At 34.3% G+C, this 69,229-nt stretch overlaps 2 protein-coding genes and 1 long non-coding RNA gene across 3 annotated transcripts; 2 read left to right on the forward strand and 1 right to left on the reverse strand.

Annotated features, from left to right (window-relative positions):
- Positions 1-19,450: 19,450 nt before the first annotated feature.
- On the reverse strand, positions 19,451-48,795 carry LOC134233171 (peroxisomal ATPase PEX1-like). Its single transcript, XM_062715163.1, has 20 exons — positions 48,666-48,795; positions 46,841-46,972; positions 45,928-46,011; positions 45,576-45,690; positions 44,137-45,098; positions 43,734-43,857; positions 43,323-43,551; positions 42,802-43,037; positions 42,333-42,503; positions 40,962-41,116; positions 39,951-40,122; positions 36,135-36,340; positions 33,297-33,431; positions 33,018-33,082; positions 32,872-32,931; positions 32,634-32,716; positions 31,965-32,068; positions 31,292-31,678; positions 30,193-30,383; positions 19,451-19,670 (listed from the first exon to the last, which is right to left on the reverse strand). The coding sequence occupies exons 1-20, from the start codon at positions 48,762-48,764 to the stop codon at positions 19,586-19,588; spliced, it is 3,795 nt and encodes a 1,264-aa protein (XP_062571147.1). The 5' UTR covers positions 48,765-48,795; the 3' UTR covers positions 19,451-19,585.
- Positions 48,796-48,811: 16 nt separating this feature from the next.
- Positions 48,812-51,664, forward strand: LOC134233179 (vacuolar protein sorting-associated protein 53 homolog). The gene is made up of 2 exons (XM_062715172.1): positions 48,812-51,196; positions 51,412-51,664. Exons 1-2 carry the CDS (start codon positions 48,848-48,850, stop codon positions 51,592-51,594), a joined length of 2,532 nt encoding a protein of 843 aa, XP_062571156.1. The 5' UTR covers positions 48,812-48,847; the 3' UTR covers positions 51,595-51,664.
- Positions 51,665-58,107: 6,443 nt separating this feature from the next.
- Positions 58,108-60,740, forward strand: LOC134233130 (uncharacterized). The gene is made up of 3 exons (XR_009984918.1): positions 58,108-58,686; positions 58,783-58,862; positions 59,267-60,740. It is a non-coding gene; the product is annotated as an uncharacterized LOC134233130 (long non-coding RNA).
- The last annotated feature ends 8,489 nt before the right edge of the window (positions 60,741-69,229 follow it).

Below are 69,229 nucleotides of genomic sequence, written 5' to 3' on the forward strand. Positions count from 1 at the left end.
ATAAGAACCTTGTTCATTTTATATCGTAATTATTGTTTTCAAAGAGAGGAGAGTTTGATATAAAAGGTGATTGTGGTGATTTATATATTCAATAGCAATCCATCTATTTTGAAAGATCTATTTTTTTCTTAAAAATTACATCGTGCATTAAAGTTTATGGGTAAAATTCCAAATATATACATAATGACAAGCAGTTAAAACTTTAGACGTAGATTGTATCATATCATGTTTGCATTCACGGCCACTCAAAGGCTGATATCATCTGGAGAAGTGTCCATTTTTACTTTGAAATCGACTTGATTCATTTCATTTAACCAGCTGATTTAGCCCAATAAGCGCAGTCAGAATTTTAAACACCCATAGAAAAGCGTTCTTCCGACTCGGCCGCTGGCAAGATGGAAGATGGCTTCTACAGATATTATTGTTCTCTCTCAATAGCTCTACTCCAATGATGGGGCGCTTTTGAAGTTTCAATAAAGTTTTATTTCTTTTCCATTGTATGTGCCGTATAGAAAGTGCCAGTGTTTACAATTCGAGATAAAATTTCATTTTTGTTTCCATTGTTCAAAGGTATTCTAACATTTTAACATCTGAAGAAAGAGAGTTTATAAAAGCTTAATCTCAGTAATGGAGAATATGCGGATATCCATCAGGCTGCGGTAGATAGGTGAACCAGTTTATATTGCAAAAAGCGAGATAACTCCTCATTGATACGGGTATGTTTAGGAACAAATACTGATTATTTGGTTTTGATTTTTTTTTTCATTGATTGTAGACTTGAGGGCTTTGCAAAAACATTTTGTGTCATAATAACAAGCTTCGGGTGTTATAGGATTTGATCACGTGACCGACTTCAAGTCATGACTTCATGAAACTCTAAAAATGATATCCTGTTTCCACAGGCACCTGACGTTACTTATTTTTCTTTTAAGAAAAAAAAATATACCCTTACCTTATAATTTATAAGGTAAGGGTATTATTTTTTTTATTAAAAGAAAAATAAGTAACGTCAGGTGCCTGTGCTTGTTTCTTAATTAACATTGCTATAATAATTATATAAACAAGAGGTACTGTGAGCATTGAGCTCACTAACTAGGAGGAATTGCGGAGAAGAGATAGGTACCCCAAAGTGAAACAGACGGACATCCCAATCACTGGGGGGGAGGGGGAAGTGGGGGGTTATAATAAGGAAAAAATGAGGCATCGTTCCCCTTTTTGATGACAAGTGAGATTCGGTGCAAAACTGACAAATTTTCAAAGGAAATTTTTAAAAAATATTCTTGAAGTATGAGTGGGGTACATATAAAAAGTTCGCGAACTATCTCTATATCTAGAAAACCACTATTCAGATTTGAAAAAAAAATGGTATACAGATAGCCATACACAAATTCTGTAAATAGCATATATGCTAAATAAAGTTTTGTTCCTTGTTTGTGACGTCACAATGTGAAAATAACGTCACTATGTAGATCACTTATGTCTCAGTCGTATTCGTTCAACGAACAACTCTTAAGTTTTTGTTATACCTTGGAAATTCCTTTGCAGTAGTGTATAATAATTTGTACACAGTTTATTAAGACAAAAGACTTCCTAAAAATTTAATCAATGATTGGATTGATCCAAGGCAGATGGTTAAAAATGATATTTGTTGTGTTGTCCACTGAAAGCAAATTTGAAAAGAGATGTGTTTTAATTAAGCAATTTGTTATCAAAGACCTCCAATTTACAGTTTGAAAAATAGGTGAATATCTTAACAATAATGTAATTATTAATTACCGAAGATATCGTGTACTTTAGATTTTAAACATATCAGATATGATAAAAGGAGGCACCCATTCTCTATTCACCTTGAATAAACGTTCTTCCCGAGAGAGAAGATTTGGATTTTGATGGTCGCTATGCTTATTTTTGGAAAGGATATTCTTATCTACCCGTTCTGTTGCCGAGATTTGACCGTTTCTAACAAATGACTTGTTTGTTATAAAAATTATCTTGTATGGAAAGAAATATAAAACTCAGAAAAATCCTTCAGCTTTTGTGACAGAGTGCCACAGAGGGGGTCACGTGACCGCCTACATCACGTGATTCGCGCGCATGAGCAGAATGATGGCTGATGTGCATTAAAATCGGGGAGGACTAATTTAAAATATAATCAACACTGACACCAAATATTTTTTCTTTATTGGGAGTTATTCAATTAATTCGCGAACATTTTGATCACCCCTCGTACATGTACTTCTATAGCGTTTCCAAGAATAATTATGATGTCTTTGAGAAGGTGCGTCTTGATAATTCAATTCAAACCGGACACAATTTTACTTACTCAGTGAACAGAAATCGTTTTAAAGGGACAATATATAAAAGTACTTACCTAGAATAATTCGACAATAAAATCAACGACTTTATCTTACATGTATATTTGTTGCATTTACACGTGTTAATGACAGAGAATTAGTGAAAGCGTTTTGAAAAATAAAAAGCCTGAATTATCGGATGAAAGTATCAAATAAACTGGACTAATATAAACTACCGAAAAAATCGGACCAATGAATGGAGACAGAAACGTTTTATCAGAAAAGTAATCATTAAACATTTTCTTGCCATGTAATTGTCTTGTCTAAAATCAGAAAATTATTCAAGATAAAATCATTTAATAACACTTACAATACATTTCGTGCATTCAGAATCCATCAATGTGAGAAAAATTTTAATTTTTTTTAGTTCATCAAATACGAAAAAGTAAAAACGAGTATACATTTACAAGCAACTCCTTCTTGAATCTTGATATATGAATTTATAGCTGTAAGTTTTCACCACAAACCATAATACAATAACCATTTTAATGTCAATTTACAATAAACACCGTAAAGGGGCCATAAAACTGAATAATGAGCCTTGTTATTTTATTAAAGATAAACTGATAAGGGATGCGCATCTCCTTAGTACGGTAACAGGGACGGATTGTTACCGTCATGGATGAGGCGCGGGGGATCCCCGTCACCCACTGAGTAAAACCCCAGGAGGGGGTCATGGGTCATAGGAAATACAAGTTTGAACATTTTGTTTCTATTATCCATTCTAGTTTTTCTATTTTGCATTTTAACAATAAGAGAATTTATATCATGCAACTTGTTTGTCATTTCTTCTCAATAACAGAAAATCGCATTTTGTAATTATATACAAGCTATCTTTGAAATATGGATACATATATAAACCAATCCTTACAAAAGTATTATGATAATTTTGATTGTTCTTATTTCAAACCTAATATAAATTTTAAATGTAGATGCACTAGATTATAATTTAAAAAAAAAGTGAATAGATCATTTCCTTAACCCTAACGCAACATTTATTTAATCGTTATTAATCCAATCCATTTCCTTTTTCTTTAAACAGTTAAATCAGCAAAATAAATTTTAAAATGTAAATCTCTGTCAACCTGTGTTTCTTTTCCTCTATAAACCATTACATAATAAAGTCTTCATGCTTAGTTTAACATCTTGAACAAAATCTCCCCGAATTAATGAGAATATAAGCAAGAGTATGTGACTTCACAGATACAAAATAAATTCACCACAAAGGCTCACAATGGACCCAAGTTTATATTACAATTTTTCCATCAATTCCTATGAATCTCAAAACATCGGCGTTTTTGATCACTGATACACAATATGCCCGGCGGTGGTTCTACGGTGATGGGACCGTGTCCTTTGTAATTTGTTTACACACACCTGTACCCTACCCCGTGATGGAGAAAAGATCGGGTCACACTAACAAAGGCAAATGACGGGACAAGTGGGTACGGCCCACGGAGTCGTTGTCACTCACGACAAATTTTAACAAAAGAGAATCAATCATATATTCCTCTCTTTTGTTGTTACAACAATACTAAGGTGTTAAAGAAGTGTTGGATTCTAAATTGATTTCCTACATTTCATTCTGGTGCTGACTGGAGACTTTTGTTTCTTTTGTGGCATGCAACAATGAGCCATCCTAACCCTCCTTGTATTCGCACTTGTTATTTTAGGCTAATGTTTACATATCGCGAAAGGCGACATTACACTGGGCCGATAAGATCACTTTTTGGGATGATTATATGAATTCAGACTGGTCTACCAGTGATTAGCCCGTTACAAATGTGCGAAATTCTTCTAGAGAAAGCGGGTAAATAGTCATTTATCTGGAACTATGACAAAGGCAGTGTCATTTTTCTTCAAAAGAGGGGTATATAATGAAGGGATGACAAAGAAAGCAGGACTGATTGTTGTTTCTTTTATGTAATGTGTACACGAGGTGGATACAAATCTTGACAGATATTGCCTGGGATAATTAGAGATCAGAAGTCGATTTAGCAAATAAATCCTGTCTTCGATGCGATTGTGAGTCGATAGAGTGCAATAAAACTAAAGGCATATTATGGCTCTGAACGAAACTATAAATTTTTAAGTATTTTTACTTGTTCATAAATTTTATTATACCCCCCGCTTGAAAGCGGAAGGGTATATAGTAATCTGTATGTCCGTCCGTCTGTCTGTTACTCTTTGGGTTGCCCATCTCTTATCCACCTCTCACTGAAGGAAATTTGATGAAACTTTCACATAATTTTTATTACATATTGCCATTGTGCACCTCCTATTTTACTTTTTGAGCTTACACATATTTTGGGTTTCCCACAACAAAACATGGACACTCCCATTATATTCATATGGGAAGCGGGGGTATCATTTAGTGAGCTCATTGCTCACAGTACCTCTAGTTTCAAATTGTAGTCAAAATATTTTTGCCCTCAATTTATCCAGTATCAGGCCAACAATGCATAATTTATTATACATGTATAATAAATGGCATGTCTAACATTTCATCTCTGGTCCACAGCTAAAACAACTAAAACCCATTCATTATTTCAATACTTGCAATAATAACATTTCTAGAGTGAAGGAAACAAAACAACAACATATTATCCCATTTTACACCCTTCTCTAAAATCATCACAAAATTCGATCATAAGCATGTTGCAAAATAGGCTGAAAACACTGCATACTGAAGAAATATGATTCTAAGATAGTTTTGTACTGTAGAGTGATCTGCCCTTAGATGGAAAAAGGAAAATCACAGTTAGTGGCTCAATTTGTAATATTAGAATAAAGCCTTAATATTGTTAGGCTATACACAAAAACGATAAATTTAATACATTAAAAACATTATTTTCCCCAGATTGTAAAACAGTAATATGATAATTTTATCATAGTGAACAATTTTCCTGATGAAATATGACAGGAATGCTATTTTGAAAACTAGAGGTACTGTGAGCAATGAGCTCACTAAATGATACCCCTGTCTCCCAAATGAATAAAATGACAGTGTCCATGTTTTGCTCTGGGAAAATAAAAATATGTGTCGGCTCAAAAAGTAAAATAGGAGGTGCACAATGGCAATTTGTCATAAAGATTCTGTGAAAGTTTCATCAAATTTCATTCACTAGTATGAGAGGAGTTGCGGATAAGGGATGGGTACGCCAAAACGTAACAGACAGACGGACGGACATACGGATTACTATATACCCTCCCGCTTTTCAAGCGGGGGTATAACGAAGAAGATACATGTAAACTTAATATGTACACCATAGTTTGGTACATTTATTTCAAAATCCAAAGGAAACTGTCGCCTTTGTGATGTTTTCCGTGATAAATATAATACAGAAGTACACACAACTTAATATTCAAATTAAATTTTCTGTCATCCTAGTATCGTAATACCCTAAAGCTGCTATTTGTCTCTAAGTTAACCTCTGAACGCCTTTCGAGACATTTCAAGATTAACCTTTAATTGAGTGTAAAATAGGTTCGCAATTGAGGTTGCCATTTCTTCCGATTGAATGTTAATACCATTAAAACAATTTCCCCCCGAAAACCACAGATGGTAATATGCACAATGGCTTACAAGGAAACCATGTTACTCCAATAGAGAAACAATTTAAGGAAGCTGAACAAAGTAGCCGTGTGCAATAATAAGCTAACAACCGACTCTGTTAGTGTTTCTTTTTATCAATCTGCATATGATTAAAAAAAACAACAAAAGTGTATGAAACACAAATGCCCGTATGGCAGCTTTTGGCGAAAGTTAAAGTTTTTCAAATGTAAGTCGATCTCCAAGGTCAAGAGATCGAAAATGTTGTTATCCAAAAATGGACTCTATGAATACAGCTGTGAAAGGAAAGCCTATGCAATAACCATTGAAACATACGGTCCATACCCAGCGGAAGCTTTGTCTAGTTACATGTAATACGCAAAGTGAAAATGAATACTGAAGCACTAGGACCAAATGTTTAAAATTAATGGCTGAGGTAAAAGTTTTTTTCAAAAGTAATTCACATTCCCAGGTCAAAGTCAAAAGGTAAAATTGTTACTATCTGAAAAGGCGTCGTCACAAGGAACGCATCTGTGAAATGTAAAGTTCTCATTTCTAACTGTTCAAAAGTAAATTTTACAGAGTGGGTCAAACTCTAAGATCAAGAACAAAACTATTTATGCCCATTGAAAGGACTTGCCACAATGAATATAGATGTGGAGGATAAACCAACCAACTAGCACCAATTGCTCAATAAAGTTATGACAAAGGTTTAAGTTACATGTAGGTATTAAAATCTTGCAAAAGCGAGTCAGACTCCAAGGTCAGGGTATGGAGGTCTAATATTTGATACCCACGAAAAGGCATTATCACTAGGAATACACGTGTGAAATATAAAGGCTCCAACTAACATAATCAAAAGTTATTTTTGACTTCCGAGGTTAAAAATTTTACTGACAAACAGACAAGAAGGCTGACAAACGGATTGAAAAGGCAAAATCAGTGTACCCCCAAATTACGGTAAAATAAAACAAAAACTGAAACGCTTATCTGTAGATTCAATTTTAAGTATAATTTGATTTAAATACATCATTTTATATAAATATCAAAAAAGTACTTGAAGGAACTTCTCTCATCTTGTATTCAAAGTATAATCATAGAAATGGCTTATATCCATCCAATTTTAAATACTAAGAGAATAAAACTTTTTAAAAAGTCTTTCAAATTCTCTTCAATATTACATAAGCCAACATAAGCCAGAGCCAAACAAACAAGAGTCATTTCAAATCTGTAAAAACTTTGAAATGATCAAGAAAATAAAACCAAGGAGATTGTTGAACAAAGCGTGTAGTATGCATATATCTTCAAAAATTAAACGTGAACTTGTTTACCTAGAATTTAATTTTAATTTATATTCAGATATATATAGAAAGATTTTAAATTTATGTACGAAGTGTTTAAAGTTCTCATAATTGAATTTTTACTATTGACACTCTCGGCAAAAATTGTTTTCTTATTAAAAAATATATACAGTGGAATTTTTTGGGTCCGAACCCCAGCAATAAAAATCCACTATGTTACACAACTCTAAATTTATAAATCAATTAAGCACACTGTTTTTGTATCAAACATGTATTGATAAAATTCCATCACTTTTTAAATAAAGATGCAAGTTAACGGTGAAGCCACATGATACAAAGGCAGGTTACAAACAGATAAGTGGATGGTACAGGGTTACAGGGACTTCAGCAACATAGTTTAAAGTCAATTATTATTTCGAAAATTATATTGTCGTTATTATGATCTTATAAGCAAATATTACTAGATCTTGGGTGTTTTCTAACTTCCATGTTAGACCTTGAGTACGTAATATTCCATCTAACTGATAAATACTTATTTGAGCTTTTATCAGTTTAATCTATTCATTACCAGTTTTACTATTTACTAAACAATGAAGAAATTTGCCCTGTTCCTGTTTGTTTTGAAACTGAGATGCATTTTACAACTGAAAATTTTCTCTTTTAAAATTTGTTCTCCATTAGCTGCGATTTTAAGAGGAAATAAACCAAATACTTGTATACATTCACTTCGAAAAGTGACTTTGTCTTAATATTTTCTATACTATTATTTTCTCTCTTGGAACAGATAATTGTGGATTGAAATAAGAAATGTGGTCGTTAAGTTCACGCAAGGGATATTCTATAATCCTGTCTAAAATGCCTTGTCGTTATTCGCAACTGAAATGTCTTCCGATATTGTGGGATAAAAGGTGTTGTTATATTTTGTAATTTTTTATAATGCAGATGCATTAAGCAATAGTTTTTCTTGCTTTCTCTCTTTATTTTCAGGTTAATACCCCGTGATTACGAAAACTTCCCAAGTAAATGGAGGTTTTGTTTCCGAAAGATAACGTAAGGATTTTATTTCCCGCCGAGGCTTTAAACTGAAAATGAGGTGCTGAGGCGAGATTTTAGTTCGGATATTAGTATTAGACAAGAAGACAAAGGCACACAAAGTACCTTTCCACTTGGCTAGTTGAAATAAGTATCAATGTGTTACCTTCTACATTAAGCGAATAAGGATGTAAACCGGGATTAGTAAGAAATTCTCGAATTCCAATGTATGTGTTACCAAACAAAGCGTATGCCATTGCCTTATAAACCCATCATAACTGTTTGTGAAAGCTCCTTGTTCCGTGGTATAATACCAAATCGCATTTCAACAGACATTGTATAGTGTCATTCCATTATAAAAACCTATCAGTTTTCATTTAAACAAGATGCTCGCCTCATCCGGAAGACTGAAGACGATCAGGAGGAACAATGATGGATTTCCAAAGGCGATTACGAATAAAAGCCATTCTTTTTTGTCTCCAATTCTTGGAGAACATGAAGAGAGTCCATATACGGTTTGTTCGCGCTAATACAAATAGCTGGTCTTTGTGAGTCTTCTTTCGATGCGTTCTGCCATTGTAATCCTTTTATCTGCTCGGAATAAGGGAGGTTTTTGTATTCATTAATCCTTTACTTATTACTCTGCCATCTGATCCTCGGAAATGAGACCTTTTTTCTTTTTCTAAAGACATTTTGGTATTGCCCGCTGACAAATCGTACGGTCATCTTGGAAAATGACTGAAACCAACACCGGAAGACTCCCGGGGCAGTTAACAGTAAAGGCGAAGACTTGACAAATTATCCGGATACCGACTGTAATGAGAGTTATTCATCGAACACAATTATATTCTCTTTTTTTGTCCATAAGATTTATTGTTGGCCGTTCGGTAATTGTAGAAATCGTTTGAAAAGAATTTTATTGATTTTGATCGAATTAAAATGCATATGATTCTTAAAACTGATGTATGTATCAAATGGGGTACAAAAAATTGTAGCAACAAGACATACTGGTGGTATAAGTTACACTTTTGAAAATATAATTCTTATTGTACACGATTTTGTAACTTAAGGTATATGATCAAGTTGTAGACGTTCCATATTCCAAACTAAAATAAAAATACAGATATTGAAAATATAAGGAATAAACCACCAGAGCTCCTTGGGTGGCTCGTACCTCGCACACTTACCTCGGACGTAAATTTGCTGATACAGTCATGTGATTTTATCTGAAATTCTTTCAAAGTTTATTTCTTTGAAATATCTGAGTTAACATTGTTGCATGCCCAGCACTATGTTTTTGCTTTCAAAGACTTCTTACATAAGGCTGTAAAGTAAAATAACTTTTTGAAGACCTTTATGCAGAATGAAATAACTCAGACAGTTTCCGGTGCAAAAAATGTATCGATTTGATATAAATTTCCTCCACTAATCACACCCAAGGTTAGTATGGAGCGTAGGGGAGTCAGTCGAGGATTGCCGATTGAGGAATAAATTCTTCCTTAAAAGTTGCAATCTTTGATTTTTGTTGTTGTTGTTGTTTTACTACTAAGATTGTTGTTCTTACACAAACCTCATTTTACTGTTGATTATTTGGTGGCAAAGTATTCTCTTGAAGGACAAAATTAATAAATAAATAAATACTTTTATTAGGTTGTGTATAAAAATGATTACATTTCAAGGAATTGCGTCAAAAAGGTCAACCTGGTACAATGTAAAATTCTATTTTTCGATTCCCTTTTTGGAGTGAGAAGAAACAATTAAGAAAAGTTATATACCTTGCTTAAGGAAAACAAATTGAATAACTGAAGAAAAAAAAGAAAACCAGAAGTCTCTGATGAGATTGTAGCTCTACTGGTCTGTAGTATAACAAAAGAAAGCACTTGGACTTTGAAACAGGCAGCAATAAAAAAAATTATCAATATTGAGATCGGACCAAAATGAAGGAGGAGTAACATTTCAACAGAATCTTACAGAAATCTTTTTTTTATTCACACAACATATAGCATTATATACATATTTCAAAAGAAACAGCATGATGTGTTTATTTAATTTTAAGAAAGAGAGAATCTTACAGAAATCTTGATTTTTAGTAACCATGGCAGCGCCGCTCATCGAAATCGAAATTCGATGCACAAGTTTATGTATCTTAGTATAGTTTACTTATTTGTGGGCAAGTCATATTGGAAATCAGACCAAAACTGTTGGAGGCCTAGCATTTTAGCAGAATTTCACAGAAATTTCTATTTTTAATAACCATGGCAACACCGTTCATCGATAAATAGAATTATATATCTTATTGTAGTCTACTTTTGTGCTAAATTACATGTATATTGAAATCAGACTAAAACTGTAGGCGTAAATGTAGTAGCATTTTGAAAAATTGTTTACGGACAGACGGACAGCTAGACGGACGGACGAATTACTATCCCATAAGCTCTTCTGGTCTTTGACCAGTAGAGCTAAAAATATAAAGGGGAATAACTGTAAAGTTGACCATGATTGAGTATTTCCTAGTTTCCATAAAGACACCTGTCGCGCTTAAAAAATATTTTTATTTAAAAATGTATTTAACTTTATATGTAAAAATCAAAACATATGCGCAACAAAGTGCCCTCTTGGCAGATCTTTACAAAAGCAGGATGTCTATAAGAGGTTGAATCTTTATTTTGAAAGTCTTAAAGAATTTTTTGTTATGAAGGATATGGAGATAACAAACAATACTCAATATCAAAGTCCATGAAACAATACAAAATAGGAGCAGAGCAAATACGGACCTCCAAAACATCAGAGGTGGGATCAGGTGCCACGGAGGAGTGAGCATCCCTTGCCGACCGGTCACACCCGCTGTGTGCTCCTTGTCATGATCGGGAATTAACGGAGAAATCCATTGTCAATTCAGTGTATAAATAACGGACTAACAATAAATAGGAAAAACGTCAGTCAGCATTTGACTCAATGATAGATTGTATTTGCTTACAAGGTCATTGTATCGACCATAGAACTTACAAAATGATGACTTTAAACGAAACTGTTGATATTATTGTTTTATCAGCTTGTTTGTCAATAATTTATACCCAATTTTAGAAATTGTTCATACGTAGAGCATGCTCTTGCGTATCGAATCAACTGAGATTTAAAAACTCCGTATGCAGGTGATGAAGGTATGTTGCTGTATAAGTAAGGGAAGAAGACGATAGACAAGTCAAAGTCATCACGTTTATCATAGAGCTTGGTTGTTAGATTACCATTATATTCATATGTATATTTTAAGAATCTACACAGATACATGTAGCTTAATCAGTGTTGAAATCAAATGAAAAATGGGAGTCATGCAACATGCTTCTTCTGACGATTTGGTAAATTACATATGACCTTTTCGCACTGAGAATGTGCCTCAATCATACATCTAAGAATAAGATAAATTATTGAAACTGTTGACACATGTTGATACATTGATCAGGATCCAATCTCTTTAATCGAATATTTTACATGCATAAAAAATGCCTTACCGACATATTTTATTTTGCTGAGATAAAGCTAAAATAAATTATTACCGAAGCACAGTTATTTGAACTTTAATTATTGGTAAATAAATTGAGATTCATTTATTTTTAATGAAATGAGAAAATTAAAGTATATATTCAAAATAAAAAATAACAGAAGAATTGAAAAGAAAGCTTCATAAACTGAAAAGATTTGAAAAAATTCGATGTAGAATGGTTGTAAAATCCACAGAGCGAAAAGATTGGTGCAAGGGCGTTTACGGAGATCAAAGCATGCAATTTAGGATCTGCAATAAACATTGATATTTAAAGTAACCGAAAAATTAAAATTCACAAAATGTATGTCAATTATATATCATTAATAAATATGATTTAACAAAAAGTAATGCTTAAAATTAAATAACATGCAGGCTCAAAGAACTACATGTACCACACACAGATAACGTTCATTTGAATTTATTTGTAGTTTTTACAATTTATACTAATAGATAATTTACCTTATTTGTCTCTTTCTTATGTTAATTTGTTCCATAAAACTGAACTTGGTTATTGAAACAGTACTGGTGGAAAAATTCCCTAAAGGACTAGGTTCTCTTCATTCATAAAATGACCCTATGTGATAATTTACTGACAAAGTACTGATGTCCCAATTAAACATTGTTATGAAGAAGAAACTTACATGTACCTGGTAGTACTTTCATGATCATCTTTTTAAAAAAGTTTATTCTGAGATTTCAACCTATATGGATTTTTATATTGTTTAACGCCGAGTCGGCAATATTTCAGCCATATTTCGGCGGGCAACCTATGTGGAAAAAAAGGCTTTGTGAAATTGCAATGTTCTTGAATTTTAAACAAAAATGAGCGATTTGAGTATTTTTAGCAAATAATTAAAATATGAGCCAACCATAATTAGGAACAAGAATTGAAACATGGACTACAATCTCCAAAAACAATTCTCTTATTATATAATTGAACATTTTAGATCAAAGGTTGGGGAATGTGCAAAATATTGAAAAACAGCTTATATTTGTGGTTAGAATTTTTCAGAAATTGAGGATATTAGCACAATTTCTTGATGTGATAACTCAGGACCTAGCAAGAAACCTATGCCATTTTAATAGATATGCAGTCATCAAGGATTCAAGTAAAATTTAACATATATTTATCTTAAACTGAGCAATTCTGATTTTTCAAAAATTTACAGGGCAAAAAAGGTCCAAATTGAACTTTGTTCTTTACTGCATATTCACTTATACTGAATAAACTGTTATATGCCATTGTACTGTTAATAAGTCTATGTAAAAGGTTGTAATCTATTAGACAAGTAGCAAATATAAATATCATCAAAATTGCAGGTAATTCAACTGAGCAAGCAGTCCTTAATGAAGTTGTAAACATAATCAATAAAGCACTTTTCGTCAAAGATTTTATTTCTCATGTATAGCGATATTAATTGTATAGTATTTAATAAAGGTCCTTAGAAACATTGTAAATACGAATTTATATCACATTTCTATTGGGTTTTTTTTCAATGTATGCACTGCAGAGAGTTCTATTCTATTGCTTGTTATTACATATAACCCCCTCACCGATACATGTACGTATATTATATTTTTTTTATAGCTGCTCATGATGAAAAATCATGTTTTTATGGTTGTTACCAACTTCAATATTGTTTTTTTTCCCAAATTTTCATTTATACAGAAAAGAAATACTTTAAAAGTTTTTAACTTGAGAAATATGTCATGTTGTAAATTTTTAATTTACCGGGCGGCAATAAATACAAAATTTCAACATGACAACTGGGTAATTCAAAATTTACAACAAGTATGCGCATGTCTTCGGGAAAAGTCGGTCAAATCTAAGAGACCTAAATAGCGATAAAATACTCTAGCGACTCAAAAATATTAATTTGCACAATTGTTGCATTTCAGAAAATCACTGCTCTTGCTACGCTTTGTATCCTTTTGCCATTCTGTAGACACAAACATTACTACAATAGTTTAAATATATTGTGCACTTTCGTGGAAACCTAATGGAAACGACATCCGAAAGATTCTTCAACAAAACTGACAAATCCCGTTAATGCACTGTGTAAAATGTGCATAGGAGTAGAAAACGTGTTAATGCTTGCTTCAGTCATGCTGAAACGAAACATTGTCCATAAATATAGTAGTAAATATCAAAATATATTTGTTTTTGTTGATAATAATGGTTGAACCTCCTACATTTTCCACCATTCTTAAAATAAAAGGTTTATGTCTCTAATGCGGATGTTGTTTGGTTTCATGGCAATTTTTAAATCTCTATTTCAATACGGATATGAATCATTAAATCTCAATTTTTTAAAAAAAGCACAAAAAGCTGTGTATTTCAATTTCACTTATTCAGAATATATTCTTACTCCTTGGTTCAGAAAATTTTCAAAAAAAATATATTTTTTTTTTTATATAAAATTCTCATTATCCTACAAGAACCTTTTGGACAAATTTACTTTCTTAACTGTTGATTATCCGTTTCTTCTGGCGGGACAACTTTTTTGTTTTCCTCACGAATTCCTTCTAATTAAGAACATTCTTATCTTTAATGAAACTTTTAAGAACGTGTTTCTTTGACAATTTGCGCGAGCGAAACATATAAGATAGAACTAAAAGAGTTAAATTGATAAATAAGAGATCGGCAGTTGCCTTCTTGTAACTCATTCATCAAAATTTTCTCTTAGATTTTCGCCAAAGAAGAGAATCTAAATTCCTGCAAAAGGCAACAATACATGTCACTTAGCTATTCATAAGAAAGAAAAAGTCTTTTTAGGAGGTTTTCAATGCCTCAAAGGCTGAAATTAACATCACAGTAACACTTCCCGAAATGATTTCATTCCTCCACAATCAGGCCTGACAGAGTTCAGTCCGAAAGCTATAGAAACTTCCAATTACTGCAAGTCTCTTTTCTCGTGTTCTTTTGTAAAGAGTATCGGAAATTCTCCTGTCTTAATGATTCTTTAGAAATCCTCTTCAAGGATTGAATATCCGAGAGAAATGTTGCATTTATATCAATTTAATTTTCTCTATTAGTATGAAATAGACAAGTTTATTCTGTAGCGGGAAAAACAAGTATTATACAGATAATGCAATAGACATCGTGGACATTTTACTCGGAGCGTAGGGCATCTTTCCCTCGACAATATCGCCATAAATGCTGTTTCTTTGCCGATTCCAAGACATTGTTCACAAGTGAATTATCAGGGTATCCATCGTGAAACTAAGTCATCGATGACAAATTGACTTTTTCTTTAGCAGTAAAAACTTGCTGTAGAAATGCATTGGAAGGGCTAATTTGGCAATTTGTTAGTAATGGATTACCGCCCCTCTCCTTTTATTCAATCACTGGCAATTTGTTGTAGGGTAAAATGTGGGAATTGTCGGCAACTAAGCGAAAAAATCCTCATGAATGTTAAAAAGAATGACTAACAAATAGATACAAGAAAACATACTTTACACGAACAGCAGTTTCATTGAATTAAAGACAAATAAGGCAGTGAACTCCTACTCGTTAGCGATATCACAGGTTTTATGTATCGTCATTTTAAAAAGGGTATAAAAAACGCAGATAAGTAAGTTAATAAAATTGTTTTTATTGATTAAGAGCAAAGGTTATTAATATAAAAATCATCAGTCAAAGTTAAGTCTAATGAATTTCCCTGCTAATTAAATATGCTGGTTCATCTTTTCCTCTTCTTTGTTGAAGACATAAGTCTTTGAAATACAGTATTAAAAGAAGAAAAGTTTTTTTAAGAAAGGAAAGATTCCTCACTATATATTTGTTTGTCTGAGTATGTAACATTTGTCGACATTTTACATGTACCCTGTAGAAGATCATATCTAGATGAGTGAAAAACTCTACGCTATGTAGGGCTCAAAGCTACAGCTAATGTCATTCCAAGTTTTGTTCTGCGTCTACCAATCTTTTAAAACCATATTATCCATCTATTCACAATAAAAAAAACCCAAAAACATAAAATAATGACATCATTCAAAGAATTTGATTTCATTTATCTATATTTTTCTCATATAGAGAGATCTTTTTCTTAACAAAATAAAGTATAACTTATCTAATATGTACCTTTTCGCAGGTTTTAGACAAATATTGAGAGAAAGAAATTGATGAAATTCAAAGGATTTCATTTTTGGAGTAAATTTCAGGACTCTTGATTTTGTTTGATTTCTCTGCTATTGGTGTCAAATACCAAGGCGCATGCAGACACAGAATCACAGAAAAAAATGGAATGGCTATAATAAATCGAGCTAGCGGATAAGCATTTGAAGAATAAACATAATACTCAAAGCATTATTTCGTTGTAGAATGCAACCCCTAAGATCATCATAGTTAAAATGCGGTCTTTTCCTCACGCGATGCGAGGGAGTATCCTTGCAAAGAAATGTAAAGAATATACTGACCAAGTTCGAAAGTCCAATAAAAAACAATACACACTGGGAACAGCAAATTGCACCTCTAAAACATCAGAGGTGGGATCAGATGTCATGGAGGAGTAATCATCCCCTATCGACCGGTCACACCCACCAAGTAGTCCTTATGATCAGGAAAACGGAAAAAAAAATCACCATGTACATGTATTCAGTGTGAAAATAATGGCACAAAAATTTCTTTAAAAACTTTAGTCAGTGTTCGAATTAAGCAGGGTGCAAGCTTCCTCCAGGAAGGGTTTATAACTCAGATAAGTTCTATCTTTCCTGGCCTAGTGGCTTTTGAAAAGATTTTTAAGGATGGTATTCAGTTTTCACTAATTCTTAAATCCCTTTGGAAGATGGCATGGGTCTTTACTTGAACCCGAAGTTTTTGACGAGACTGTAACTCTACTAGAAGAGGAGAAAAGTAGGATTTAAATTTGAAACTTTGCAACATCAATAAATTAAAAATTGTTCATTGATTTAGTCATTTTCTTGACAAGAGTTTTACTGAAATCAGACAAAAAATGAAGGAGGAACAACATTTTGAAAATTTGAAAAAAGTAATTTCTATTTTAGTAACCATTTTAGTAACCATCGAAAATCAAAAACCGATAAAAAGAATTAAGTATCTTAGTGTAGTCACTTGTGTGCCATGGTATACTGAAACCGGACAAAAACTGTACAAGGAGTAGCATTTCAAATATTTCAAAGAAGTTCCTATTTTTGTAACAATGGCAATACCATTCATCGAAATTCAAACACCGATACAAAGAATAATGTAGGTGAAGTCTACTTGTGTGCCAACTTATACCGGTATTGAAATTAGAACAAAGTTGTAAGAGGAGTAGCATTTTGAAAATATTTCAAAGAAATTTCTTTCTTTAAAGTAACCATGACACAACCATTCATTAGTGTAGTCTACATGTACTTGTGTGCTAAGTTATACTGAAATCGAACCAAAACTGTAGGAGTAGCATTTGGAACAATTGTTTACAGACAGACGGACGGACGACGGACACCTTACTATCGCATAAGCTCTTCTGTCTTCGACCAATAGAGCTAAAAACTTCATTTCCCTTTTATACTCAATAAAAGACTTTGGCTGAAATTGACCTAGGTCTTTTTTTTTAAAGTCAAAATGTGAAAAGTTTACTAACGAATAGACAGTCGAGAGCCAGACAGAATGTAATTAGAAAATCTTAGGTATTTTTAATAAGGAGTAAAAACATCATATGAAAAAAGAATTATATGTATATTAGAATAGAGATTTATTTAGTTTTATCCTCTTTGGTGTGTGTTTGTCATTTCAAAGAGATAATGATTTTAGTTCATTTGAGATTGTCGCAAATTACATGGATTTTACATGAAATATGCAGTAATGTACTCGTGTGGTTAAAGATTTTTTTTTTTCATTTTTTAATATACAATGTATCGATCCATGAGCATTTTTCAATACAAATGTATTTATTTTAAAACTGTTCATGCATACATTCATACTTTATGCCAATTAAGGATAATATTGCAGTTGAAGTATTGCATCAAGCTAAATCAGGTGGAACGGAAAAGTTTTAAAAATTTATTTAGATACAAGACAAATGTTGTAAAAAAATAGTTAGAGGTTGTTCACCTTGCATCAATTGATGCGCAGTTAATAACTGTAATTTCAGTGCTAAATAATTTCTACAAAACCCATATTTTCTTTACATGGGGGAATTTTTAATATCTTTTTTAAATGCTTATTTAGTAAACAACAAATAAATGACAATCAATCGCTATTAAAACTTGGGGTGCAGCCGATTTGGACCGTGCAGCTCAATTCAGACGAACTGTAATGGATTTCACGAGTGCCGGGTGCATTCGATATTACAAATTTAATGTAATATTAACTGTCTTACTAAATGTCTGTTTAGAAGGTTGTCAAACTGATACACAGGAAACCCAAAAATCTAGTAGAATTTCATGTAGAGTAGCGTGTAATTTTGTTCAACTTATTTGATATTTTTGTCGCATTCACAAAAATTCCAAATGCTTTTTTCGAAAACTAAAACATCTTATCATCTATATAAGGTTTCAAAGGAAATCAATAGGAATCTTTCTTCTTTTTTTAAATTAATGACAAGTAGACAGGATTTTGTTTTAATTAAACGAATCTTAAATCTGTTTTAACACATTTTTTTCGGAAATCGTTAACGATATATGTGGGACTTAAATGGGCTTAAGTATAATTTATTTAAGTACTGCATTAGCATTACAATTATTGAATTATTAATTCTTTGGGTTTTTTTTTTTGGGGGGGGGGGTTTCATTGTTTGTTTGTGTTGTTTAACGTTTCTCTCGAGAATTTTTCACTCATATGGAGACACCACCACCTACCGATGGAGAGCTGCAAATTTTGTCTTGTACTCGGCACTTACGACCAGTGAGCAGTGAGGGATCTTTTTCGTGCGACACGGGGCGTCAGTTTATACGGTCTCATTTCCGAAAGACCGGTCTCCATGTCCCACTGTGGGATTCGAACCCGCGACGTAAGGATCAACTCCTAACTTCGCAACTCTAGAGCAGACGATCCAGCCACTGCGCCAAGCAGCCAACTTTTTATTTTATTCTCAAAACAAACTGTAATTTTGATCAACATTTACACTTGACAATGTTACACAATTTTTAAGTTGGTTGAAATGATTGATTAGTTGTATGTTGTTATAAGTCTCTTCAAGATTTTTGCAAGAAATGTTTCCCTCAAATGAGATTTTGGTGAAGGGCTCCAAATTTAACCTTGATAAGCATTTCAGACCATTGAACAGTGGTGTTTTTATCATACAAACGTCCGTCGTGACATTGGACCTAAGTTTTTAAGGTCATATCAGAAAGACCCGTCAGTTTCACGTCTAGATCTTATATCGGGTTTCTGGCGAAGGAACAGTCACTACCTTTGACATACCTCTTAGATCTGACGCAGAATGGGTATCAGAATACTACGTACTAGTAACTGGTCGAAAGTCAAACGTGAACAGGTTGACGTAATAGGAACGTTAATTGAAGAAGACAGTTTTTTAATGCAATATTCAACTTTTTTTTCAAATATTTTTTTCAAATATAAAAAAAAACATTGTAAGCTTCTTTGTAGCATCTTCACATAAAATATATAGAAAAAAATATAATTTATGAGAAAATTCACATTCTTTGAACGATGTTCGTGTATAATTATCCTTGTTACACAAATATTTTAAAAAACAAAAGATGGGGGAAAATTCACGTCACTTTATTTCAACACCAAAACAGACACATGTAGTTCTATACAACGTTTATGTGGATTTCAGTGCTGTTATCACAGGACAGCAATATGTTTATTTTATTTCCATTTATACCGGAATCCTCAGGCCAATGTCTGCCTACTGCCTATCATCTGTTCTATAGAGGTCCCGGGACTTCCTCCTTTGCTGGCGGTAAAATTCGCATATCTGCAAAACAGTATAACCATGTACTGGGTATTCAGGATCAGTGGTAGCCAATAATTAAGAAATTAAAAAATTTAAAAAGCAAATGATCATCAAATAATTTGAATAACACAACACAGAGATTAGCCTGGTACCTGGTTCAATTTCGGTATCTTGAACTTGGGTATCTCAATGTCGAATGCTATGGATAGGTCAAAGTGATATTGATGTCCCAATTTAATTAAAAAATCTTAGTCTTTGAGTATTAATATTTTACCTTGGATATCTCGATCTCTCGGATATCTCGAGATTTATTTAGCCCCATCAAATTTGAGATAAGGAATGATTGATTGATTGTATATTGTTTAACGTCCCTCTCGAGGATTTTTCACTCACATGGAGACGCCACCATTTGCCGGTGGAGAGCTGCAAATTTTGACCTATACCCGGCACTCAGGGCCATTGAGGATTGTTTATAGTCGGTTTATACGGTCACATCCGAAGGACCGAATGATTGAGATAAGGAAGTTAGACTGTATTTAACGTACAAGGAATTGTGATTTAAGGTTAGGGGCATTTATTTAAAGAACCAGTAATTGTGATACAAGGGTAAGGACATTCTTCAGATGAAAATACTTATGCATCATTTATATGAGACTAGAATGAAATTTAGGACTCTACAATTTACTCAAGATGCTAAGTCAGAAGTACAGACAAAATATTGTTTCTTATTTTCATTGCTGGAGAAGTATGGAAATGATATCTTGTCGTGACATTCCCACAATACTGCCTTATCTCCAGCTACTGAATTACATCAAATACTTCTGTTATATGTCCATTGTTAGGGCCCTTTTTGGTGCTGATGGCAGATTAAGCACATTTGCATGTATCAATGCTGACCTTTTATCCTCTTTGAGAACTCTTCTGTGATCGAAGGTCTCAAGAGTCTATGGTAATCTGAAAAACCATTTAATATTTCGTGTCTTTATAATTTTACTTCTCTATTAACAAAGAATGATAAAGAAACCTTGTACAATTGTTTTTCAGGAAGAGTTAAAGGCAGCTATGGATATTTTAATTCTTCTTCTTTTATCAAATTCAATAAATAGCTATCCTGCAATTTAATCTATCTAAGTACCACCTTTTAAAAAATTATTTTCATTTATGATATTAAATGATTGAACTTAAGAACAAAATTTTAATACCAGAAACATGGTGAACTTCAGATATTGCTGTAAATTTGATAAGAAACAAAATAAACTGAATTATGTCAAGTGCAGCATTAAGAGATTTATTTTTAGTGCTGATCTGCAGGAAGACAATTGTTAAATCCCTGAACCATTTTGGAACATCAATATAAAATTGCTTTGGACTCATTATGTTGTTATACAAGAATTGTTGGATCCTCTATGGATGTTGCAAAAAATATGTAATAAAATAAGTATAAATTGGAATTCCTAAAAAATGTTTAAAACTGTTTGTGTATTTTTTTATTGAAACAAATCTAGATAATTAATAAGAAAATGGTCCAAAAATTAAACCAGTTAACTTATGAAATCTGACGAAAATGACAGACTAATGACATATTCACAAATTACTCCTTGGAGCATCTTTAAATCCAAATTACACTAATGATATTATGGAAATCTGAATACCACAAATTGCTGACCACTAATTAAGTTAACACTGGTACAGATCAGGGACTTCATTTCTTCTATTCCAATAAAGACTTCCGGATTTACTCAATTCCTTCATCATCAGAAGAAAGAACCTCTCAACACTTGAAAACTGCTGTGAATGAAACTCAAACTTTCACACAAAGGTCAATTGTTTTCTCTTCACTCTGAAACCTTGTTATGCAGTGGCCCAGAATTATGGGAAACACAACGAGACTACTTCTGTTGGCTTTGAGTGGTGCTTAAAGGAATCATGAATGAATATTGCAATCAACATCTGTCTGGAAAGATGGGGTTGAAGAATCCACAATTACAATATGAAGTTGACAATTAGGAGAGATACCAGTGAACAAGATTGGGAACTTTTGGAATTCCTTTGTCAAAGGCTATAGCTTTGGAGAAAGTAAAAAGAATATTACATGTATATGCATGCACACAAAAAATAATTTTAAAGTTTTTGATTCTTACTATAAATTTTAATATTTATTTAAATTGTACCTTACACAACATTTAATATTTTTATCATCAAGAAGTGTTCATTATACAAAAGGTCAGAGACAATATCCTTATTTTGATCTTGGAGAGGCAATTAGCAAAGGTGGGGTTGTCAGATATTGATTTTATAAAAGGGGTATTATAATGCCTTTCTTAAATCAACAATAATTTATGCTGATTTTAAATGGAGTAAAATTCTATTTCCTTTTGAATAAATTTATAATATATCTATTAATTTCTCAAATTGAAAGTACTTACTTAATCTCACAATTAATTTATTTATAATTGTAATGAATGAAGCATTTTCAGACTTAAGTTCTTCACATTGATAGTCCATAAAACCATTGGTTGTGATTAAGATGGATATATTATATATTTTTTTTATTTGTAGAAAGAAACAAAACTGGTACTACATTTTTTTCTTTCTCCATATCTATTAGATATACTAATAAAAAAAAAACACACACAAACAAATGAAAATATTAACCAAAAAAAATAAATTACCTTTTTACAATTTACCACATAAAATTTTCATATTTTTATTAGATGTCAACAAAACTGTTGGTCTTCACTGCAGGAGAGATGCAGGCCATAATAACATTGAGTGCACAATTATTTTTGACAGATGAACTATTGTGCTCAATATGATTGCAAAGTTGAAATTAGAAATGCACAAATAATGAAACATTTCTTTTAGAGGTGTGTAAGGTATAGAAAAATAGAAAACAAATTAAAAGCATAATACCCATAGAAGTAAAAATTACTTTTTTTATGTGAGAAAAATGCTTTTGGTAAACCCTTTTTATACAAACAAGGAACTACAGCCTTGAAAGCCATCATAATTTCATGTTTTCAAAAAGGCAGAATTCAAATTTGTCTAAATCACAAAGCAGCTGAATGAATCTCCTCCCTTTCTAAATATCAAATCTAGATGAGCAGTTTCAATCATAACATTTGATTTATCTTATTTGTCAAAAGTACATGTTTTTCATTCAGAAGAGAGACAATACATGTTACAGAGGCATTTTTCTCGTCAATAACATGACTAATAGACATTGCACAATGTCTCCCAAAGTTCTTTCAAACTCTTCTTTTGTGCACCGAGTTCTCATCATAGGCAGTGCGGTGTGTTGGCTTTTTGTTGTATCTTGCCTGTAATTAGTTGCTTCAGAAAAAGATATTTGATTTTTTGACACAGACAATAAAGCTTTCCTACTATAAATGCGGCAGGTATTGTCCGCAGCTGAATAAGCCCATTTCAAAATTTGTTTAACCAGCCCTCCTATCAATTGCTACCACTGGTTAATTTTTGACTCTATTTGACATTCCTTTCATAGCCCTGACGGTTATCATCGCACCACAAGCTCTAATGGAAAAAGATGAATTAAAGTCATTGTGCGACCTTTCAAAATCTCCTTTGGAGAGAAAATAGCCTATTGAAGCATGTGGATCTTTAAAACATTTTGGTTAATTAGATGAATTTGTAAAGTTTAGTCAATCATAAAATATTCAATCATATCCATTAAATTGGCCACTATATGTATGGTTTTCCTTTTCAATCAAAGGAAATTTATTGTGTCTCAAAATCAATCATTGATAACCAACCTTGGACCCTAAAAAAGAAATTCTATAGCACAAACCTGTCAAATATGTAACAGAGTAAAAGCCTCGGAATCAATTGGACTTTGTTGCTGGAGTATTTATCTTGGAAATTGAGTTGACTTGCTGTTTTTTATCTCTTTACAATAAACCAAGACAACAAAGGGAAAAAAGTACAATCATACGATAACACTGTATCCGGTAACTAAACCAAGAGAAAACCGGGCCGGATACCAGAAGCTGGTGCATGTCTGCAGAGTATGCACCGTATAAATTACCGGATAATCAGAAAAAAAACATCAAAAACATCCCCTGGTGGATATTAATGACCAGGAATCCCTAAAATGCCACAATGTTGTCACATTATTACTTCTAAATTATTATCTCTGATTTAAAATAAATCCCCTAACTTTATCAACATCTTTACAATGTCTTACTGGGAAATGGCACAACCAAGAGACATCCCCTACAAATCATATATCATTTAAAACCTGATTTATATTGCAGATATCTTTCATTCATAAGAGCCATTTATTGCTAACATAATGGGCATTGAATGTTTTCATGATACATTGAGGTCATTTTTTATTCATACAGAAATAAATTAACTACAGTTATTTGATATCAAATTTATGCTACAAATATATTTAACCATAAACAAAAATTAAAGGGAAATATAATCAGCTTTTCCTTGAATCCTGTGTGTACTCTTGTTTCAAATACTCTCTTATTTTTCTAAGAATCTATTTAATATAAACACCTTTGCATTGAAAATTGCTTCTTAATATGTTTAAGAGGTCATTAAAGATGTAAATATCTTGTCATGATGAGACTCCTCTTTTTCAAATTTAAAACTGTTAAACAGACTTTTAAGGAGTAGTCACTTAATCTTATATATCAAAGTGAGTTTATTACATTGTTGAACTTGTGTTGGTACTGCGAGAATGAAGTTTGCAGCTCGATACATATGGCAAAGGATTAGGGGTCCAGAGGTAACTCTGGAAATGAAATCATTAAGATGGATATTCAAAGTCTGAATTTTTTCAATGCCCAGGCATAACAGGCTCACAGTGACAAGCCATACTTTGCTTGCTATTGAAACTTCCCATAAAATATTGTAAAATCACATAATTAAATTTTGTGGGGTCAAATTTTTCTTGGCTCATGGGGATCTTATTTCATGGATGAATAATTGTTGAGTGGTTAGCATATGGCATTTTATATTTTGTGGTGTATTTGGAACTCTTTATAAACTGTGTAACAATTAAAATTTAACCCCCACTAAATTTAGCGATTTCAATGATCAATTCTTTCTCCAATATTATTTTTTCATATTTTATTTCAAACATCCTTAAGGCAATTTAACTTCACTAATTCAAACATTGATATCTCAGATACCATTAGCATCCCAAAATTATTTGGAAGTTAAAAATTGCAACCACTTGTATCTTAGAATTTTACTCTCAATATCTAGAATCCTCATTTTTCTCTGTCCTATGGAGATCTGAGATAATGAGGTTTGATTATACCCGCACTTTCTAAAGAAAGTTCGGGTATATTGTTGTTACTCATGTCCGTCCGTCCGTCCGTCCGTCCGTCCGTCCGTCTGTCACACTTTTCTTCCCTGAACTCCTCCTACATTTTACACAGTAGCTTAATCATCTTTTGGGAGATGGTTTGTGGGGTCATGTAGATGTGCAGTAAGGTTTTGGAATTTCGATTTTGCCCCGGGGGGTCAAATGGGGGTCGAAAAATGACGTTTTTTGTCCAAAAAGCCCCGTCTTCCCTGAACTCCTTCTACATTTTACTCAGTAGCCTAACCAGCTTTTGGGAGATGGTTGGTGGGGTCATGTAGATGTGCAGTAAGCTTTCGGAATTTTGATTTTGCCCCAGGGGGTCAAATGGGGGTCGAAAAATGACGTTTTTTAAGCAAAAAGCTCCGTCTTCCCTGAACTCCTCTTACATTTTACTCAGTAGCCTAACCAGCTTTTGGCAGATGGTTGGTGGGGTCATGTAGATGTGCAGTAAGCTTTCGGAATTTTGATTTTGCCCCAGGGGGTCAAATGGGGGTCGAAAAATGACGTTTTTTGTCCAAAAAGCCCCGTCTTCCCTGAACTCTTTCTACATTTTACTCAGTAGCCTAACCAGCTTTTGGGAGATGGTTGGTGGGGTCATGTAGATGTGCAGTAAGCTTTCGGAATTTTGATTTTGCCCCAGGGGTCAAATGGGGGTCGAAAAATGACGTTTTTTAAGCAAAAAGCTCCGTCTTCCCTGAACTCCTCTTACATTTTACTAGTAGCCTAACCAGCTTTTGGGAGATGGTTGGTAGGGTCATGTAGATGTGCAGTAAGGTTTCGGAATTTCGATTTTGCCCCGGGGGGTCAAATGGGGGTCGAAAAATGACGTTTTTTTGTCCAAAAAGCCCCGTCTTCCCTGAACTCCTTCTACATTTTACTCAGTAGCCTAACCAGCTTTTGGGAGATGGTTGGTGGGGTCATGTAGATGTGCAGTAAGCTTTCGGAATTTTGATTTTGCCCCAGGGGGTCAAATGGGGGTCGAAAAATGACGTTTTTTAACCAAAAAGCTCCGTCTTTCCTGAACTCTTCTTACATTTTACTCAGTAGCCTAATCATCTTTGAGAGATGGTTGGTGGGGTCATGTAGATGTGCAGTAACGTTTTGGAATTTCGATTTTGCCCCGGGGGGTCAAATGGGGGTCGAAAAATGACGTTTTTTGTCCAAAAAGCCCCGTCTTCCCTGAACTCCTTCTACATTTTACTCAGTAGCCTAACCAGCTTTTGGGAGATGGTTGGTGGGGTCATGTAAATGTGCAGTAAGCTTTCGGAATTTTGATTTTGCCCCAGGGGGTCGAAAAATGACGTTTTTTAAGCAAAAAGCTCTGTCTTCCCTGAACTCCTCTTACATTTTACTCAGTAGCCTAATCATCTTTTGGGAGATGGTTGGTGGGGTCATGTAGATGTGCAGTAAGGTTTTGGAATTTCGATTTTGCCCAGGGGGGTCAAATGGGGGTCGAAAAATGACGTTTTTTGTCCAAAAAGCCCCGTCTTCCCTGAACTCCTTCTACATTTTACTCAGTAGCCTAACCAGCTTTTGGGAGATGGTTGGTGGGGTCCTGCAGATGTGCAGTTAGGTTTCGGAGTTTTGATTTTGCCCCGGGGGGTCAAATAAGGGTCGAAAAATGATGTTTTTTTATGGAAAAAGCCCCATCTTCCCTGAACTCCTCTTACATTTTATTCAGCACTCCTTTTTTTGTTTTAAACAGTGGTCTTATCATCTTTTGGGAGAGTTCACTCTTTTGAAATTTTGTTAAAACATCAAGGTCAAGGGGTAAAAAATCATAGCATGTTGGGAGCCTCTTGTTATGGGTAATGTTCACTTGAAATGTGAAAGTCAAATCTCTTCTCAATGAAAAGGAAATACAACATTAATGAAAACTAAGTTAAACTTCAAGGTCAAGGTCACAGAGTCAAAAAGTCATGATACATTTTGGAAGGTCTTATCACAGGTAATATGAATGCCCTTTCATTTATCTTTCAAAATGATCAATTCAAAGCAATTAATTTTTTAAGGAAATTAGGTCAAACTTCAAGATCATGGGTAATGAAAATCATAGTGTATGTAGAATGGTATTGTCCCATTTAATACTAATACACATGTTTAATATAAAAGTCCTATCTCTTCTCATTCAAAATATATGACCATGATGACCAAGGTTAAATTTATTGTGACAGATGGGCAGATTGACAAACAAATGAGATTTAATGTACCCTACCTTTAGCAAAAATGGGGACAATAAATGTCTTTGCTGTTTTTGAGAAGAAGATTTATGTTGGAACAAGATGTGTTTGTGAAACACTACGCGCCCGGCGGCAACAAGGTTAAAAAAATCTTCTTTTAGCATATTGATCACAGTCAAGGTCACAAGGTCATTGACCATGGTGTCATTTGAAAGAACTTAATCGGTGGAGTATGCATACCAAATATGAAGTCCCTATCTCCTATGGTTCAAAAGTTATGGCAAAAAGTGTAAAAAGCTATTTTTAGCATATAGGTCACAGTCAAGGTCACAAGATCATTGACCTTGATGTCATTTGAAAGGACTCTATTAGTGGAGTATGCATACCAAATATGAAGTCCCTATCTCCTATGGTTCAAAAGTTATGACAAACAGTGGAAAAAGCTATTTTTAGCATATAAGTCTTAGTCAAGGTCACAAGGTCATTGACCTTGAAGTCATTTGAAAGGACTTTATTAGTGGAGTATGCTTACCAAATATGAAGTCTCTATCCCTTATTGTTCAAAAGTTATGGCCAAGGTTAAAGTTGACAAACAGACAAACAGATAAACAGACAAACAGACAGGACAAAAACAATATACGCCCGGGATCTATCGATCCGGGCGCTTAAAAAGTACCCTGCATATTTAAATGTAAATTGGTTGAAATTAGCCCAGTGGTTCTTAAGAAGTTAATGTGAAAAGTTTGCAGATAAACAGATGGACAACAGAAATCAGTACATTTCAGAAAACAGTATGCTTATAAATAGTTAATCAAGGTGCTTTGGGTAGCAAAATAAAGCTAAACTGGTATATCTAATTCATCCGCAGAGCTTAGTATATTTCAATATGCACAACCTTTTCAACTCTAATAATTATTTTTTAAAATTTATATCACCATGTCTCATTCAAGGGAGAACTAGAGATATGACCAGATGTATATCTGTTGAATATAAAATATGTACATGTGTTCTGTGTTTTTTTTAGTAATTTGTTTGTTTGTTGTGACAGCAACTGTTATGACAGCTTTTGGCAAAGGTTGAAGTTTCTCAAATGTAAGTCAAACTCCAAGGTCAAGGTCAAAGGGTCTAAATTGTTGGTATCAAAGGGAAAGTCTTGTCACAAGGAATACACATGTGAAAAAAGGGAGAAATCCCTAGAACTTCCTCACCTGTTCAAAAGTTATTGCCAAGGTTAAAGTTAAATTGGATTCAACTCTAAGGTCTAGGTCAAAAATAATTATACCTGTTGAAAGTTCACAATGATTACACATGTAAGAGCATGAAAGTCCTAGCACCACCTGTTCAAAACTTACCCCAAGTTCAAGGTATTTTTCTTGTAAAATTGGGTCAAACTCCAAGGTCAAGAGGTCAAAATTGGTGGTACCCATTAAAAGGTTTTGCCAAAAGAAATTTACCTATGAAATATTGAAGCCATGTGTATAGCCCAATCCACTTAAAAAATATGGGCAAGATTAAAGTTTCCGTGGACAGACAAAAATACATAAACATAGGAAACAAAATATGTATAAATAGTCAAATGAAAAAATTTTCTACTATTATGGAGTCATAAGATCAATTGTCATTTCAGGTACAGGGAGTCAGTGGCTATGGAGATCAGACCCCCCCCCCCTGGAATTAGCAGTTATTTAAATAAGACTATATATGTACTGTAGAGAATAAAAATGACTTTGGACATCCTCCCCCTTAGAAAACAGGGACTCCACCATCATTGTTTTTATTATTATTTTTTATTTCCATCTCAGGAAATCTTGGGCTGATTTTTTTGACTGAGGTGTGACACCCCCCCCCCCCCCTTTCTGAAAAAAAAAATTCTGGATCTGCGTCTGTTATATACTGAATGTCCGCAACGGGAGATAACTTGACAATGTGAAATTTGTCGACTGTGGCATGCGATGATGACCATGTTGACCCTTTTTGAACTTCAACCTAACCATTTGCATTTATTTATTTTTATGCAATCTGTACTAAATCTTGTACTTACCGAATGTCATAGGTCGTGACAACGAATTCATGAAATATAATCCATATAATCCAATTAAAACACAAATGATTTTAACTGACCACACTGCATCATCAGCATACATGTGCTAAATAATCTCATTCGACAAACCTTTGCTGATTCCGTTGCCAGTATGAATTGGCCGAGGTGTGCCGAGAGGTGATATCTATAAATATGATAATGGGTGACGCAAACCCAATGTGAATGTAGAAAATAAAACTGTTTAGTACAAGAACAAATTTCAAACTATCATAATAAACTAAACTATGTTTTTTAAAAAATGTGAGGGTGAGAGAGAGTGTGTGTGTGTGGGGGGGGGGGGAGATAGGCATTTACAAATTAATCGGGTTGTATTTTCAATGGGTTTTTTTTCCGACCAAATACTAAAATCAGTTTGCACATTTTGATAAATTCATCAAAAACGCTTTGTACTAAAATAATATTTTATGTCGTTGAGAAAGTAAATTTAAAAAGTTCCAAATTATGGGAAAATTATTTATTTGAATCTAATTAAGTAATTTACTTCAATCATTAATTAAATTCTGTTATTTCAGACTGGTTATGAATTAAGTATTTTAAAATACATATGTGAGGCTCAGAGTTGATATGGTCATCTGAAAATTTTATGTTCAATTTGACGAATACATGTACGGTGATAATTATAGAACTATTTTGACTTCTTCCTTGGAAAGTCCAATATGAATGAGTGTATATTTAGAGGCAAACACCATAGTGCGGGTATTACTGTCTCATGACAGCATCTAGTTATACTATGATTTTTATAGTCTGATTTTTTTTTTTCATTTTCAAGGTATGGTTGTGAGGATAGCCACTAGTATATTTGGAAATTCATTTCCTTTCCATAAAATGTAAATACATATTACCAGACATTGACTTAATACTTTACATGTGTATCTATATATAAAAAAAATTATAACTGTTCCATAAAGAGATACTTACATTTGTTGAAATTTCATTCTTTCTTTCTCGTTAACTGATGGGTGAGTCTTTTTCAGAGCAGCTTGTAAATGTGATTGGTTGATTTGGATCAGCTGACCTTTAGAGGTTGTCACTGGAGAGAACATGGAGTCCACTGTGGATACATGTTCTGTGGCCTTATTTACCATTAACCGACCTCTGATTTGTTCAACCTGCCGGAATTTTCAAAGAAGGAAAAATATAATGATATTTATAAAATAGAAGTCTACAGTAAATTCAAATCAAATTTCCTACAAAAAAAAATTCTTTATAAAAACAAGGCCAAGGTCAAAAGGCCAAAATTGTTGGTATCTACAGAAAGGTCTTGTCACAAGGAATGCAGGTGTGAAATATGAAAGCTCTATCATTAAAAGTTATCATGAAAGGTTATGGTCAAATTTCAAGTTTTTTTTAAAGTGGGTAAAACTCTCAGGTCAAGGTCAAATGATCAAATATTTTTACACCCATTTAAAGGTCTTGTCACAGTGAACACACATCTGACATGTGCAGTATGAAGGCCCAGGGACCAATTATTCAAGAGTTATGGCTATGATTAAAGCTTGGAATTTTTTGGTAGAAGTGGGTCAAACTCCAAGGTCACAAGGTCAGATTTCGTGGTATCAGAAGAGATGTCTTGTCACAAGGAATACAACTGTGAAATATGAAATCCATAGTTTCTCAAATGCAAGTCAGACTCCAAGGTCAAGGTCAAAATTGTTGATATCCAAGGTAATGTCTTGTCAAAAGTAATAAACCTGTAAAATATTAAAGCCCAAGTACTAACTGTTCAAAAGCTATGGCCAAGATTTAAGTATTTAAAAAGTGTGTCAACCTCTAATATCAAGATTAAGAGGTTAAATTTGGTAGTAACCTAAGAAAGTTCTTGTCACAAGAAATACACCTGTGAAATATAAAAGTCATAGCCCCATCTATTCAAAAGTTATGGGCAAGGTTAAAGTTTTTGTGGACAAACAGACAGACAGATGGACAGGGCAAAAACTATTTACCCCTAAATATTCCATTAGGTGGCATAAGATTAAATGAAATGCTTTTTAAACAATGCCCACTGTTTCTTCCTCACCTGACTAGAGAGCTTTTCCTCTACTTCCTCTGTGAGTGGCGAAGGACCATCCTGTAGTTTAGGAATGTGTGCAATCTTTTTATTGGTGGACAATTTAGGAGGCACTGTCTCTACTTTAAGCAGCTTTTGGCTCTTGGACTTCCTTGGTACTCTTGGACTCCTTTGGTTCTTATTACTCTCTGCTGGAGGTAGTAAAAGATCAGGGTTCTCTCCCTTTAGCACCTTTCCTGTTAGTTCATGGATGGCCTCTAATTGAGCATTGTATAATAGGGCCTTAATGTCAGCTCCTGAAAAGTGTTCACACTCCTTGGCAAAATATTCCAAGTCCACAGTTTTTCCCAGAGACATTTTTCTTGTAAGGGCTTTGAAAATCTTTAATCTTTCTTCCTATGAAGAACATGCAGACAGTTATAAAATATAGGTTCATTATCATATATTTTTTTACTTCAAGTACAGTGCAATATGAAACTATATCATAGTTTCTGTTTTTTATGTATTTATGTAACAAAACTTACAAACAAATCAATTACTCCATCGATGCATTGAGCATATTCTCCTGCTTATACATCTAAAGAGCAATAACTCTTTAAATTCTACACCTATTGCAGATTGCTAAAATGATAATGTTTTTACAAATGAATAAGTGAGTATAACTAAGTAAATCATCTATAACCTCGTTTGGGAGCTTGCACTGAAGACATTTATCTAATCTACCAGGACGAAGCAGTGCGGGGTCAATTAAATCCGGCCGACTGGTGGCTGCCAGTACATACACACCTATAGTAAACATAAAAATTCAACTTAGGAAGTCATTTATTTTAAATAAACAAATGCAACCATAAATTCAGAGACATTATTCATTGCAAAATATGCAATAAAAAAGTTACGGTAGATGATGCAAATAAATATTAAAACAACTACATAATACATCTTCAATGGTGATCAATTTGCTCCTAATAAAATAGTTTTGCAGTTCTGAACTTTTAAACATATATCACATTTTAAATTTTCCATACCCACAAACCCACATATTTTCATAAGTTATGCCATATTGTAAAATCCATAAAATATATGTTTAAGATAACAATAACCTACTTTAACTTCTTAATGTATATAAGGAAAAAAAGCAAAGAAAAAAATTGTTATCATGGTAATATGTGTAATGGTTTGGGCCCTGGATATTGGCCTGGGAAGCTTAGTCAGTAGAGCACCTGTCTGATTAGTAGCTTAGTCAGTTACAGCACTTGACTAGTGATACAGGGGTCCTGGGTTTGATTCCTGGCCCAGCCATACATTTTCTCCTGTTACATATGTTTAATATGTCTGTTATTGTTTGACCTACCTTCTAATCCCTCTACCCCATCTAACTGGGTTAACAGCTGATTAACCACCCTGTCTGTAACCCCTGTGTTGTCATGACCACGCCTACAATTTTAATATTATACATATGGCTACTAATAACATGAATGTAAATTTCCTAAGGTGGTTTAATACTGTACATGTAGTTCAATGCATTGTATTTCAGAGAGATTTTTAATATTACCCATTGATTATTGACAATATACTTAAAAAAAATTTACCTGGGAGCCAAAGAGTCAAACTCATCAAAGAATAAAATGCAAGGCTTGGCACTTTGAGCTCTAAAACAAAAAATATACAGCAGTTATAATAACTACATGCATTAGCTTAATTTCAGGTAAAGAAAGATAACTCTTACAGAACTCACCTTACAAAGTTATCCCTGACGGCTTGTTCACTAGCACCAATGTATTTACTCAGGAGTTCAGGCCCCTGACAATTTAAAGTACTGGGATTTATAATTATATTAGTCAAGGAATCAATTGAATGTGAAGTTCTTTTGTCATGTAAGAATTGAAAAGGAAAGGATACAATGTATTATGTACTTTCTGCATTATATATTCACATAGACATAATTTTTATCCTACACAGTATATACATCTGAATACAATTTTTGACTGACTGTATAATGTAAGTCCTCCTTTACCTTGATACTGATAAAGTTGAGTCCACATTCCTTGGCCACCACTCCTGCCAGTAGAGTCTTTCCTGTCCCTGGGGCCCCATATAGCAGTAAACCAGACCTCAATCTCAGAGGGCAGGAGGAAAATAACATGGGGTACTGTAAGTGGGGGAAAAAGAACAATCTTATAGTCATGCATACAGCAGTAAGCCTGACCGTAGTCTCAGCGGGCAGGAGGAAAATAACATAGGATACTGTAGGTGAGGAAAAAATAGTTCTTATAGCTATACAGCAGTAAGCCTGACCTAAGTCTTAGAGGGCAGGAGGATAATTACATGTGGTACTGTGGGTATGATTGATTGTTTATTGTTTAATGCCCCTCTCGAGAATTTATTCACTCATATGGAGATGCCATCACTTGCCGGTGGAGAGCTGCAAATTTTGTCCTTTACTCAGCCTCAAGGCCATTGAGCAGAGAGGGATCTTTTTTGTTCCAGCACCTACTGTGACATGGGACTTCGGTTCGTACAATCTCATGTCTCCATGTCCTAGAGTGGGATTCGAACCCATGACATAAGGATCAACCCCTTACTTCGCGACTCTAGAGCAGACGCTTTAACCACTGCCCCCCTCGGGCGACTACTGTAGGTATGATAAAATAGTATGTATATTCTTACAATTGTGGTCTGAGGAGACATATCAGAGCCTATTGCTATTGTTGTAAAATGGTACCAGAGGTGCGTATCATTACCACAACATTTTCAAAATTTTCATTACCGCTACATAGTCATTACCGCTACAGAAAAACTTACATTACCGCTACATAAAAAAGTATACATTGCCGCTACATTGCCTCTTTCGTTAACCAGCCTTTTATGCGTGTACAGTACAACCTATACATGCATAAACCCGTTTCCCTGCTCACCACGGGTAGGTAAAAGTAAGACTTTGAACAGGATGGTTGTTTTTTATTAAAATCAATTTTGTTTCATAAAAACATGTAAAAACCACAACAAAAATTAAAATCAAGTGCTGTTCATAGATAAAATTCTATAAATGACCGTTACATGTGCTTTGGAATACACATCAATCACAAAGCACTCTTCAACTTCTCGAGGATCCAAAAACCCAACCAAAGAAAACTTTCAACTGCTGTTCAAATTCTGTTGATCAGAACTCATATACCGAACCATACCTGGCTAAATCGATATATATGTATGTAGCGGTAATTGGTTGTTTTTGGCTGATTCAATATGTAGCGGTAATGAGTTGTTTTTTTGCCGGAAAAATGTAGCGGTAATGATCGGTCGAAAATCTGAAAAAATGTAGCGGTAATGAGTTGAAATTTTTTGCAATGTAACGGTAATGTTGACCTCCCCCAAGGACACAGGTCCTTGAAATGAATCATATAACTATGCAGTATTATAATACGTACTGCATGTTGCAAACACTATTGAAATAACGACCACTATTGAAATAATTATATCAATAGTGGTTGAGAGTGCATTTCAACAGCAAACATAGTTAGTAACCACTATTGAAATACGACCACTATTGAAATAATTATTCAATAGTGGTTGAGAGTGCATTTCAATAACAAACATAATTAGTAGCCACTATTGAAATACAACCACTATTGAAATGATTATATCAATAGTGGTTGAGAGTGTATTTCAATAACAAACATAGGTGATAACCACTATTAAAATACGACCACTATTGAAATAATTATTTCAGTAGTGGGTGAGATTCATTTCAATAACAAACATAGGTTGCAACCACTATTGAAATAATGTTCACTTTTGAAATTAAGATTTCAATATGGATTAAATTACAGTTTTAGTTTTGAAGTAATAATTATCAGCAACTAACAAAATAATTATTTAAATCACTTTTGAAATTATTATTTCAATAACTATCTAAATCTTCATTTAAGGACAGATGATACAAACAATAATTTCTAGAATATAAAGAAATTGTAAACCTTCTTTGATGTTTAAAATTCTGCCTCACTAAAACCATCCTTTAATATTAATTTATACACTTTAATTACTAATCTATATATTTTTCACTCCAAATCCAATTTTTGTGAAATTTTGGATAAAAAATTAAAAATGACACTGTGAAACTTTTCTTTCAATACTGGTCGTATTTAAATAGTGGTTGAAACCTATGGTAATCATAGTGAAATGCACTCTTCCCAACTATTAAATAATTATTTCAATAGTGCTCGTATTTTCGTAGTGATTGAAACCTTTGGTTATTATATTGAAATGCACTCGCACCCATCAATGAAATAAATATTTCAATAGTGGTCTTATTTCAATAGTAATTACTTTCTATTACGTTTGTTATTGAAATGCACTCTCAACCACTATTGATATAATTATTTCAAAAGTGGTAGTATTTCAATAGTGGTTATTACCTTTGTTTGTTATTGAAATGCACCCTTACACACTATTGAAATAATTATTTCAATAGTGGTCGTATTTCAATGGTGGTTACCTACTATGTTTGCTATTGAAATGCACTCTCAACCACTATTGATATAATTATTTCAATAGTGGTCGTTATTTCAAAAGTGGTTGCAACATACTGCATAGTAAAAATGATTACACATGTAAAAAAAAATAATGGAAATTACTCCGACAGTATTTTGTGTTGGTGAAAAAAATTTCAATTTTAGGCTTTGTCTGCATGCTACATCTACCTTTGCAGTTTTAAGCAATTTCTCAGTTGCAGTTATTAGTGTAGAATATATGAAAGAATATTTAAATATCAGTAACAATTTAACCTCTGTTGGAAGTTTCTGGTCAAATCCCTAAAATTGGGTCTCCCTAAAACTTCCATTATTATACAGACCTTAGAGGGCCACATTAGAGTTTCCATCAGTGTTTTCTTGACATCTGTGAGTCCCCCCACGTCCTCCCACCCTAACTCCCCCGCCTGGTGCAGCGGCACATTCCTGATGGATGCTGGCGTGAACCCTGACAAGGCCTCTGTGAAGTCTGACTGGGTGAGGACCATCTCTGGCTGAGGTTTGTCTGCTGACTGGTTAGGATCCCTCTCTGATGTAATAAAAATCAAACTCCATCATGATCAGCTTACTGTTACTTTGTATTTAGTCTTCAACAAATCTCAAAATCTATTAGATTTATAGAATATAAATACCAGTATATAAAATTTGAACTTTGAATTTCATTTTTATTTCTGTTAAAAACTGCCATAATTAAAGACACTGAGAAGATATTATTCCTCTTTGGAGAACAGTTAATCTTTCAATTAAATTCTATTACAAAGGTAAACTACATCAGTATTTCTCTTTTTATGATATAGTTTCACTTATGAATAAATCAAATTACAATATGTAATTTATTTCTCTCAATTTCATTTATCTGTAAATGGCCTATTTTTCATTAACAATATGTATAGCTATAAATTATTTTAAGATTTGTATGATTTTAAGAATTAATTCTCATCTTACTTTGCTATGCAGTGATATACTTTTATTCTGATTTTTTTTACTGCAGAGTCTGAGTTCTTCTAGCATTTCTCATAATTAAAGACAACTCTTGCTACTTATATCTCCACATGCAAGTAAAAGCTCCCCTTCAAGTGCAGACAACTCTCTCAATCTCTCATGTTAACAAAATCATCACTGATGTGAATTTCCAAGAAAAGATAAGTAAAAAGAACAACAATAAAAGACATTAGATATTCTCATGAATCAACAGAGCAAATACAGCTTAGTTTAACCTCTATAATATTCAAAACCTAGACAAATATTCTGAACAAAATGCAATTATTACTACACAGTCAGAGAGAGAATGACTCTGACATGTGGTATAAATTAAGGCGGTATCTCCCATATAGTTTGAGGTCTGTTACTGTCGACTTCTTCAACTCACAAAAAATGTCCACAAAACATTGGCACAAGTCGACAGTGTGCCTTGACCTCTTTTTATAAATACATGTACCCTGTGGGTGATTTTGCTACCTATACATGTATTCTGTAAATTCAGCATGTAAACAAGTATTTTTTTTATATCAAAATCATGCAATGTTGTCTAGCTGAAATGGAAATAGAGTAAATCTGGTGAACATTTTATATCAATGGAAAACAGAATTTTTTTCTATAACATCCCTCCAAAACCCAACTTAATTAAACAAAAAAATATCAAAATATCTTTTTTACAAGTATTATAAAATTTTATTTGGCTAATTCAAGTCAAGTTTTTGTTGTGTCTAAAGGGAAAGGTTGGGGGGAGGGGTATGTCATATATTTACAGGCATTAAAAGTCAAAACAATTTCAAAACACAAACAGATACACATATAATAAAATGGTCATTTTATGACCATTTCAAATGAAATTCAACTTTAAACATTTACTGAATAAATCTGATACCTGTATAGTTACTAAATATCAACAAAAAAAATTGTGAACACAAAGAATTAAGAGATCTACTAAGTATGTGTATCCACAAATTCAACATCCATATAGAAATTCCTATACAGCTGTATACAGTAAAACTCGTTTAGTACGAACACGGATATACATGTAGCGAATTCACGGATATAGCGAAGTTTTTCTGGGTTCCCGGCAAAATTCTTAACAAATTTTTGTAAAATTTTACGGTTATAACGAACTCTGATATAATGAATTTACGGATATAGCGAACTGATTTTGAGACCCGTTGAGGTTAAACATAATGAAATTTACATCTTTTATAACGAACTTTCCAAGATTATCAAAAAATTGATAAATTGAACTGACTTTATTTCCTTTTAGCATTAGTATATGAAATTCAATTCATAATAAAACCTCAATTATAGAAGATATGTTTTGTAATATTTGCTTCCCTAACATATTTGGTAGTAATACCTGAAGGAAAACATGCATATTGCGAATTCGCTATCATGGTTATACGAATTCGTTATACGGATATAACGAATTACGGATATAGCGAACTAAATTCATAGGTCCCCAGGACTTCGCTATAACCAAGTTTTACTGTAGTATTCCTGAAACTGATCTTCTATTGTGCTTTGCTCCATCCCCCCTCCATCCCGCCCCCTTTCCATGATTTGAATTAAATTAAATGTGCTCTACTTGATGATATGTTGGCTCTGCTGTTTTTGAGACAAAGATTTTCCCTGTAGCTAAATATGTATCCCTATGTAAAACTGTATGACTGAATGACTTTATTCTATTTTTCAAGAGGAGATTAATTTTTTTTTCCCTTACAGCCCATATGAAACTCTGATACCCCTTTTGTGATCCCATCCTTTCCTTGTAGGACCACGATTTAAACATTAAACTTGAAATGATCTAGACTACCTGAGAAGACTTGCATGTCAATATGTCTATAATCATAGGCATGCTTTTTTCTGCATATTCTCATTTAAATTAAAATTCTGACCTCATTGTGAACCCTATCTACTAGGGCTGGGATGATACAACTTTTTTTCTATATTGATATGTATCATGATATTTGAGCTATGATATAAAATGTTACTATCAATCACAATATAATATATCATATGATTAATTGGTTATAGAATAACTTTTGGTATTGATATTTCACAAATAAGAACAATTTATTCAAAGAAGTTGTATATTTGTTGTTAAACAAAATTATTTTCACAAATGGTGTCATTAAGTACGTACTTCATATTTATATTTATCATTCTAGTATTTTATTTTATATATTAAACCCAACATATATTTACAATGAAAATGAGTCATATGTCAAACAAGAAATCTGCTGTTGTGGGAGAAAGAATTGAAGAAAAATTGCAATTTCAGTTAAACAATTCAAATACAGGTCAAATTTTCATTTCTAGTGAATTTTGGTGACTATCAATATTAGGGTTCTCATGAAATGGGTAAGAAATATTTGACATTTTGTGTACATTCAATACACATCATATACATGTATGAGATTTTTCACTATTTCTTAATTGCCTCCCCTTAAAAGATTGTTTGGCTTACTCTCCATTTGAATAACTTGAATTTCTTTCACCCAGTCACGTTCTGACTCAATTTTGGTAGGAATTTTTGACAAGCTGTAATTTCAAGAAGTCGCAAATAAGAAAAGTTTACAGAGAGCATATGTTAATGTAGATTCCTATAAATACATTGTATATTCTCGTAATCAATTATAGCATTATTTCACGAGAACTCAGAAGCACCATTCAGATACTCCTTTTATTTTTATAGTTTTAAAATCAATCTAAAATCTCTTGATTAACCTTTTATTTGAAAATTATATTCTTGCAATTTGACCTCTAAAAGTCATTTCATGAAATTATATAAGTACTTGTGTACATTAAGGAATCTACAGTAATACAGATAGACAGACCGATCAGACAGCTCCCTTTAACTTAGTTGAGTTAATGAAAAACGTAAACATAATATTAATGCATTCAGGGACAAATATCAATTCAAGTACAGTCTAATCTTGTTATCTCAAACCCAGGAACAAGTCTGATCAGGAACAACTTGGAGATATCAGAAGATTCAAAATGTATAGAAAAAATATTTATTATAATAAAGTATTTGTTGTTATGTCTTCCAAATCACTTTGACCTATCCATGATATTTTAAATATCAGTGTTTGAGATATCAAAGTTCAACTTTACTTATCAAAGGGTATATTTTGTCTGTATTTTCCTACCTTGCTTTATTGTATGTGCGTGGATAGCTCGACTGACAAGATTTTCCAGGTCTTGAGCTACATAACCCTCTGTTCTTCCCAGGATAACATTAAGATCCAGCTCCTCTAATGTCTGCTGGGAAACCATGTGTCTGTTCCTGATGATTGCTCTAAAGATCTCTTGTCTTTTTTTCTGGAATAAAAAAAAAATAATATTACAGCTAATAAGGATATCGTTGATATATATATATATATATATATATATATATATATTGTTTTCCTTAGTTAACCTGATGTATTACTGTAGATCACTATATTTTCGCGACACATTATTTTCGCGAGATAGTCATTGACTCTTGATAAGCGAGACAAAATTTTCACAAATTGTGGTTATTACTCTATATAATCTTAAGGAATGCTATTATATGAGAGAATTAAATTTTCGCGAGCACACAGTCTCACGTAATTACGCTAAAATAAAGTTCTCGAGAATAAAAAGTGATTTACAGTAGTAAATCTTAATCAAAGGTAAAATTACAAAAAATAGAGTGTAATCTTTAAATTTCCTTTTTTTTTTTTGCATTTTCATACATGTATACACTAATTGTTTATGTATTGCATGTAAATATGCATGAACAAAAAGAATATCTCTCCTGAATAAACCTGATTTTTCATGGGTGGAATTCTTTTTCACAATTTATTATGGTAAAGATTAATTCTCCATAAAATCAAAGCAGTTGAGAAATTAACCCATTGCTGATGGATGGAATTCTTTTTCACAATTTACTAAGGTAAAGATTAATTCTCCTTAAAATCAATTCAGATGAGAAATTAACCCACTTCTTTCTGAATACATATGGACTAAACATTTAGAACCAAATAAGCATATCAGTATAAAGTGAATAAACAGAACATGGGTTAACATTTCTTCTTCAGTTTAATTTCTTTTATTACTTTTAATAATTCATGTTATATTTTGCTGCATAGTAAACTATTCCTCAGTGATCAGTTACAGTATTATATAACCTCTACCTTGTCCGGTGGATTGATTCGTATCAGTTCCTGTAGGAAGTGAGTCCCTCTGGACGTCATCAGTAGGGGATGAATGGAGTTCCGTGACTGACTGGTCGCTATGACAGCGAGAAGACCTCCATTGGTAATTTCTTTCCTCAGTATGTCTCTTATCACTAAAATGATCCAATAGTAATTTAAAAATCCATTCTTCATATTCATGTATTTGCTGATCTGTACAACAAAACTTACACATTCTCTTTCAGAACCTTCTCTACACTGTGCACTAGCAGTTCTGATTCTGTTGTATTTTTCTGCAGTTAGAGTGATCTGCCCTTATAGATCTAGATTCAAATAAACTGAAATCTACAGAGTCTTTCTCATTTTGTAATATATTCAAGCATTCTTAACATTTTAAAAAAACCAAAATAAACTAACTGAACACTTCATTTGAATATATTTTATCCACTGAAGTAATTAAGGACATATGCAAGGTACCTAACCCACTGATATTTTTTCAAGATATTCTTAATCTAAACTTATACCATTACATGTTCTTAGACAAAAAATCAGCATGTGTTACAAGGGCTTTTGAAAAGATATCAAATTATGAAAATTTTTGCATTATTCAAAGAAAAATGTACCAAAATTACAAAACATTAAGTCCAGATTTTTTTTCATCAAAATTTGTTTTAGAAGAGGTGTACAAATTCATATATAGACATTAAAAGCACTGCACACAGGTCCTTCATTTTAGTGGAACTCTTCAACTCCAGGGAAGAACCCAATAAACTTCAAACTATGTTGCATATGACCTTAAATAGCAACAATTTCTGTTCATTAATACTTTGTTGTCTTTGGATATTTTTCCTGGGTATAAATGCCACATACAATTTATTGAAAATTAAAAAGATAAGCTCAAAATCTACACTTATATACGATATAGTTTTCTCAACGTTCCAAAATAAATGCACTGGTGTATAGAGGGTCCTTAAGGGCAAAAACTTTCATTCAAGAATGTACATGCAGTCAAGAGAACCCGGGGATTTAATGTTTTGTTGTGGTTGGTCATGAGATCAAATACTGTGACTAAAAGGCTTCTCAGTAGATTTGACTGTGTACCAACCAAGTATTTTTTATGGATAAATATGTTTGCTTACATGAAATACAACCGGTTTACTTGAAAAAAAAAACGTGTCATACATGCATGCATATATGGCAGGATCTTTATTTACGGTATAAAGAAATTTTTACTCTTTCAAAAGGCATTTGTAGTACAAAACAACAAAAATTTTTTTAGTTAACACAGTTTATGCTGATACTAATGCAAATCCAAACTACAGTTGTATTCCTAAGTGAGTGGTATTACTATTTTGGCTACTTATGACATACCTTCACCAATTCTAGCTCCGTAAATTGCCTCGCCACCAAGTTCTGCCTCGGGGCCAGAAGGGGCAGGCACCACATGATCTAAATCATCCAGCAGAATTATAGACGGTTGTCTCCACACTGCTTCATCAAATACCTCCTCTAAGTACTTCAAAATACTGTCTGGACGTTTACCTGAAAGTCAAAACATTTATCTTTTAATCTTTTCTACAAGGATGCTACAAATAGAATTATATTTTGCATTCAATGAAATACTTGTAAACATCATGAAATACTATAGGTTCTTGGCAAGGTACTTTTTACTCTGTACCAAATGTCTTATGCAACAAAAATGAGCAGTTTTTTTTTCCTGTGATGAAGGATGTGCTTAAATATAAAAACATAAGTGAAATGAAATCCGTGCTATATTTGTACATATATATAAATAGATATTTCTAAAATCTGATTGATATTGAAAATACAGTACACCTACCCCTGAGTGGTTTACACTCAACATAAAAGATATGAGCCAAGTTTTCTTTTTCTGCCATTTTTCTGCATAAAGCTTTGGCAAGTGAACTTTTCCCACTTCCTCTACTGCCAGTGATGAGAAGCATCCCATTGCTCAGCCCTGGAGTGGTCATGTTAAACATACCATCAGCCAGGGGCTTCATGCCTAGGCAAATTTCCAAGTGTGACAATGCTTTGGGTATGTACTCTTCCACACCTCTAAAGAAAAAGAGAAACAATTAATTCTTAATTTCTTAAGCTATGCTCTAAATAAAACAATATGCATGCAGTGTTACAAATTAAAACATTATTTTCATGCAGACATAAGTAATCAGAGATTACATAATGTTGTCTTTAACCTGGCCACTCATCATTTAATTAAGTTTTTATTTTATTATCTGTACACTTTCACAATAATTCGAAGCAATTACTTGAATATGTTTATGTATATCCCAAGTTTTACTTGCTTGATATTGATTTCAGATGAATTTTTGAGAGCCTTACCCTAAATCAGAGAGCTGTGTCCTAGGCAGCATGGGGTCAATGGTGTCTAAATTAGTGTATTGCAGCATGGGTAGTACAGGCCACTGTGGGGGAGCATGGGAGTCCGGTATGACCACATTTAATGGAGCATCATTCATATTGCCCTGGTACACTAAGCTGTATGGGGGGATATCTGGATCTTGTTGGTGGACTGTCCCTGGGAAAACTAATTGGAATTCCATGTTTTTGTCTGCGGGAGAAAAAATAGAAAATGATATAAAATTAGTTCATTTATTGTGGTTGAACAACTTCAGATTTATAAATTTAAGTTACTTTCAGGCAATTTTCAAGAAAGAACTGATGTTCTTTTATCATGACATCAAATTGCATGCAAATAAATTGTTTCAAACTTTACTGTTGAAGTATATGTACCTTTAAAAAGTGGAAAATCTACTATAATTCCACTGAAGACCACCAGTGGAAGATTTACTGATGTGGCTACAGTTATCCACCTCCTAAATGCCATCTCCACCATCTGACTGGTGAAATTAGGGGGCTAAAAGAAAAACACTTCAATTTTAAGCCTTTTACTATTAGTCCATAAATTCCGACTCTTATGTTAACTGTAAGAACTAGCTCTTTTTTCTGTTTTTTTTTTTTTATCAATGTTAAAACTGAGCAACAGTTTTCTTTAATCATTTGCAGAAATCAAAAGAATTCTGTGATACTAAAAGATGTAAATATTCAAGTACTGGTAGGAGGGGTACATGTACAGGCATATATATTGTTTTATTTCTTTATACTAGCTACTAAATTATTCATATGGACTACTAACTAGACTTCCCACTGGATAAACTTCATATGAAGTGGGCATGACAGGAAGCGTAGATATCGTCTGCAGCCAAACACAGCTGGTAGCGTCCAGCTTCATCAATCTCCGGAGAGTATCAGGAACAAGCACATGGTGGCAGAGTATTGGATGATCTCGTGTCACTTCATTCAGCATCTGTTCACAGTGTACATTTGTATTGGTTTTCTTTTTGTCCAGCACAACTACTCTCACAATGCACTGTGTCAAGTGGTCTTTCTCTTTAGATGGCGGATCTTTTTCATTCTCACCCTTGGTAGATCGGACTGATTTCTGTTTTCCTTTGTTCTTTTCTTCATTCAATTCTTTTTCCATTTCTGCCATTTGAACTTTAGGTGAGAAAAGCTTTGAAAGTCTGGCTAAAAACATTCCAGGAACATGTAAACTCATGTTACCAGTTTGTTCAATGATATCCTCTGTATTTACAAAAACAACAGCTGGCTGCTGCAAGAATGGGCACTCTTTGAGGTCCTCTGAACTTGTTGTTGGACTTACCGGTTCTTCTTTTTTCCCCTTTTTCCCCATATTTCTTATTCTTTGTGGCTGAACCCGAAATGCTAAATTTAGTCCTTCCTGAATAATGTCCATCTTCTTATAATCAATTGACTTTTTACGAAAGTTTGGAATCCCACGGAATGGCTCCTGGATCCTATTGGAAGTGTTCTGCACACCCAGTAACCATGGCACCCATTCCTTCCAGTTCCATTTGGATGGAATTTCCATTCGTGAAGAATACCCATCACTAACAGAGCTATTAGAGTCAAAACTTTTCTCACCAGAAAACTTCAGTTTATCCTCCCCTCTAGCTGGGGAAGGACTATGTTTCCTTACTTTAGAGTCACTGAACGCACCCCCTCGGACTTTAGGAGAAACAACAACCTCGGTGTCAGTGACTAGTAATACACACTCCTCTGCTGGATTTGTAACAGCTACAATTAATCATAAGTTTATCAAGCATTCAACACATTTTCAAATAAACACTTCACACTTTAATAGAGATACATGTATTTACAGTGTGCATCTTTTGTACATTTCAAATGTTCATTGGTTTTCTTCTCATATACAGTCTTATTAAAATCAGATCCATAGATCCACTCATACATGTATATATTGCTACAAAAACTGATTTTCAGGAAGACACACTCTCTACCCATTCAAGAATTAATGACACCACTCCACACTTACACTCAGAATCACATTAAAAACTCATAATCTCTATCTCTGTGGGACACTCACAGAGAAAGGACTTAGAGCTATTCAAGGATTCAAGATAGTGTATCAAGGGTAAAATACAAATAGATGGGTTGTCACTTCGACATATATCCATAATATTTGAGATAACAGTGTTCAAGATACTGAAGATTAGCATTATTTACAATTCCATCAAATGTACTGTATATACCTACTGATTTTCAGGTAGACACAGACATTTCTCTCCACCCACACAGGTAAGACCAGACCGGACCATACAACCCTCACCTGGTCAAGCAGGTGAGATTCCACATAACTGGCATGCTTTTCCTAGCACAAAACAAAGTCACTTTAAGCATGAATCGACCATGAATTGAAAATATTTGCAACATTGTAAAATTCATTACAGCATGTACACAAAATGTTTACTTAAGTGCAAACTCAGAAAATACTTAAATAATTTCCCTCTAATAGTATGATAAGAAACTGAACATAAAATAGTAATAAAGAAAAAAAAACATCTGATTATTTGAATCTTTTATCATAGCTTTTTTTCAGATTACCTACCAAAATTTCCCAGTCATCACAGGACAGTGGTTCAATAGACACCTGACTGCATATAGGAACATTTCTTTTTACTCTCACAATGACCTGTAGAAAACACCAGTACAGTACTGAAGCCAGATAAAACATGCCTCTAGTCCAAATTAATATACAGTCCCTTTTTATGACAACCTGATAAACTCAAATGCAACATTTCGTATAATTAGAATTTTAAGCATCTGTTGGTCACAAATTTAATAATTTGACTTCAATACTCCTGAAAAATTAGTACATAATTTTAGTGAGAAGTAGTTTATTGATTTTATGATATATAGAAATATATAATGTTAACCTCCACTGTAAAAGGAATTTTTAGGGATATTCAATATTATATCAATCTCAATACTATTTCTAGAAAATTGAAATAATAAATAATTGAATTTCATATACATATCAAGTTATTTCAATATGTTGACATTCAACCTTTGCCTCAGTATTTTTCTCTTTCTACATCATTTCAATTCAACATATTGTTTTTTATTTACAATTTACATTCTATATTATTTTAAGGAGCTATTTGTAACAAAAGAGGATGAAATGAAAAAAAAAAATTACACCATTTTTTCTTTTAAACAATTTATATCTTATCAAAATATTCTTAAAACTTTACGAAAAATCCTTTGTTCATGAAACAAAATAAAGTTCCTTTACGAGCAGCGGAGCCCAGGAGGAGTGGGGCATTATGATTATGCTCACTGTACACCTTGGCTAGTGAATAAAAGCAGATGCATTAAAACTATATTATATTCTAAGTTGTTGTTTGTTATAATATAATGAAAATACAGTTTCACATGCAACTTTGTTTCTAATAAATCATTTTTTTTAAAAAAGAGACATACTAGTATCTGTTAACATTTGAGTATCTAAAAATTGTAACCTGTTGTGTATCTTTCAGTTTTAGTTTCTCTGCAAATAATCCATTAATTCCTAAATAATTATTTGAAGTGACATCTTTAACTGATGCATATACTGTAATGCCATCATCTGTCTGAACTTCAAACACCAGTAACTGAAAGAAAGAAAAAATATAGTCTAGGTCATGTTTACATCTCCATAGAGATAATTTATGAGTAAGTACAAGTGTGCATTTCGTTTTGATAAAGATGATCTGAAAATTATGCAAAGTCAATAAAGATTGAGCATCTATGGATGTTACTAGGGATCATTATTTCTTGTATCAGTGTTGCGGTGCTTTTCCTTTGAAGACCACAGTGTTTTTATTTTTGATACATCATGGTTAAATGTGATCTAACAACCATGCTCATCAAGATAGAGCACACTAGGGTGATGATGAAACAATTCTGATAAATGACCCATGACCTTACACCGAATAATTAGGAAAAAAGTAAATACAAAGTCATGTAAACATAATGAAGGAATACCTTCTGTATTTAAACATAAAAAAATTAATTTTGCACATCAATTTCTAAATCCAATTGAAAATGGAATTCATACAGCCCACTTTTAAATGAATGTTTTTGACTCTCATAAACTTGGAGCGTAACAAAGCACAAACAATGAACTACAGGAAGTGAGGTGAATATTCCGAGCCGTCTTGTTTTATTAATTCCAACACAAATCAACAAATCCAGTAATTTGGAGAATCACTATACATCTTGGTCAAAAGTGTCCATTTTCCCGTGCGGTATTCCTAGAACGTTTAAATTGCCCAATTGGTATTTTTACGAATGTTTTAAAGATTAAGTGACATAAAGAATTTTCCTTCATAATTTCAGTTCTAAAGTTTAAGAAATACAGTGCCCTCTACTTTTCGAATCACATGTACCTTTTTCATTGGTCAAATGAAATATGTCTGATGAAATTTTGATAGATCATGGCTAACTCATAGCTGCAGAAATGTATCTCTCCAAGAAATATATTGATAGACCAGAGAGCTACAGTGCCACCAATTGAAAAATCTGTATATTTATTGCGCACAAAAAGTTGCGCTTGTGTGTGGATTAATTCTTCCAAATTCTTACCTCAATTGCAAAAAAATTAGATTTCAAAAAATTCTGTACTCTTCTATCAAGTATTTTCATAGTTGACATCTACAGGAAGCGTGTTGGGGCGAATTATCTTACAAACCAAAATGGCTGTTTAAACAGACGAAATTTTCGATGATCTCGATTTCAGGGCCAGTAGGGCTATAAACAACAACTATAAGGTATGTTTTGTTGTGGAAACAGTGAAAGATTATGCTAGAAATACACGGTTAGTAATATTTTGAGATCATAGTTTTAAAAACATGGAGAAATAAATCGATAAACAGCGCACGTTTTTCTGAGTAATAAATATACAGTTTTTTTTCAATGGGTGGCACTGTAGCTCTTCGGTCTGTCGAATTAATTTTTTGGAGAGCTACAGATCTGCAGCTAGGCTAACTCAGTGTGCGAATACAGTTGAACTACGTGCTATTAATGTAAAAGTGAAAGATCATGGGTACTAGTAACTCAGTTACTGGGAACAATGATACAAAACATATAGGCCTAGATTACCTTTTAACTCGTGCATCTTCAATATCAGACCCGGGGACAAGCCCCCTCGTCTGATATCTGAAGATACACTCGTTAAAAAATACTCTATATATTACTTATGGTTTATATAAACGGTCAACATTCTTGAAAATGAAAAGTGAGACCCTAGAGTTCCTGCTTCATTTACTCCATTTATGACAGAGATGAAGATTAGAAATGAAATACCTCTGACTTATTCGCAATTTTTTTGATAATTGGAGATGGTAATGATATAAAACAATTCTTGTCATTGCTGAAATGTACTGGAACAACGTCAAAACTCATTTTCGTTCTGCTTTCTGCCTTCTTTTTGTCAACATCCTGTCAAGGTTAAATGAGAATACCGAGCCCGATTATAATTATTCAACATGGCGGGCGTTGACGATGACGATCATGATGTGTTGGATGACGAGCAGTTAGATGTTTTGCTTAATTTCCCCCTTAATATACAAGAAGTAATTGATCAGGTTCTCCATAGCGATGATCCCCTGGACCGTGCCGACTTCAATCCTATAGACCACATCAACACACTGTTCCCAACAGAGCAGTCATTAGTCAACATTGATGATGTGGTTGGTAAAATGCAACTGAAAATACGAAAACTTGATGATGAAATAAGAACAGTAGTACGAGGACAGACAAATGCAGGTGAGGATGGAAGACAGGCTTTGGAAGAGGCCCAAAAGGCAATACAAGAACTTTTCTCACAGATCAAAGAAATCAAAGAAAAGGCAGACAAATCAGAGGAAATGGTGAAAGAAATAACACGGGACATTAAACAACTTGATCATGCTAAAAAGAATTTGACGAGCTCTATTACAACTCTGAATCACCTCCACATGTTGGTAGGAGGTGTGGATTCACTTTCGATGTTGGCCAAGAAAAGACAATATGGAGATGTTGCAAATTTACTTCAGGGAGTTCAAAATGTATTGGAACATTTTCAGAAATACATGGAAATTCCACAGATTAAACAATTAGCCGACAGAGTCAAATCAATTCAGTCAGATCTTGGATCACAAATTCTTGCTGATTTTGAAGAAGCTTTTCAGGGAGCTGGTGCAAAGTATGGTCCTTCAAATCAAAAACAGTTAAGAGAGGCCTGCTTTGTTGTTGATGTTTTGGATTCCAAAGTGAAGAAAGATCTACTAGCTTGGTTTGTCAAAGTTCAGTTGTCAGAATATCTGGTCCTGTTTGGTGAAAAAGAAGAAGTAGCGTGGCTGGATAAGATAGACAGAAGATATGCTTGGATAAAAAGAACCTTAGTGGACTTTGAGGAGAAGTTTGGACCATTATTTCCGGAGGCTTGGGAAGTTTCAGAGAGGATATGTATTGATTTTTGTAATATTACAAGGTCAGAACTGTCCAAAATAATGGGGAGAAGACTGCATGAAATTGATGTCAAATTGTTGCTTTTTGCTATACAAAGAACCACCAATTTTGAGGCATTGATCACAAGAAGATTCACTGGTGTAACTCTGAATGAATCACAGAATGTTCCTATTCCAAGTCCCCAGACACAGTCTACAAATCCATTCAAAGAGTCTACAAATCCATTTGAGACAGAATCCGATGGAGAAAGTGGTTCTTTAGAAGAAACAAAGGACACTGCTAAGCAAGCTGGCTCTCCATTTACCGGTATTATCTCTAAGTGCTTTGAACAACACCTGAATATTTACATTGATTCACAAGATAAGAACTTGGCAGAGCTGATAAACAGATTTTTGGAAGATTTGAGGCAGCATGGGACTCCTAGAATGGCATCAGATGAGGGTAGCAATGTACTTCCTAGTTGTGCAGACCTGTTTGTGTTCTACAAAAAATGCATGGTTCAATGCTCACAGCTTAGCACTGGACAGCCCATGATTGATCTCACAAGAACATTTCAAAAATATCTTAGAGAATATGCCAATAGAGTCCTTCTTAACAACCTACCCAAAGCTTCAAATCAGAGTGGAGGATTGACTTCAGCGTCAGGTCTGATACAAAGCATCCTGAAAGAAGGGGAGGTAACCAAGTTCACAGAAGAGGAGCAGTGTCGAATCTGTAGTATTCTATGTACAGCAGAGTACTGCATGGAAACAAGCCAACAGCTGGAGGAAAAACTGAAAGAAAAAGTGGACCCCTGCCTCTCAAGTCAGATAGATTTAAACTCCGAACAAGACACATTCCATAATGTTATATCCAATTGTATACAACTGCTAGTGCAAGATTTAGAGACAGCTTGTGAGCCAGCTCTAACTGCCATGAGCAAGATGTCTTGGTCATCTGTAGAGGCAGTGGGTGATCAGAGTGGTTATATAACGGCCATCACAGGCCATTTAAAACAAAACCTACCAGTCATCAGGGACAATCTAGCATCATCTCGAAAATTCTTCACACAGTTTTGTCTAAAGTTTGCCAATTCCTTCATTCCTAAGTTTATCAGCCATCTCTTTAAATGCAAGAACATAAACACAGTGGCTGCCGAGCAGCTGCTGTTAGACACACATTCCTTAAAAACAATTTTGCTGGATTTGCCTTCCCTTGGATCTAATGTGGTTAGAAAAGCTCCGACCAGTTTTACAAAAATCGTTATCAAAGGCATGACACGAGCAGAACATGTACTCAAGGTTGTGATGTCACCACACGCTGATCAACACAGATTTGTGGAGAGTTACTACAGAATGCTAAGTGATTCCGATCTGAACGAATTCCAGAAAGTCCTCGAAATGAAGGTTTGCAAATGTTTCTCAATTTACTTTTTTTAATCGTACTTTTTAAGGATAACTCTAGATATGGAAAAAAAAAGTATTAATCTGATTATAAAACTTACATTCAGACAGATTTTAAATGGGAAAAATGTTAATTTACACAATTTTATGATAATCTAGTAAATTTATACCGGTATATATCAGTTTCTTCTTGAAGACATATTTTTTCTATTTCATAGGGTTTGCGTAGGAGCGAACAAAGTAACCTTTTAGAAATTTATCGTGCAAAAATGCCTTTGACGGCAGCAACAGGAGGGACACATGGCGACTTAAATCCCGGGATCTCCTTACAAACCCAAACTTCTGAGCAGGAATCCAGCCGGATCAGAAAACTAGAGAGACTTATTAAAAAGAGACTTTGATACCGTACATGATATCCATTAATATATATAAATCTTTTTGTTATACAGTATAAAAAAGTGAATATGGTGATTTTTATTTTTTTATTTTCAAAATCAAATTATATCCTTAAACTTTGACCAAAAAAAGAAACACTGTTTTCATGACTTTAAGCATGATCTGTCAATCCCAAAGTGTATTGGTCATTTTATCCTGAAATTTACCCAAATGGCAATACTACTGGTATATATGTTAAATGTTCATTCTCAGTTGGTTTCATACATGTACTAGGTGTGTATATTGGAGTTCTGTCTGAAAAAAAAACAAAATAAAGGATACATGTATACTGTGTGTGAAGTTTTGGCTACCAGTAGATTGTGTAAGTTATTTGAAACACCCCCAACCTAACTTTTTTTAAATATACATGTAATCCCAATGTTTGTGAAAAAATACTTTCTAGTTAAAAACAGAGAGCAATGACCAACTAAATATATACTAGTTTTTAAAAAACAACATTTTTATGATGAAACATTCACAATTTTAATTCTATTAATCCAAGGGTCATACCACAAACATGGTTTAAATGCCACCATCTGCAGAAGATGGGTAGTCTATAGGTTAGCTTGTTTGTCTCAAAAGAGTTAGGTGATAGATTTCATTGAGATGGTGGTCATCTCAAAGGGTCCCATTTTTAGTAATGACAAGAATAGATATGGGTTACCCCATATCCAAAGATATTCGACTTTTAGATTTAATATGCTTATCAGTGTTTATAATGACGTTAATAAAAAAACTGTCATGTTTAGTTACGGAACTGGTGTAAATTTTGTGAGGTCACCCAGTCTCCTAACAAACGGTATGTGTACACATAGGCCTACATGAACCTGTGTCCGCAAGACCAACATTAGCTCGATCTAAACACGTGCGATGGAGCTGTTGAACGCATCCGGCGAGCTCGGAGAAACACGTTTTTTTTGCCGAGAAGTTACGATAGCAGACAAAACTTTTCTTTTCTTAATTAGATCATATGAATATGAATTCTGATTAATAAAAATTATACAATCCCTGTTGAAATATATATAGTTTGTTCTAACATTTGCATCTGCAACAACTTGTGTTTAAAAATGGCCGTGTTAGGAAAATCAAGACCAGATCGGAAAATTCTAAACTGAAAACCGTTTTTGTTTTGAAAATTACTGAAATATACTACTTAATGTATTTGTCGCAGAAATTACTTACATTATTCAAGTTCTATATAAAATGGTAGGACTATGCTGAACTTCAACACGAACCCGAATGTCCGACCCAGTTCTCGTTTTGCTACACATTGTTTACAAAGTGTACACACGTGAGCAGAATCCAGCCAGGGATTGAAAATTCCGTCATTTAATAATATACACACACAGAATGATTAATTTTTTCTTAAAAGGAAATTGTATGATAATTAACAGACTATAAACATGTACTTAATACAATTGTTGATATAGTATTATCAATTCATCGGTGAAAAAATATGAATCGAAGAATGACCTAAATATTCTCTATTATCAAACATGTAAAAAAAAAAAAAAAGGCTGAGGAGGGAGCGAGCGTAGGAATATTGATATTTTTTATTTGCATTTCGGGGGGAAAGTGATTTTCTAATAATATTTTGACGTTATTTTTGATTTCTTTAACGTATGAAATACACAACTTTACTCTTATCATGAACAATAATGTTGTATCTACTTAATCATGATGGAACTATTTTGGTCGGACCAATTTGTGTGAGCTGCCGCTGAAAACAGTAATATATCTTGCATTAATAGTATGAATTGATCGAATATATTAAAAATATAAGGTACATTGTAGCTGAAAAGGGTTTTGACCCTTGACCTAGAAACTTCGTTCAAGGTCACTGAACATCTATTGATAAGTGGCACTCTGTGAGTGAAGTATGAGTCGCATTGGACCAAGAGGTGAAAAGATATGCTCCGGACAAGGATTTCATATAATTCTGCTTTTACTTTAACCTTTGACCTAGAAATATATTCAAGGTCACTGCACACCCTTTACCCAAAAGGCACTCTAGCTGTGCATGAAGTATGAGCCAATTTGAGTCAAGAGACTGAACACTATAGGCCGACCCCAGAGAGAAGCCCTAACTGAGTAAACTTCTGAAGGTTTTTATGAGTGATCAGTCCGTTCATCCGAGATATCGTATCCGGAGCATATCTTCTCTCCCCTTGACCCAGGCGTGGATACAGGAATTTTTTTTTTTCCAGCGAGGGGGGGGGGGGGGTCCAAGCCAGTCAAAATAATTCCAACCCAGAAATTTCTTGACAAGCAACAAAAGAAAAAATAAAACTTCGGGGTGGGGGGGGGGGGGGGGGAGTAGTCGTTCACTTTCAAGCTACAGAGCTATGACTTTTCATACCAATTTCGCAAAGATCCATGTTTTCTAAGGGGGGGGATCCAAGGTCAATTTTAGTTGATTTAGTTTGGTACATTTAATAACTCTACAAATTACATGGAGGTGTGGACCTCACGACCCCCCATGTAGGTCCGCGCATGCCAACATCTCAATGATATCTAGTTGTATATGTTAATTTTTAGCTCACCTGAGCCGAAGGCTCAAGTGAGCTTTTCTGATCACATTTTGTCCGTCGTCCGTCCGTCTGTCTGTCTGTCTGTCTGTCTGTCCGTCTGTCTGTCCGTCTGTAAACTTTTCACATTTTCGACTTCTTCTCAAGAACCACTGGGCCAATTTTGACCAAACTTAGTACAAAGCATCCTTGGGTGAAGGGGAATTTAAATTATTAAAATGAAGGGACATATCCCCTCGCAAGGGGAGATAATCAAGAAAAGACAAAAATAGGGTGGGGTTTTTAAAAAATCTTCTTCTCAAGAACCACTGGGCCAGTAAAGCTGAAACTTATGTGACAGCATCCTGGGGTAGTGTAGATTCTAAATTGTTCAAATCATGACCCCCGGGGGAAGGGCAGGGCCACAATGGGGAATCAAATTTTTATATAGAATTATGTAGGAAAAATCTTTGAAAATCTTCTTCTCAAGAACCACTGGGCCAGAAAAGCTGAAACTTATGTGGAAGCATCCTGGTATAGTGTAGATTCTAAATTGTTCAAATTGTGACCCCCGGGGGAAAGGCGGGGCCACAATGGGGTATCAAAGTTTTACATAGAAATATATAGGAAAAATCTTTGAAAATCTTCTTCTCAAAAACCACTGGGCCAGAAAAGCTGAAACTTATGTGGAAGCATCCTGGTATAGTGTAGATTCTAAATTGTTCAAATTGTGACCCCCGGGGGAAAGGATGGGCCACAATGGGGTATCAAAGTTTTACATAGAAATATATAGGAAAAATCTTTGAAAATCTTCTTCTCAAGAACCACTGGGCCAGAAAAGCTGAAACTTATGTGGAAGCATCCTGGTATAGTGAATATTCTAAATTGTTCAAATCGTGACCCCTGGGGGAAGGGCGAGGCCACAATGGGGTATCAAAGTTTTACATAGAAATATATAGGAAAATCTTTGAAAATCTACTTCTCAGGAAACACTGGGCCAAAAAAGCTGAAACATATGTGCCCATGGAAGGATCATGGGGTAGTGTAGATTTCAAAATGTCTAAATTATGATCAGTGGGGTAGGGTGGGGATGCATTATGTATAACAAGCGGGAAATCTGGTAAAGAACAGAATGGTCAAAGCTTCTCAGGTGAGCGATGTGGCCCATGGGCCTCTTGTTTAATCAATATCTTTAAAATAAGAAATAGCAAATTATGCAATGTTAAACAAAGAAACAAATAAATACAAAAGAGAAATAATGTTTATACTCTAGTAAAAAAAAAATAAAGCTTTATATTTACAGTGTAACAGTGGTCTGTAATAAAGTCCACTTAGAATTATCCCGGATTATCACGAGATACTAGATCTAGATCGTAAACAATAAAGAACAACAACAATTATTCAGATATGATAGATGACTTTGATTTATTTAAGAAATAGTATTTGATTAATCAACAAATAACAAAACAATTCAAGTAAACAATGAAATGCAAGGGAAATGTAGTCAAGTATTTACCTTTATAGATAGAATCATTCAGCACTTCGGAATTGACCAAATAATATTACGGTAACAATATAAATATGTAGATAAATAAATAAATTGGAGACAAACTCCTAAAAACGTCTAAGTCTGGTAGTTAAAAACAACGAACTGATTAGGGACGCGGAACGGAAACGCCCGGATCCCAGACGGTGGCACCGGTTGTCAATGACAACCGCGCACCCCATCCAAGATCCAAGAGAGATAACTCTAATTAAAATATACGACTCCACTACATTCCCCCCACCTTAAGACCGGGTGTTGCTAAAACGCGGAACGGAAAACGGAACGGAAAACGGAACGGAACGGAAAACGGAAAATATTTCTCAAGCAAATAACAAAGATTCGATATAAATCAGATAACGCGCAATATTCTCGTTGTAAAAGTCACTTCTAATAAAGTTTATTGTAAACTATTATATATTTATGAGTCATACACACATACAAAATGGTACTGAAATTCGAACCCCCCCCCCCCCCACTTACACACAAAAACCATTGGCGTCGGAAGAAAATTTAAAGTGGGGGGGGGGGGGCTAAGTGCAAAAAAAATATACCTTCAAAAAAATCCTTGCAAGCAAAAAAATCCTATTTTCTAGGGGGGGGGGGGGGGGAGTTTGAACTTCAATACCATTTTTTTTTTCCAAATACAACCACTTTCCCCATTCTTAACCTATACTGCAGTGTGTCTGTGGAAAGTGTGTGTGGGGGGGGGGGGGGGCTAAACCTACGAAACAATGTTCAATGTCTATACTAAGTATATGTTTGGAAAAAAGAGGGGGCTAAGACCCCCCCCCCCTCCCCCCGGTTCCGAGGCCTATGCAAACACACACACACAATTGGATTTTCGTGTTTGGGCAAAGGACATTTCCTCCATTTTTGCTCGTCAAATTTGTTGTATGTTTGTAATTTTTTCTGACCCCCACCCCCTCTTTCAATTTGTTTCCAATGTCAATGTCTGTAACAGGCGCGGATCCAGAAATTTTTTCCAGGGGGGGTCCACCCCAGTCAAAAAAAAAAAAAAATCCAATCCCAGAAATTTCTTGACAAGCAAAAAAAAAAAAAAATGAATAAATAAAAAAATAAATAAAATAAACTCGCCAAAACGTCAAAAACTTATTTCGTGGGGGTGGGGGGTGGGGGGTGACTTCTATTGCCTCAAATCTTTCACTTTTCATACCCATTTCATACGTATTCGTGTTTACCAGGGAGGGTCAGCGTTTTCCAGGGGGGGTCCATAGTAACTTTTTTATTGTTTTAGTATACACATTTTTTAACCTGGTAAATTCCAAGGAGGGGGGGTCCTGACCCCCCCCCCCCCCCGACCCCCCGTCTAGATCCGCGCATGTGTAAAGACAAAAATAACTAGTTATGATATTCAGATTATGCACGCAGTGTCGAATTCGCAAATGATGAAAGAGGGAGTGGCAGTTTCGGGTCTGTGTAGGGACCCACAGCCACATTAAAAATTGATTTATTAAATCTTATGTTTATTTTGGAGTCAAAAAAGAGGGGGGGGGGGGGTTCAGACCTATCACAGCTTATAAGACTTTTCTGATGAGTGGGAATATTTACGGGGTCATTCATAAACCCCTCCCCCCCCCCCCGCACAACATACAAACATATGTACCTCAAACAAGAAAACAAACAAAATTTAAGTTTAAATTGAAAGATTCTGCATTATATCTTCCACATGAAAGATTTCCTACTTTGTCTATCCAGAAAACGACTCTATTTTGAATGAAATTTAACAACCAGTGAGTATGAGAGATGTTTATTCGAGCTTGCCGTTAAGATTTGCACTAAACGTGATCTTAATATTTCTTTTACATTTTATTTCTCTTTCCGTGGTTCAATAAGATATCAAATATTGCCCCCCCTCCCTAGTCATAACCTTTTTACTAAGGAAATGTTCATTCAAGTTCACATCCTCACTTTTTGTGAATGTAATTAATTTAGTAAGTTAGTGTAAAAAAATAGTACTGAAAGATGTTGAAGTTGAAACTTATCCCCCCGCCTGAATCAAACAATTGTTTTCTTTTTGTGTTTTATGCCCCTCCTGCATGAATCAAACAATTGTCTTCTTTTTGTGTTTTTGCTTGTCAAATACTTTTCAAGTTCGTTTACCCCCTCCCCCTTTTCAAATTCGATTCTAGGTGACTGCTATGCTAGCGATTTTCGTAAATAAGAGATGAGCATGACAAATTCAACTTTTATTTAATAGTGGGGGATTGAATGTGTACAAGATATATCGTTTATGATAAAATTTGTGCATTTTAAATGATTTAATCCAAAATAATATATTCCGTTTTCCGTTCCGTTCCGTTTTCCGTTCCGTTTTCCGTTCCGCGTTTTAGCAACACCCCCTTAAGACCTTATGTCGAAGACATAAGTCTCAAGATATAAAGTATGCATGACTATATCATCAATATATTAAAACAACAAATATGCAAATAAATACATCACTCAAGTCTCTCTCTCAAAAAAATGAAGAGTACATATGTAATTATACATATACATACTGCATATATACTCAGATACTCGCTCAAATAGTTAAAACAATCAACAATTTAAGTTAATCCACAACAACATTATATTACAAAACAACAGATATCTATGTAATAAATTATATCACATAAGGTTAAACTCTATAACAATATGCACATATGTCATATCTCTGTATCAACTATCAACACATTGTCACATAATAATACACATACTTGTATACTATTTATCTGTACATATATATTCAGGTATACATACAATAGAAAATAATACTAATCACAACATTGTCTTTAAATTTTAAGCACAAATTCAAATGACAAATAAATAATTTGTTCAAACTATAACTATAGTTCTCGACACAACCTCGTGCAAACTGTCCATGCACATATAGACACGGTACGACTGTCTAAATCGGAATCACCGGAAATAAAGTCACTGACACACTGGCGGAATTAAGGCGTGAATAACGTAAAATGTGGAACGAGAAAAGTCCGGCCAACATCAAGGTAAATACGAAATATAAATATGAAATGATAATGCAATGAGAATATATAATGGATTCTCCGATAGCTCACTGTACATGTATATATATATAATTTCAGGACAACACAGGAAGAAAAATATGAAGATGGACATGAAAATGGAATAATGAAAACATGAAGATGATGATGAATGACAAATGGTAAGATAAGTTGAGGTGACATACATATATAAAAACAAAAACCAACATTTATTCTTCAAAAATCCTGTAAGGCTCTAGAACAACTTTTTTACCAAGACGGTTAGACAAGCTAGTACTATTTCTCCTATAACAATTCAAACTGCCGTTCGCACTCTCAACCATCTCCAAACGCTCGTCTCTAGAAAAATATGCATTCTCACGCTCACTCTCACCCCTTTTCAAACTGTCGATCTCACTCCTCAGTCTCCTGTTCTCTCTCTCTAACTCTCGTCTCAACTCTCTCTCACGCATAAGCTCACTCCTCTCATTCAATCTTGCATTAGCTATTTCTTTTAATTTAATTAAACGATCAATTTCAACATCAATATTGAATACAAACTGTTCAAGATCTGTTTTCTCCACAGGGACGGAATGTAAGGAAAGGAATGCGTAATCCTCGGTCTGGCTCGCGATCGCGGCTGTAGTGTGTACAGGAGGAACGTCTGGCTGAGCAACTGGCGGACACGAAGGAATTCCAGATGACCCGAACTTGGAAGGCAAAGTGGGTGGCAAGGTCGCAGACGACACAACGGATGGTGTAACAACGTATGAAGGCAGCAATGGAGCAAAGATGGATGGCTGAACTGATGAAATGATAGCGGATGATGTGGCGGATGGCAGACAGGATGAACTGATGGTAGAGGAACTTGCGGAAAAAGCAGATGAGGTCGCAGGTGCCTGTGGCGGAGCAGATGCCAGGGTGCTGGTGGTCGGTGCAACTGGGAGACGAGAAACAAATTTCAGACTACCCGGATCAATGTAATTACTATTTGGTTTGAGTTCATGTCGACACAGCTGGAGATGATTTTCTAGAGGCACCTGGGACAAGTGATGAATACTGCGGAGGTGGAAACGCATATCTGTCTTTCTCTTGCAAGTAGATTTACATCCTGGGATGGAACAATGGAAAATAACATGATGGGGCTTGTGCTTCGTCTCCCAGTGCCTGGCATAACTCTTCCTGGTGGTAAAGGAGGTAAAGCCACAGGACACTACAGGACAATTCATTCCGGAATGGAACTCAAAGGGGCAGGATGAAGATTCCAGAAGTTCCGCAAGATCCTCATCGTGGACCAAAAGGTCAAGGACATCAGTGTCCATAATTGACATGACTATATAAAGTGGTGGTGATGAAAACGATGATAAGGATGGGATCAAACGATGATGATAATGATGATGATGATGAAAATGTTGTAAGGATGATCCAAATGAAACTGTAAATAAATAAACACATAGTTTGAGGAAATAGCAAACATGTTGCTTACCATTTTAAGTACATGTAAACACTAATAAAGTGTATTGTATATTTTCTTTAACAAAATTTTCTGTGAACAAAATGTATAACCCCAAAGGAAAAATCTATGAATTGCATACACTCGGACCTTTCTAAAATGTCACAATGACAACAGGTCATATATTTTACTCAATGTTGAGAATATATCTTGTCTCCTCTCATCAATCAGTTCCTATATGTAGGTAACTAACTAGTATGTATACAATAACTGTAACTAGTCAGTATACAATAACTGTAACTATTCAGTATGCAATAACTGTATAATTATGTAGGCATCAAGCTATTTAGTATACAATAACTGTAAAATAGCAAACCTATGTTCAAACAAATATTAATAGCAAATATTATGTATGTATAAGCACACAGATTGCAATAATCTGATCACTATGCTACACTGAAATATATCAGTCATGACTCAGGTACTATGACCTACTGTACTTCGAAACAATAACTTGAATTACTCCATGCATGAATACAATATCATGTACATGAGTATACCTGTAACTATTTATACATGTACCCTTGTTTACAAAAATGACCTCAAAGGGTGAGTGTATGAATTCATATATCTTAACTTTAAGTTACAATTTCTTCGAGTGATTAGTCTCAAAGACTTAATTTTCCATCTCTGTATTGTCACATAACAAATAATGAGGGTGAAGATGATAAATGAACATGCCATGAGAAAATGATATGTTAGTATAACAATAATCAACTGAAAATTTAATGCAATTCACATGCAAGTGCCTAGTTATGTACACTAATTTATGGTGAAAAACGAGTTGGAGGTTTAATTCTACGACCATGTCTTGTGTGTTGGGAACATTCCCTGTAGGATTCTTGTTCGTTTGTCATAATTTCTTGTGATTCACTACTCGAGTCATACTCGGTCTGTACCTCAAAGGTATTGTAGAGTTCATAATTGGATGAGTCTAACTCTTCTGAAAAATAGGGTTTAAGGTGGTCAACATGAACCACAACTAAAACATCTGTATTACAACACTGTATTTGATATGTGACATTACTGATTTTTCTTTTGACTTTATATGGACCACGCCATCCTAACCCTAACTTTTGCTTTGCCCAAGGAGGATACCACCTCCAAACTAGGTCACCTTCATTGAAAGTTCTGTGTTTTATATTCTGATCATGGTATTTTTTCTGACGCTTAAAACTACTTTCAAGACTTTCTCCAGCATGCTGAAATGCAGAAGACATAGCTTCTTTTACGAATTCAATGTATTCATTGATGCATGATTCTTCATAATTTGGTGGGTTACCAGCAATTATGTCAATAGGGAAGTCTATTTCACGTCCTAACATTAATAAATTTGGAGAACATTTTGTACTTTCATGAAGAGAGGCACGATAGGCCATCATGACATAGGGCAGATGGTCATCCCAGTCATTTCTATGTTTATTGACAAATAATGAAAGCATTTGTTGTAAAGTACGATTAAATCGTTCCACCATGCCATCTGATTGAGGCCGGTAAGGAGTAGTTCGGGTTTTATATATGTCAAATTTTTCACATAATTCAGAAAACAACTGAGACTCAAATTCTCTGCCTTGATCAGTGTGAATACGGTATGGGGTACCATAGCGACATATAAATTCGTTTATTAGAACATCTGCAACTGTCTGTGCAGTATGATCTTGTAGAGCAAAAGCTTCTTTCCATTTGGTAAAATAATCGCCTATGACCATTATATACTCATTATGTTTTTCTGTCATGGGTAAAGGTCCCATTATATCAATGGCAATGCATTGTAATAGTCGGTATGCGGGGCAATGCTGCATTGGGGATTTGCCTGGACCTGGCCCTGGTTTACGCCGTGCACACACAGTGCAATTTTGACACCATCTCTCTACATCAGATGACATACCAGGCCAGTAAAATCTAGCGCGTATAGAAGCTAAAGTTTTGTCGCGACCCAAATGTCCCGCTACACGTTGATTGTGTAATTGATACATAATCTCTTTTCTTATGGACTTGGGTACCACTAATAATAATTTATGGATATTTTCCGGAATACTGAACCATTGACGATATAAAATACCATCTTTTGATACAAGAGTATCTTTCAAATTCCATAATTGTCGAATTTCAGGATTGGTCCTATAAACCGGATCTAAAACATTTGTACCGCTATTTATAATTTCACTCATGGTTTTTAGAGAAGGGTCATTTTGTTGAAGTTTTGACACATAGTCATCAGACCACTTATCCAACCAGTTAGTTGTTACGTCGCGAGTCTTATGATTTGATTTTTTAGACTGTATCGCATTTACAGTAGAAATGGTGCATTCGCAGTTTTCTTGACGGCATCTACGTCTGGGCTTTCTAGACATAGCATCCGCATTTATGTGCAAAGAGCCTTTACGGTGCTGTATCTCAAAATCATAAGTATCAAGCACTGATATCCATCTGGCTATCATACCCTCGGGTTCCTTAAAATTACGAAGCCATTTTAAGGACGAATGGTCAGTACGAAGTAAAAACTTTCTACCCCATAGGTAGTGTTTGAATTGTTTAACAAAAACGACTACTGCTAGCAACTCCCGATAGGTCGTACAATAACGGCGTTGAGTTTTAGATAATGTCTTGCTGCCGTACGCAATGACTCTTTCTTCGCCGCTTTGAATTTGTGAAAGTACGGCGCCAATTCCGTCGTTCGAAGCGTCCGTATCGAGTATGAATGTATCATGACAATTTGGGTATGATAATACTGGGGATGAAATCAAAAGTTTCTTAAGTGTTTGAAATGCCTTTTCACTGGAACTATTCCATGTAAATGGAACATCTTTTTGAGTCAAACGAGTGAGTGGATATGCCACTGTAGCAAACTCAGGAATAAATTTCCTATAATATGAGGCTAGTCCTAAGAAACTTTTTATTTCTGTGACATTTTCGGGGGTTTTCCAGTCTTGAACTGCACAAATCTTTTTAGGGTCACACTTCACACCATCTTTTGACACAACATGCCCTAAGAAGGATACTTCTTCCCGAAATAAAATACATTTTTTAGGTTTAAGTTTAAGATTTGCGTCCCTGAATCGGTCAAAAACTTTTGTCAAATTTGATAACGTTTCTGTGAAAGTTTTTCCGAAAACAATCACATCGTCTAGGTAAACTAAACAACGTTCCCATTGTAAACTATGTAATATTAATTCCATTAATCTTTCAAATGTCGCAGGACTATTTGTTAAGCCAAAAGGCATGACCTTGAACTGGTAAAGTCCTTTATGAGTCGCAAACGCAGTTTTTACTTTATCGTTTTCGTTCATTGCCACCTGCCAGTACCCACTAGCCATATCAAGTGTACAAAAGTACATTGAGCCTGACAGTGCATCTATTGACTCATCAATTCGGGGTAGGGGATACGCATCTTTGACGGTTATATGATTTAATTTACGGTAATCGACACAAAATCGAGTACTTCCGTCTTTCTTTTTAACCAAAACTATGGGAGATGCCCATGGAGAAAAACTTGGTTCAATAACATCTTGTTCGAGCATATTTTGTATTTCATTTTCAGCTATTTCTCGCTGAGCTAAAGGTAATCTTCGTGGGGGTAATTTGATTGGTTTATTATTACCAGTGTCTATTGTATGAGTAACTTTGGTAGTACGACCTAGTTTTCCATCTGAACCCACGAACACGTCAGTATATCGGTATAAAACCGAAATTAGTTCGTTTTTCTCGTTTTCTGTAAGTTCAGACGAAACGTTGTCTAACATGATTTTTAAATGATCAGGTAAACATTCAGTTTTCTGAGTTTCATTACACTCTAATTGTTCGAAATTATCAACCAAATCGGTTGCAGTTGTTATACCTTGAATGGTCGCCACTTGAGTGTTTTTCTTTATTTGGACAGGTTCTGGATTAAGATTTAATATTGAGAAAAGGACCTTGCCATCGCTGACATTTACTAGGGACTTTGGAACACATATTTCCTGACCTAAACTATCACCAGAGTGAGGTTCAACTAAACCTTCTAAACTCTTAAAACGTGAATTTCCTAAATCACCCTCTACAAAAATTTCAGAGGAACCTGGAATGACTATATCTTTTGCGAGATAAACCCGCGCACAAGCAAAATTATCTTCACTCACTAGCTGGACTTGAAAATCAGGAAAAATCAATATACCTTCTCCGAGATCGAATAAAACATCATTTTTAGACAAGAAATCTAAACCTAATATTCCTGAAAGATCACCTAATTCTGCCACTATTACGGGTATATTAAACTCTTTCTTTCCCAAACCCAAAGTAATTTCAGTTTGACCATAGACTTGTAATGGTTCCCCATCTGCAGTTTTAAGTTCGGTAGACACTTTTTGTAAGTGTTGATCACAAAGACCTAGATTTCCTAAAATATCTTTTGAAATGAGTGAAACGGCAGACCCTGTATCAATCAACATTTGCATACATAATGACTTTATTAAAACATTAGCAAACCAGCATGAACCTGTCAAGGCCGATAACCGAATGCTTCCCGGTGACCGTTTCGGAGATTCATCTAATACTTCATGGACTGAACTTCCGGTCGCAAGGACAGTCCGTCGGCGTTTGGGTTATTCTTTGGAAACTGGTGCGATGAGTTAGCTTTGTCATTTTGCTGTGGGAAATTGTGAGGTCTTTCTGGACATTTTCGACTAATGTGGCCAGATTTGCCGCAGGTATAACACCTGATGGTTGAATTCACGGTATTTTTGAGTTTTGAACTGGATTCGTTAGTACGTTTTAATTCGTTTACCGCAGACTGAAGTTCTTTCATGGTTTTTGTTATTTCAGACAAAACTGATTCATCTGCCGCGTAAGAGTTTGGAGTTTTCTGAGTGCCTTCTTTTTGTACGGCTCGGACGTTAGATTGATTCAAGAAAAAATCTTGTTCAAAATTACGCGGTTTGAGTAATGTCTTGTTATGCGCTCCGTCAAACGCCTCAAACTCTACTGCCAAGGAAATGGCTTTATCTAAAGTCGAGGGGTGTGCAAACTGCACATATTTCTTTAGTTCTATGTCACCGAGACCACTGATATATTGGTCAATAACTAAATTTTCGCGACTTGACATCGGTATGTTAGGAAACGCACGATTTGCCAAACGATTAAGCGCATACCCATAATCTGAGACGGATTCTCCCCTGAGTCTTTTTCGAGCCCTAAATTCGCATCTATGTGCGGTTTCTCGTTCAGAGGGACAAAACCTCTGTGCTAGAGAAAATTTAAGACACGAAAAATTTGATAATTGTTCCGGTGCTAATTCACTAAGTATTCGTTGTGCGGTGCCACGAAGCGACATGGCTAACTGTATGGCCTTCTCGTCATCTGACCATTTATTCCACAAAGCGACCTGTTCAAAATGTGTTAAATAGTCGGGCCACTCTACATTTTTCCCATCGAACTTATCAGGTTCTTTTTCTTTTCTAACAACATTGAATGAATTTTGAGAGGGAATTTCTGGGCGTTGGACTTTGTGTTCAAAACACGGGGTTGAATGTATTGGTGTATGAATTGATTGTACACCGGAAGCTTCCGCATTCCTTGGGAAACCCCTATTGATCATGTGACTAGAAGTTGTCGGTTCACTGTGGAACAAACCACGCTGTTTAAGTGTTGACGAGGAACGATACTGTGTGTTCGGGGCAGGGATATTGTTTTTCTGTGGTGTATAGGACTGAAAGACCTGCGAATTCTCATCATTCTCGCACAATTTCTCTGAGAACAAATTCTCTTTGTTTGAAGTTTTGCATTGATCTGCAAATTGAAATTCTAAGGAGGGATCACCCTGTGTCATACAAAATCTGTTTTTTGCTGACTGAAATTGATGATGGTTTTGACTTTCTTGTGAGGATAGACCTCCGCGTTTGTTATTTTGTGTATTCATGGGGAATTCAACTGCGTCATGAAACTGATCTTGATTATTCAATTCGGAGGAACAAGTACAAGGTAAAACAATTCTCTCATTCATGTTATTCTCTGTCAAATCTGACCCTGACACAATATGATTATGGTTCACATTTTGTGTTTGATTACTCTCAAAAGTAGTACACGTAGGGCGAGGCGAAAACAAATTTCGCAAACTTGTACTGAGACTTTCAAATAAACGTGAGGCCATTGCTGTATGAAAAATCACACCAGGCCTAATAAAAGTAACGGAAATAATGAACAATGTCAACAAAGCAAGAACATGATCTGATCATAGTATCCCGCGGACGAAGCCCCCAAAATTTCTGTAACAGTGGTCTGTAATAAAGTCCACTTAGAATTATCCCGGATTATCACGAGATACTAGATCTAGATCGTAAACAATAAAGAACAACAACAATTATTCAGATATGATAGATGACTTTGATTTATTTAAGAAATAGTATTTGATTAATCAACAAATAACAAAACAATTCAAGTAAACAATGAAATGCAAGGGAAATGTAGTCAAGTATTTACCTTTATAGATAGAATCATTCAGCACTTCAGCAATCGGAATTGACCAAATAATATTACGGTAACAATATAAATATGTTAGATAAATAAATAAATTGGAGACAAACTCCTAAAAACGTCTAAGTCTGGTAGTTAAAAAGAACGAACTCATAAGGGACGCGGAACGGAAACGCCCGGATCCCAGACGGTGGCACCGGTTGTCAATGACAACCGCGCACCCCATCCAAGATCCAAGAGAGATAACTCTAATTAAAATATACGACTCCACTACAACAGTATGTTGATTATATATGTTGTAATCCCCAACTGCTGTATCATCATTTATCTTTTGTTAGTTGCTACTATCAATTTTGAATTTCTTCTTGTATATTTTTCTTATTACTTGTATGCCCTGATGGGCCCCAAATTGGTATTAATAAATCTTATCTTATCTTATGTTAGGGTTCGCATATCACATTACTTTTTTTGATAATTTTTTTTTTTTTTTTTTTTTTTTTTTGCTAGAAAAGTTTTTTTTATCATAAGTTAATTAATTTCAATAATGAGAACTTTACTTTAAGGACCCTCTCTACACTGCACCCTAATTTCAGGGTACTTGCGTGTAGTTAGACTGATCCACCATTTGACATAAAAAAGAATAAATTGTAATCTGCACTGTATGACAAAATTTTAAATAAATCCATGTATATATTCTAAACATTATGTTAGACCAAGATAGAGTAATTGAAAACTTTATTTGTATGTATTTTCTCCATTTGAATAATCAAAAGCAATTTTTCTTTGTCATTACTTCACTGTCTTCAAAGATTTTTCCTGGATAAAGAAGGCACGCTCCCTATATTAGAAATGGATTAGTTTATTTCAAAATAGCCTCCTTTACACTATATAATTTTCTCAAAGTCCAAAAAACATTTTTCGTCAGTGTATAGAGGGTTCTTAAATACTTAAATTACAAATTAAATATGATTTTTATTTATCTGAAGCTAAAAGCATTCTGCGCACCTTAATTGTTCACCCTCTTAAATTCTGCATGTGCATTAATACTTCTAAATTTTAACTTTCTTTTCATCGGTGAATCCAGCGTAAATGATAGCTAAAAAAAGTGAAGGGGTCTGTTAGTTTCTTTTATTACTGAAAATGTCTATTGAAAAGTTGAACATCAACCTTAGCATAACCCCACCCACCCCTCCCCCTCAAAATCGATCGTTCTTAAATTACAGAATCTAGTACAAAAAATATGTACCACTTTTATTTGTACGTTTGTACAGAGCACATGAGGATGAGGGTGACCAATCGACAGGGAATACTTACTTCTCCATGTCACGGGATCCTGCCTCTGATGTTTAAGAGGTCTGTATTTTCCGTTTTGTATAGTTTCATCGAACCCCGTCAATAAATGTATATTATTGACTATGTTCTCGGGCATTGTGTTTTGTCGACCTTCGAACCAAACTGTTTGCCTAAGGCCGTTTGGTTTGGTTCTTGGGTCCGACAAAATGCATGTTGTCCGAGAACCCAGTCAGTAAATTTATACTGCAGCGGCCCTTAAGGAGGCTGGGGATCACACAAATTAACCATCAGATATAACTTAATTTTTTAGATATGATATCTTAAGCTGTAAACTATCATTTGGCAAAAAGAATTTCAAACATTTTAGTTTTAAAATTTGGTCATTTTTGTTTATTTTTATATGGCTCTCTTCCTCTAAAGAAGACCAAAATAGTCTGAAAATGGCCACAACCACCCAGCCCTTTAAATAAATGTTGTAGGTTTGCAATAAAAAAAAACTTTTTACAAGCATGCTTGCAGTCGTTTACGTAAAGAAATGTTTTGGATATCGCGTATATTTCTCTCTCTTTTTTTTTAAATTGTGACAGGCTACCTTTGAAAAAAAAATCATGTATTTGTAATTCTACTTTGGAATAGAGAACAATGCTTTATTATACCCGATTCCAGAAACAATCTCGTGCCCCTCCCTTTTTTCACTGGATTCCGCGAAAAATGATGTCACCAAAACCATACAATCAACGTTCCACTTGATTGTGACGTCACAAGTCCAGTAAACAAACTTTTATCGACAGGATTTATTTACAAACAGGTATGTCATACAAGCTGTATAATTTTTGGCTATGTTATTATTTCCTTTTGCATATTACCCTTCAAATTATGAAAGATGAAATTTAGATGATTGATATCTTTCAAACTATCTTTTCTTGATTGGAAAGAGTGTGATTACAATAAAACAAAAAAGTTATTTAGGCCTAAATGTCTTCCTATAACTTATGAGAAAACTATAATTTTGAAATGTATTTTTTTTTAGACTTTAATATGATGACGTCACAATATACTATTTTTGATGCCGTTGCATTGTGGCAACGTCATGTCATAGATACGGCGCCATTTGGTAGTGATTGTACGTGTAAAAAATTCAGAAACAAATATTTGAGGTTTCAACATGAAGTTGAAAGTAATACTCACGCACTGCAATGCTTATAAGGAGAGACGGGTAAAATTCAATTCATTAATGTCTTGAAAAAATACAAAAGACTTTAACTTCTTTTCACAGAGATTTATTCCTTTTTTCTC

Source organism: Saccostrea cucullata, unplaced genomic scaffold (genome assembly GCF_032062105.1).
Source record: "Saccostrea cucullata isolate Sc308-1 unplaced genomic scaffold, CSIRO_AGI_Scuc_v1 ctg552, whole genome shotgun sequence".
In the NCBI taxonomy this organism is placed as follows: domain Eukaryota; kingdom Metazoa; phylum Mollusca; class Bivalvia; order Ostreida; family Ostreidae; genus Saccostrea; species Saccostrea cuccullata.

Bases quoted from the DNA above. Each gene is read 5' to 3' on its own strand.
- LOC134233171 (XM_062715163.1), bottom strand. From the start codon at position 48,764: ATGAGTTTTGACGTTGTTCCAGTACATTTCAGCAATGACAAGAATTGT. The intron at 43,038-43,322 runs GTAAGGCTCTCA...CTTTTTCTTTAG, and splicing joins ACACAGCTCTCTGATTTAGG to AGGTGTGGAAGAGTACATAC. The intron at 32,717-32,871 runs GTAAATTTTTTT...TTAAAATTGTAG, and splicing joins TTTGACTCTTTGGCTCCCAG to GCGTGGTCATGACAACACAG.
- LOC134233179 (XM_062715172.1), top strand. From the start codon at position 48,848: ATGGCGGGCGTTGACGATGACGATCATGATGTGTTGGATGACGAGCAG. The intron at 51,197-51,411 runs GTTTGCAAATGT...TCTATTTCATAG, and splicing joins AGAAAGTCCTCGAAATGAAG to GGTTTGCGTAGGAGCGAACA.